At 35.6% G+C, this 72,089-nt stretch overlaps 2 protein-coding genes and 3 long non-coding RNA genes across 9 annotated transcripts; 1 reads left to right on the top strand and 4 right to left on the bottom strand.

Moving 5' to 3' along the window:
- The first annotated feature begins 11,482 nt into the window (after positions 1-11,482).
- On the top strand, positions 11,483-13,801 carry LOC113309442. Of its 4 annotated transcripts, none has more exons than XR_003340607.1 (5): positions 11,483-11,674; positions 11,875-12,160; positions 12,539-12,660; positions 12,748-12,791; positions 13,307-13,800. It is a non-coding gene; the product is annotated as an uncharacterized LOC113309442 (long non-coding RNA). The 4 variants fall into 4 exon arrangements; XR_003340605.1 differs by having other exon boundaries at positions 11,875-12,131; positions 13,307-13,797; XR_003340604.1 differs by having other exon boundaries at positions 11,875-12,660; positions 13,307-13,801.
- A 17,935-nt stretch (positions 13,802-31,736) lies between these two features.
- Positions 31,737-45,698, bottom strand: LOC113312133. Its single transcript, XM_026560892.1, has 8 exons — positions 45,592-45,698; positions 45,233-45,311; positions 44,597-44,726; positions 43,884-44,529; positions 43,642-43,829; positions 43,311-43,514; positions 43,012-43,160; positions 31,737-32,021 (listed from the first exon to the last, which is right to left on the bottom strand). The coding sequence occupies exons 1-8, from the start codon at positions 45,696-45,698 to the stop codon at positions 31,737-31,739; spliced, it is 1,788 nt and encodes a 595-aa protein (XP_026416677.1).
- An 11,689-nt stretch (positions 45,699-57,387) lies between these two features.
- On the bottom strand, positions 57,388-59,818 carry LOC113308616. The gene is made up of 2 exons (XR_003339944.1): positions 58,727-59,818; positions 57,388-58,382 (listed from the first exon to the last, which is right to left on the bottom strand). It is a non-coding gene; the product is annotated as an uncharacterized LOC113308616 (long non-coding RNA).
- Positions 59,819-60,786: 968 nt separating this feature from the next.
- Positions 60,787-65,009, bottom strand: LOC113309137. 2 transcript variants are annotated; one of them, XR_003340347.1, is made up of 8 exons: positions 64,598-65,009; positions 63,427-63,597; positions 62,661-62,807; positions 62,471-62,563; positions 61,953-62,368; positions 61,350-61,435; positions 61,185-61,221; positions 60,787-61,065 (listed from the first exon to the last, which is right to left on the bottom strand). It is a non-coding gene; the product is annotated as an uncharacterized LOC113309137 (long non-coding RNA). The 2 variants fall into 2 exon arrangements; XR_003340348.1 differs by having other exon boundaries at positions 63,427-63,591.
- Positions 65,010-69,432: 4,423 nt separating this feature from the next.
- LOC113312132 (exocyst complex component EXO70E2-like) lies at positions 69,433-70,380 on the bottom strand. The gene is made up of 3 exons (XM_026560891.1): positions 70,241-70,380; positions 70,016-70,182; positions 69,433-69,896 (listed from the first exon to the last, which is right to left on the bottom strand). The coding sequence occupies exons 1-3, from the start codon at positions 70,378-70,380 to the stop codon at positions 69,433-69,435; spliced, it is 771 nt and encodes a 256-aa protein (XP_026416676.1).
- Positions 70,381-72,089: the final 1,709 nt, after the last annotated feature.

Here is a 72,089-nt window from a genome sequence, read left to right as displayed (position 1 = left end):
ACATGAAATATGGTTTAACAGTTGGTGTGGATGGTCATATAAAAAAGGTTATTTAAGTAATCTTCTAAAACAAAAATCAACTTCCCAAGTTTTTTAACTTTTCAATGTTAACTAAGGTTGCTTGGAGTGTTTTGACTAACTCATCTTCTCTTTGGGTTCAGGTTTTGAAGAACAAATACTTTAAATATTCAAACCCATTTTTAAGCTCTAATAGCTCTCATATCTCTTGGATATGGGATAATATAAGAAAATGCATGGAGATCTTAAGAGCTAACTGCATATGGGACTTATCTCTCACCTCTAGCTTAGATATATGGTCTGAAAAGTGGATTCTTGGTATTGAATTTCCTATACACCCCATTGTTATAGAGGCAGAAACACCTACTAGAATAATAGACCTCGTTACAGATGATGGGAACTGGAATTCTGAAATTTTAAACTTGTATTTTGATCATAATGTTGTGGCTAAAATCCTCACTCTTCCAGTTCCAATTGCAGATGTTAATGAACTTAAGTGGATCTACACAAAAGATGGAGTACCCACTGTGAATTTTGTGTATAAAACACTGACTAAAGACTTAGGTGATTCAAACCCAATTTGGAAGAAAATTTGGAATCTAAAATGCCAACCTAGGGTGCAATTATTTCTTTGGAAGCTTTATTCAAATGATCTTCCTCTTAATAGCAGAAACGCTAAATATACTCATAAGGCCTCACCTTTGTGTTGTCTTTGAAATATTATTCATGTGAAGGATGATTTGCATCTGTTTATAAACTGTCCATTTTCTTCTGCTATTTTCTTTGCTCTTAGCCTAACTCATTTGACTGCAGGGTCTACTTTCCTTTCCATTCAGGATTGGATTACAAGTCTTTTTCATAATTATGATGTTGTTTTGACTGAAACAGCTACTGTAATTACCTGGTTTATTTGGAAACACAGGTGCAATGTAATTTTCAAGAACCAAAAACTAGACCCTTTAAAGCTAGTTAGAGACATCCTCTTACTTTAACAAGAGAAAGAAAAGAGAACCTGTCACAACTGAGGATGTTATGTTTCCCAATTTGAATAATATGCGAAGAAAAAACAAAAATATTTTTCTAATTGATGCCTTACATGAAGATATGGAACATGATCGATTTTTATGGATGAAGATGGCAACTGCTTGTATGCCAGAGCCACCTCTTGCCTCACAACAGGACCAGAAGAAGTAGAATGCTTAGCTTTGAAAGACACGATTGGTTGAGATTTGTCTATGAGAGAAATGACAGATATTTTCTTTGTTGGTGATTGTAAAAGTGTGATCGGATCTTTAAAAGAGTTTAGTCCAAATCTAGGGTGGAGGGCAAGGAGAATATGAAGGATTGCCAAGCTTTATTTGGTTGTTTTAAAAATTGTTTTTCGTATTTTCTTAGGAGAGACTTTATTGTTTTAGTTGATGTTTTAGCAAAAGAAGTTAGAACTTCTCCAGTTTGTGTTTTCACTACTTCCAACATGTCACAGTTTGAAAAACTCAATTGAGAGTCTTTGTAAGGGACAGTGTCCCAGTCTTGTTTAAGTAATAAATTAGTTTGTTTTTTATCAAAAAATAAAAAATAATTAGTAAGTATTTTTGAAAGGGGTAGAGTATAGAGGTATTTAAATACTAGTCCTAGATGAGAAAGAGGTAAATTTGCGATGTGGAAATTGAATAAACACCCTCATTTTCAAGAGTCTCCACAAATCCTTTTAAGGGGTATATTTTAAGTTTTTAGGATCTAGTTTTTAGCATATATATAATTATATCAAGTCAATTCAACTTCCGAAGGAGGTTGGGTTGACGTTTTCAAAAGTCAAGAATATATACTAGTTCATTTTCATTATCCAAAAAAGTACTAGTTCATTTTTTTTCATCCCATTAAAATATATCTCGTAGAGGTTTTTTAAGGAGAAAAGAAAAATGCGGGGTATCTAATATTCCTCCCCGATGGCAATTCACTTACTGAAATTTGAAATCAGTCCCTCAACCAAGTAATGAGTAATCTTCCATAAAGAAGGGGTAATTTCAAAAATTAGTTTTCTTTGGAAAGTGATGAATGAAGTAATTTTGGAGGTAATTTTGGAGACCCGAGGCCTAGTATATTACTTGCACTTGTTACACCTATGCCGGCTTGATTTCTACACTACTGTGTACTGTTATTTCAGGAACACGTAATACGAAAAGTCCAGCAGTATGCACCAATCCAGTGGGCAGAAACAAACCACACAACCGGCTTATTCCAAACGACCAAAATGGATCCTCCTCATTTTGGAAGGTTAAGTTTTTAATATACTAGTTTGCGTTGCTTAAACAAAATATATAATGAAGAGTCAAATTTACTCCATGGACCACGACCCACTTGACAGTAATAAACGACATAAGTAACTTCTCAATGGCTAGATTGCGCACCAAAATTAGCTTAACTTTGAGTTCTTCCTATGTATATTATGCTCATGAAATGTATAATGTACTTCTCGATACGGTCATACATTCCATCCCTACAAATACAATAAAAATATGAACATTTACTTTAATTGTATCCAACCACAATGTTAAATACTGATGTGTGATGAACCTTGAGTCCAGCTTAAACTAACTTGGTTCAAAGTAAAAATAAATAAATAGTACTTACATGTTCCATAGTGCAACAGATTGACGAGACAAACAATAATGGGTACCCTAATAAATGAGGCAACATAATACTATAGACATTGGCAGTAATTACTTAGTACTTGATGAATCCTCTGCTAAAAACAGTGGGGGTAAGAAAACGGGAGACATAGTACAGTTACTAGAGTTTGATCAATCATGTGGATCATCAGTAGTTTTATATGGACCGTATTAAGTTTATCAGTCGATTGATAAACTTATCACACGTATAGGCTGTTGTAACAAATATTACGCTTCCTATTCTTTATCTCATTAGATTTTAGTTCTTCTATTCTTTAGCTATATCTATTTTTTTTTGTTTTCCTGTTATGTATTCTTATCCATGTAGAACTTTGCACTTATGTAAACCGTATATACATAACACAATGAAATCAATCTCTATACAGTTGTGTGAGAAACAAAACCAAATATAGTTATTTCAAGAAGGTATCAGAGCAGACAATTTGTGTCGAGTCATTTTATCGCGCCTTTGTGTCACCCGATTTATTGTCCACGTGTTAGACCCAACGAGGCTATGCGTGAGGGGGCGTGTTAAGATTATTAGTCCCACATTATCTGGTTTATCTTAGATCCTATGATTTATAATCCTTAGGTCCACTCCACTCACTGCCAATTGGTTTTGAGTTGGAAGCCCGTATTCTAACAGGGTATTAAGTTTATTATCAGTCAGTTGATAAACTTCTCACACGTACGACATGTAGTAACAAATAATATTAGTCTTCCTATTCTTTAGTTTATTAGGTTTTAGTCCTTCTATTCTTTAGCTATGCCTATTATATTGATTTTTCTGTTATGTATTCTTATCCGTGTAGAACTCTGCACTTATATAATCTGTATATATATAACTCAATGAAATCAATCTCAACACAGCTGAACTTCTCACTTCTCACACATGTACAGGCTGTTGTAACAAATATTAGTCTTCCTATTCTTTAGCTCATTAGGTTTTAGTCATTGTATTCTTTAGCTATGCATGTTCTTTTTCTTTTCTGTTATGTATTTTTATCCATGTAGAACTCTACACTTATGTAATCTGTATATATCTAACTCAATGAAATTAATCTCAACACAGTTGTGTGAGAATCAAAATCAAATATCATTATTTCAAGAGACCTCAAAAATGGACACAAAAATCGTTCGTACACACAATATTAGTCTTCTTATTCTTTAGATCATTAAGTTTTAGTACTTTTATTCTTTAGCTATACCTATTCTTTTGTTTTTTCTTTTATGTATTCTTATCCGTGTAGAACTCTGCACTTATGTAATCTGTATATATATGAATCAATGAAATCAATCTCAACACAGTTGTATGAGAAACAAAACCAAATATCATTATTTTAAGAGACCGCAAAAATATATTACACAAAAATCGTTCGCACACAGAATGGATGGGTCCTTCCCTTCAGGAAAACAAGGGTCCAATTTTTGGGTTTTAAATAGTGGTGTGCAGTTGTATATAGTTCATTTTCATGGTTCAAGAAGAATTTTTGGTGGATTATACTGCTATCAAAATTTACATTTTCCAGGTTTTACATTTACACAACAATTAGAACCATTGGTTGTTGATAAGATATTCATCAGAAAAAATAAAATAAAAATTCAGTTGTTTGCGAAGCCCACGTTGGGGAATAACATATTGAACACTTCTGACTTCTCCACGAACCCATGTTTATGTAGCTCATGAGCTTGTATCTGAGTATACCCTTACTTTTGGCTTTGAGGTTGTTTTATGAACTCATTTCAGCTTATCTTTGGATTGATATTTTTACAGTAGTAAGGTAAAAATTTATCTCGTGAATTTGTCAGGAAATTAACACGGTAAAAAATTATGATAATAATATCATAATTGTAAGCTTGTGGCTCCCATTATGGATGCTCGCAAAGTCGCAGTAAGGTGATTCTAATTATTGGCCTTAAAATAATGAGTACATCATCATCGGAGTTTATCACTACAACTTCCGAGAAGACGGTAATATACGGATATGCCAGATAACAGCAAAGTAGAGAAAATTTTGTCAGATCAGACACAAATACCAAAAAACATGGATATATCCGAGACTCTGAATGCGCACTCAAATATATAGTAGAAGTCTCACAAATGTACAGTAAAACTTCGATAAATTAATAGTCTTGGGACTGCCAAATTCTATCAATTTAGCGAAGTATTAATTTATCGATAAATTAATAAGTTATTAATATATCGAAACATACCAAATTTAGATTTCAAAAAGTAAGTGTGTCCTCATCAACAGGTATCCATATTATGTATGCTCCTATAATAAGATTTCAAAAATAAGTGTGGAAAATAATTTTCCTCCTTATTCTCGCGCCTCATCTCAAACGCCACTGTGTTCTCCTCCTTCTTCAGACAATGCTGTTGTAGAAGATAACTTCTGCCATTGTCCTTTCAAGAGCATCGATGGCTTCCTGGATGGTGTTCATGGTAAAGGTTACATAAAGGGGTCTTTTCTGAAACACCTCCATGACAGGCACTTGTCCTCGGAAGCCAACACAAACGTATGCAGGGATTTGATTGCAAATAATCCGAGTGTGTACCTTGCTTGGGAGAAGGTTCTTGGCAGCTTACGAATGTGGCTTTGCTCCAGGTGCATGCATTTGCATGCCTGGAAGAAACCGTGCAAAGAACGCGATGGAGTGATACATGGAGACGTTATAGCAGGGCCTGGTGCAAGTGTGGAGTTTCTCATTCATGGATTCGATAAGCCAGATGAGGTAATTACAGGTTCTGTAAGCTGCGAGAATGGTGGTGATTCCAAAGATTTTTCCTCCATGAAGGTTGTTTGCGTTACTTCTGCAAAGAATGGTGGTGATGCAATAGAGTCTATCTCTACTGAGTTATTGAATGACGTCCTCCTTAGACAGATTCCAACAGTGACTTGTATACCCCATCAATGTAGGCTTAGCTTCTCGAGAGCTTTGAAGTCCTGCCTCGACAGAGTATTAGTGAACCCTTCTAGCTTGCCAGGTTGGTTGCACCTCTTACTTCTCCCGATCTTCATTTTGACTCTTTTCAAACCACGGAACTCAGCTGAAGTAAAATCTGGTAACATACGATGTCTTCAGGTGGAAGCAATTAACCGAGCACTCTCATTTTGGAGAGAGACAAATAGTTGCGTCATCTTGGTTAAGAAATTGCTACAACAGCCGATTTTTTGGGGTCTAAGAAGGTGGATTTGAAGAAACAGGGTACGACTAATATGAATGCTTACCGGAGGAAGATGAATTCCGGTCATTTCGCAGCAGCAATTCGTGTTTTGTGTTCATATGGAGTTGCTCCATGTTCTGAGAAGACATATTTGGAACTGCTCGATAAACATCCCCATGCACCTCCCCGTGAGATTCGAGTGGAGGATGTCACAGCCGAGCCCATCACAGTTGATTCCAAGGCAGTCTTGGGGCCTATCAAAAGTTCCAAGGCAGTCTTGGGGCCTATCAAAAGCTTCCCTAAAGGGACGTCGTGTGGTCACGATGGCTTACGGGCGCAACATTTAGTGGATGTGCTGAGTGGGGCAGCAGCAGCCGTGGCAGATGATTTACTCTCTTCGATTTCCGGGATATTCAACCTTTGGTTGGCTGGTAAATTCCTGTGGAGTTAGGAGAGTTCATCACTAGTACACCTTTGACACCGATGCTCAAACCAGGGGGTGGACTTAGGCCCATTGCAGTTGGCATGGTCTGGCGCAGATTGGTTTCAAAAGTTGCCGCTTTTTCTGTTGGGAAGGACATGACTTCTTATTTAGGGGATTACCAATTCGGTGTTGGTATGCCTGTTGGGGGTGAAAGCATTTTACATGTTTTAAATCGCTTATTGGAGTTGAAGGGTCACTCAGAAAAAATGTCAATGTTGCTCATTGACTTTTCTAATGCGTTCAACATGGTGAGCAGATATCAGCTCATCAAGGAGGTTCGTCTTCATTGTCCAGGTATTTCTCGTTGGGTAGAATTTGGTACTCACGGCCGGCTAAACTTTATTATGACCAATATACTTTGTCTTCTGCACTCGGTGTCCAACAAGGTGACCCTCTCGGTCCGTTGATCTTTGCTTTGACACTTCATCCTTTGGTGAAGACTATTGCCTCTCGTTGCAAACTTGATTTGCATGCATGGTACCTTGATGATGGTACAATTGTTGGTGATACCTTGGAGGTAGCTAAAGCCTTAAGCATAATTGAAAATGAGGGGCCTGGCAGGGGTTTACATCTCAATATAAAGAAGACTAAGGTCTTTTGGCCTTCTATTGATCCCAGAATACTGAAGATGGTGTTTTCCCCTCGGACATTGGTAGACCTTCTAATGGTGTTAAACTTTTGGGTGGTCCTGTGAGCTTGGATTTGGATCTATTAGTAATATGATGTTGAGCAGGGTGCACAAGACTGTTCATCTAATGGAGGCGATCAAAAAACTCAAGGATCCTCAAAGTGAGATGCTATTACTTCGCAATTGCAACGACGTGTCTAGATTATATTTTGCAATGCGTACTACCAATCCTGCGGCCTTGCAAGCAGCCACTGATCTTTTTGATGACCAGTTACATCAATATTTGATACTCCTTATTACTGGTGATGGTGCAGGCTTTGGTCCTTTACAACAGAGATTAACTACTTTGCCTATCAAAGATGGCGGACTTGGCATTTATACCATGGCGGACACTCGTGCCTATTGCTACCTCGCCTCTCAGGGCCAGACTACTTCTTTGCAAAAGGTAATCATTGGTGATCTTTTCTCAACGAACAGATGCTCTGCTTATCAGTTGGCTCTTCATACTTTTATCCAGGTATGTGGACTACCTTCTTCATACTGTGTTGATGACACCCCTCCCCCCCCCTTCCATGCACTCCCTGGCAGTCACTTATTTCGACGCAGTTAGGAAGCAGATCCCAGACTGCTTTTCTATGTCTGTAAGAGATTTTGTCCTATGGCAGTGCAACCGGTTCAAGCATGCGCAAGATTATTTATTTGCAGTGCCTATTAGTGGACTTAATCAGAGTCTTGGTCCTAGAAAATTCAAAGTTGTACTTTGCTATCGCCTTGGTATCCCTCTGTTTGTTGAGAATAGTTTATGCCCATGTTGTAGCAAGCCTATGGATATCTCTGGCGATCATGCGCTTCATTGTGCTAAAGATGTTGGTTACAAGTTTCGACATGATCTTGTTCGAGATGTTGTTGCTGACATTTGCTACAAGGCTAGTGTACCTGCACGCAAGGAGGTTTCGCTTGGTTTTTCTACAGACGATGACAGAGATCTGAATCCCACTGATATCCTTGTCCTTAATTGGATGGTCAAGATGTTTCTATGGATGTCACAGGTGTCTCTCCTTTCACTGGCGAAGGTGTTCGCTCTTTTGTCCCTTGTAAAGCCATTTTTAGTGCGGTTTCACGGAAACGTGCTAAATATTTGGACAAATGCGTTTCAGATGGGTATGCATGGCCTTGGAGTCCTAGCCTTCTCTACTTTAGGAAAACTTGGCGAGGACACTTTGAGATTCTTCAAGCGTCTGAAGAATTGTCTTATCAGCAATGATGCTAGTAGCGGTTTGGGGAGTTTTATTTTTTATAGATTAGGCATTGCTATTCAAAGGGGAGTTGGAGCCCAGCTTGTTGCTAGATTACCAACCAAAAGTTCTGTATGATTTATATTATAAAATAAATCTGATATCAACGGATATTATAACACAAGTATTTAGATATTATATTTTCACATCAAATTATTTTCTCTTTATTTTGTGACGTAATATCAAATAGTATATTGCATATTATATGTGCAAATATGTAAACTTTGATGTTAAAATTAAAACAATAGGAAAAACAATACAGCAAAATCATTGCAGAACTTTTCAACGTACTACAAAAATTTAGAGTTGAAGTCCAATGTTATATAAATATGAACAAGAAACAAACAACTTTGGGTTCTTATTTTAATAAAGCACCATAATGTACTGCTACTACACTAATTATTAATTTATATATTAGTTGGCTCCTATTGGAAGCTTAAATTTTTATTATCTTATAAATTTAGCGAGGTTATTAAATTAGCACACACTAGCCCGAAATCGGCACTGACAAAAAATATTGTATTTTAGCGAAATTATTAATTTATCGCGAATTAATTTAACGAAGTTCTACTGTAATAGCAATCAGTGTAACATAATGAACCCCGTGAACTTTTGAACGGGTCGAATGCACATGATGCGTTATAAATAAAACTGTCAATTTCAGAGATCGGACAACTTTATCTATGCAAATTTACTCTGTAAATCACCAAAAGAAAATAATAAACTTATACATCTAGAATAGATTTTGGGAACAAAAAAATTGTGGTAATCCAAGGATGATTAACAATGTAAAGAATTTCATTAAAAAAAGTAAAAAGAAATTGGTTTATAATGATGTATGTACGAGTGCACTATCTAGTGTAGCTGAGCTGATATTGGTATCGGAACGAATAGTTAAGAGTCGCTGCAGTCATTCCAACATACTAACATCCTCACACATTGCCGAAGTATATAAAATTTTGCTCTTTGCTCTTTCACTAACCGATTACATTTTTTCCCAAACAATTTACATGGGACTCCAATACTTCGTGGACAAAAACTTGCATTGTCGTCCTTCATCGCCATCAAATTTAGTTAAGTTTTTTCTTTCGTTCTTGTTTTTCTCTTCTCTATGGATTGGCTTGTTAGTTGCAGTAGCTAGACCAGGAAGAAGTGTGAAGACATTTATAGAAGTACTAGATAAGAAGATGTAGTTTATTTTTTAAAATATAATTCCCTAGGTGAGATTACCACTGTACAATATGAAAATCGTACTTGCAACAACTCAAACAAGTGAAGAGGTAGTGTCATTTGCAAATTTTCTTTTAACCGACCCAGTAAAGAAAAACTGTTACGGAACTTTTTTCCAAATTAAGAAAGATTAGCATGATAGAGTACAAGTCACATCAATAGATAAACAAATAATAGGTACTGTTAGAGTGGTCGAGTAGATGAGTACTTTACAACAAATAGGATCATTATTGATCAACAAAATCCTAATATTGGGGATTTAAATCCAAATGATTATACTATCCAAAAGTTGGATATGGGGACCTAATCCATTTGAAAGTCAAGATCACCCTTGCCGAATCTAACTATTCACTAAAAAGAAAAAAAAAAATTAAATCAATTCTCTTATTTGTCTCTTCTTTCTATTCTCTTCGCATTCATCAATCATCGTGAAGATAATGATCATAATTTCATCATGATGAAGATGATGTTCATAGTATATTATCTTCTCCTTCTCTTCTCATTCACAAGTCATGCGTGATGAAGAAGATGATCATTATTTCATCATGATGATGATCATAAAAAAAATCAAAACAGTTATTTTCTCCTTCTCTTCTCATTCATAAATTATGATGAAGATGATGATCATAATTTTATTATGTCGAAAATGATGATTATAAAAAGAAAAAAACTAAAAAAATTCATCATTTTATTTTGCTTTTGAATGGCTAAAAAGCCTACTTCGATGAATTTCGACAAAAAAAAATAGTTTCTGAAGTTGTTTACGGCTAGGAGTTCTTACTTTCCCAACTGTAAATCGTATATTATGGATAGAAAAATATGTAATCCTAGTTGTAAAGTAGGTACACGGTTGGGAAAATAAGAATTCCCATCTATAAATAGGTATCTATGGTTAGGATTTCATAACCGTGAGTAATTTTGATAAGCACGCAAAAATAAAAATAAAAAACTCATATTTTCTGCCAGATTCTCCTAGACGAAAGTACAGTAGAACCTCCGTATCATGGATTTAAAAATCGCACGAATCTTGCGATTCGCTTCGAAAAATATAAAATCGCTTCGGATCGTTACTTTAAATCGAAATTGAGAAGAATCGTAGTTTATTCCCTTTTATTATGCGATTTTGACTTTTTTTTTGGTTGACCGTCAAATAATGTGTAATGAATTAATAATGGGAAATGTATAAAACAATCCCACTTTTAAGACCCGGTTTGCAAATGAATCATAGTGCTACAATCAATTAACAAAAGAGTCCTACCAATATAGTCAATATCGGCCGATATATCGGGGATATTTCGGATATCGGCCCAGAACGATACGATAAGAAGGATATCGGGGATACGATATTCGCCCGATAATATCGGCCGTATCGGTCGAATATCGGCCGTTTCGGTCAAATATCGGCCGTATCGGTCGATACGAAATTTTCCTACATTTCCCGATATGAGACGGTATTGGTCGTTTTCTATAAAGTTTAAGGTTAATTTTGGCGAAGAAAGTCTTCCAGGTGGCAGTAGAGGTGCATGTAGCTCTCGAAGCAAGTTACTAAAGTTACTCTTTTGTTTTTTTGATAAAATTGATGTTATCTATTATATCTTATCCGAAAATGTGTGGAGAAAATGTTTAATATAAAATTATAGTCTCTAAATCTAGAACCGATATTATACCGATATTTCAACGATAATATCCCCGATATAAAATCGTACCAGTGTATCGGTCCCGGCCGAGATGAACCGATATCCGATATTAACTACATTGAGTCCTACTTCCGTTAAAATGGCCATTAAGTTGCCGGGTCCCACCAAGCCAGAGTTAAAGGCACTCGTAAATTTACGTATCTGTCTTTAACATAACCACATTAGATCAGACACCACACATCTTACAATTGACACATCTCGAGACGATACGGACGGACATGATAGGTCATAACAAATCTCGAATCTATAGGGTTAAGGGAGGTAGAAACGATTTCCCTCTCCGTCTCTAATAGCTAAGCTCTGCAAAAATGGCGAATGACTGGAGAATAAGAGTTTTCCAGTGAGTTTCATCGGCAAACAGATCCGTTCAAATTAACTATAGTGGTGTTTTTGTGAAGATTAACAAGCTTAAACTAGTAACTGGTAGTTGAATTCGAGTGATTTTCTTACAAGAAGAAGACACAATTTTCGCAAGCATCATGAGGTTGGTAATCACAAACCCATATTGTTATTATTTTCAGAAACCCTAATTTAACGATTTTAGCTATTTTTTTCCTAAGATTTTCTAAACCCTAAGTAGGGAAAATTGAAGATTGAAATTGTATCTGTACGGTTGATGGTTGTGTTACTGAAATTTCGATGCTTCCTGAAATTGAAACAATGGGTCTGGTGGTATGATTGCAGTGACAATGGGTTGAGGTGGAGTTCAATTGGTGGTTGAACTAATGGATTTCTGAAAAGATTATGGGATAATCATAGAATGGTGTTGGTGGTAAGAAGAAGTTGTTACTGCAATGGACATGTGCAGTTTCAGATGGGTTTGTTTGAGATCAGACTGAAATTATGAAGAAGGGGTACGAGTTCATGGAAAAGATAGATGCGGTTGCAAGGTGTATGTTAGATTTTGCCAGTAGGAATTGATAAAATTATAATCTAAAAGGGTATGTTAGATTTTGACTTTTGATTTTTGGTAAGTTCAATTTGATTATACAGTAGTATTGAGGTTCAATTTGATGCTGGAAAATGGAGTTTTCATTTGAATTCATGTTTACAGTTCTTGTTATTTTATCAAGTTTTGACAGGAAATTTTATTTGAAATCGATTATAGCCTTCATTTTGATTATATGAGAATACAAACATTTTTATTGGTTTCGATGTGTAAGGTGTTCAATTTTGATAGTGGTGGTGCAAAATTGAGGTTGCTGAGAATACAAACATTTTTATTGGTTTCGATTTGTAAAGTGTTCAATTTTGATAGTGGGGGTGCAACATTGAGGTTGCTGAGTAGTTTGTAGTGCAAATAGTTGTTGAAATGACAAATTGGAAGATAACGATAAGTTTGTTGCAGGAGTTCTTGCTGATGGCTGATGCTTGTTCAAAGCCTTGGTACATGGGGCTTGCTTGAGAAGTGGCCGAGAAGCTCCAGATATGAATCTTGAGGGAGAACTCGTTGATGACTTAAGAGCTGAAGTAAGTTCTTTTTTCTCTTTTTCTTATTAATTGCCCATTTAACAATGTGTAGAAAAGTTGTAATTGATCTAATAACTACCTGTGTAGGTGATGGATGAGCTGTTAAGGGGGTGGAATGATTTTGATCAATGGTGAGCTTTTGGGTTTAAGTGACTAAAAAATTCTTCCACATCTGTTTAGAGTAAGGAATTCACATAATTCTTCTTGGCTTGTTCATCATAAATATTTATGGACTGTTCACACCAGATTTTATTTCCACTATTGTTGCATTATCTAATGTGACCCACTGCAATTTCACGCCAATGGTCTTTCCATGTCATGTGGTTACTTCTTTATATAGCCAAGCTTACAGTAAGAATGACCTTGATCAATTGTACTCTTTTACTTGTTAGTGATGAAGCTCCTCGTGTTTTTGATATGGCCATTTTTAGAGCATTTTGTTGTTTCATGTTCATGACCATGTAGATTGTCACGCACAAACTTCATGCTAATAGTCTTTTAGGCCTTCCTGTTTTAGATATATGTAATGTGATACTGATTAGCTTACTGCACCATTCAGTTTTGCCTCCACCCATTTGTTGTTTGAACATGTTAGCAGTTTTGTTTGTTGGAATTGAAAGAAAAATGTTTGTTGTAATGTCTGCAGGTATGTAAAGAAAAATGAAATCAGTCAGTTGGGATTAGTCTGATTTTCTGACCACAAAATGCCTGCCACGTCAGCGAGTTTCCATGTCATCAAAATGCCTGCCACGTCAGCGAATTTCCACGTCTCCAAAATGCCTGCCACGTCAGTGATGAGTTGACTGCAGTTAACATTTGCTTGAGTTAAGAGCAAGGGTATTTTGGGAATAATTAATCCCGTTTTTTTGAAAAACTGTCATGTCGGACCAAGTAGGATCAATTTATCACCAATTTATAAAAGTACGATCATTTTGTAACTGTATTACAAAAAAGTATGACCATTTTGTAAATGGCCCATTAATAATCAGTGTTCCCCTCGTTAACTTCTGTCAGTCTATGTCCCCATGGATCCCATCAACTCTTCTTTTCTTTTTGTTGTTTGGGTAACGTGGACTACATCGACTCCTTAGATATCTAGCTTAGGTACAGCAACTTTGATTATGTTAAGAATTTTTGCAAGCAGCCCTTATGGACCCCATAAAATAATATTAATATGTAAAAAAAATTCTAAGTTTAAGGTTGCATAATTGCATGCACGACTGCACATTTTATACAACTAATGAGCCATGCACGGCTGCACCTTGTAGTTGGGTACTGAGCCAATGTACCATAGATTATTTTAATTTGTTTATCGATGTATATTTATTATACTCATTTTTGTTAAAATTTACTTACACATCAATAAAAATTAGTGTTATTTATAAAATCAATTCATATTATTAATTTTTGAGTATATATAAAAGTGATTATGAATTCACGATTCAATATACGATTCGATTCGAGAAATATGAAAAATGATTTACGTTGCGATTTATGATTTCACAACCTTGCTCCGTACATTAATATTCTTGGACAAGCAAAAAATTATTAATATACAAAGGTTATTAATATATAGAGGTTGATTAAAGTAAGATTTCCCATATTCGGACTATGATTTGTATCACTATGTAGAGGTTATTACTATATAGAGTATTAATATATGGAGGTTCTACTGTACATTTTTCTTCTTGGTTTTCCCGTCCATAAGTAACAAATACGGCTTGGAACACCTCAGTTCCCAACCGTTTTGCATTCAACGGTTGGGTCTACAAATTATCCCAGCCGTAACATACCAAAAAATCCATAACTTTTTCCAATTTTTTACGAATTTGAATCGACCAAATTTTTATTGGGAGTTGATTATAAGGTTTTCTTGAATATTTTGACGAAGAGTATGATCATTTTTTCTTCAAAGTTTTTCGAAAAAAATTCATCAAGATCATCCTTCTCCATCAAAATCAAGGAAGAAAACAAAACAATTTTTTTATATATATTCAATAGATTAATCATTAGATTAGTCTAACACAATCACTAATCATAATTAGGTTAGTTACACATCATAATTAACACTAATTCACAAAAGGGTATATTAGGCATTAAGAATATAATAATATAATAAAGGATAGCTTCATTTACTATTTCGTGACCCTGTAAAGCCCCGAAATTTCCACTCCTTTTACAGTCCTAATAATATGATTCAATCACTAATATCATTAACTTCATAAATAGTTATGGGACAGTTAACGGGGCAGGTTATGACATAATGCAACTTTTATATTATAATCCCCTAAATGATGACTGAAAAAGCGGGGGTTAACAACCACACTCAATATTTCGATTAGCAATTTGTATGGACTAATTCCAATATACTTTCTAGAGAATCAACTAGACAGTCAGACTCAATCTAGAGAAAAGTATATAAAGGAGTTAATATCTCTCTCACTTGATTTGATCTTTACTCAAGCAAATAAGAATTTGCGAGTCTTTATCAAATATAAGGATAATAAACTTGGATGGTACCAAAGACCAATATCCAAGGATCAATCAATTTCCAATCTACAAACAAAGGGTGGATTTCACAATTGATCGATACAACGCACAACCTGTGATATTTCAATTATATAACAAAATATAATGCAGAATAGAAATAACACAAACACCAGAAATTTTGTTAGCGAGGAAACCGCAAATGCAGAAAAAACCCGGGACCTAGTCCAGATTGAACACCATACTGTATTAAGCCGCTACAGGCACTAGCCTACTACAAACTAACTTCGGTATGGACTGTAGTTGAATCCTAATCAATATCACACTGATTCAAGGTACAGTTGCGCTCCTTACGTCTCTGATCCCAGCAGGATACTACGCACTTGATTCCCTTAGCTGATCTCACCCACAACCAAGAGTTGCTACGACCCAAAGTCGAAGACTTCAATAAACAAATCTGTATCACACAGAAAAGTCTACGATGATAGATAAATCTGTTTCCCACAGATAAACCTACAAGTTTTGTTTCGTCTTTTGATAAATCAAGATGAACAGGAACCAATTGATAAACCAGACTTATATTCCCGAAGAACAGCCTAGTATTATCAATCACCTCACAATAATCTAAATCGTATGGTAGAGAAACTAGATATTGTGGAATCAAAAACGATGAGACAAAGATGTTTGTGATTTCTTTTTATCTTGCCCTATCGGAGATATAATCTCAAGTCAATTATTTCAATTGAACTCGTACGATAGAAAATGGCAAGATCAGATCGGTCAACTACAAGAGAAGTAGTTTCGTCTGGCTTCACAATCCCAATGAAGTCTTTAAGTCGTTAACCGACAGGGTCTCGAGAAGAAACCTACGGTTAAAGGAGAATCGACTTTAGCAAAACCAACTAGTATCAGACAGGAGGTGTGGGGATTAGTTTTCCAGTTCCTAGACGTCTCCCTTATATAGTTTTCAAATCAGGGTTTGCAATCTTAGTTACCTTGGTAACAAAGCATTCAATACTCTGATAAACACATTTTTGTGTCTGAATTGTCCTCAATGTTCTGTATTGTTAGTGCTCGATTTTGTACTAATTATGGTGTTTTTGTGTTTGGATAGGTGCTTTTGGAGAAATACATTTGTGCGGAAAAAGTTGCTAGAAATGTGCTATTTGGACCCCCGGAGAAAATTACTAAAGGCACCCCAGAAAAGTGTTAAAGGCACCCTCATTTTGGATAAGGGCACCCCCATGCGCCCCAGCTGTTAAAGGCGCCCATATTTTGGATAAGGGCTAACCATCTTCTACCTTTCAAAACTGATTTTTGGCGGGAAAAATGGCAGCAACAAAGGCAGATTTTTGATCGGTTTTTTGGGCGTGAAAGAGTGAGACTCAATGGCTCAGATTAATTGGGTTTGTTCCTATGAGTGAAACAGGCATGGTATGGGCTTTGGATACAAATAAAATTGGCTGGATAATCCATTCGAAGCAAGACAGGGAGTGTGATATTCACGGGATATTTGGTCATATTTTCAGCGTTAAATTTCAATAAGCTTTGGCCGGATTCGATGGGATATGTAGATTGGATATACCCTGTTTCGACTAAGCAGGGCTGGTATATGAGTTGGAATCGAGAAAAGTGGGATGGTTACGTGGATTGGAGAAAACAGAGCATGAGAGTTTCATGGGGTTCTGTTAAAAAGATTACGTGAATATTCCATGCGTGCACGAGTTTTACTCCGTCTTGGAGTTGTATTTAGCGTGTAAGGAGTGTGCTGAGATAAAACAGACGCATGAGAAGAAAAATCAGGGAAGAAAATATTCCCGAGAACATTTTTCTTCACTGCCGTATACTGGGAGATTTCGTGGAGTAATGAGGAGTTATTCTTAGACCTGTTGAGTATAAATAAGGCTCTGGAGTAGCATAAAGGGGTGATGGAGAGTTTGGGAGGAGTTTAGAGCATCACAGAGGCGTGAAATCAGAGTTGCAGAGACGAGTTTTTTGCTGGTGTTGTGAAGAACACGAAGAACAACGACCCACCAAAAACTGTCGTTCATGTTACAGTAACATCGACACTTTCTAGGCAGACTTATTTGCTACAGTAAATACGACAGTTCATCTTTATCGTTCTCTGTAACAGTGTAATTGCAACACTTATAACTATTGCGAATCTCTATATTAGCTCTTTTCACCTCTTTTTATACACTTTTGAGCTATGAACCAATATTTTGAGCGAGTGAATAATATGAGGAGCTAAACCCAACCTTCAGGGCGATGGAGGAAGCCATTCTTCCAATAATTATGTGGTAAAATTTATTTAAAATTATTTACGCAATTCTTTTATGATTATTTGCACCGAATGAAAATTGAGTAAATGATTTTTATTAATTAGTTGTGTTTTCTCTTGATGAAGTATGCTTAGTTTAGGACTTTTGATACTTCATGCTTGCAATTAACAATTAATGTTTTGAAAATCTAGTTAAGGCAATGATTAGAATCACAAGTTCTTTTAAATTGGAGTAATATTGTCTAGAATTGCATGATAAAAATTAACATTGAATCACATGAATATCGGTAAATGGTGAAATCCTGAACCCAGGTTTCTCTAATTTAATCTTTACATCAACTTTTACTTGTTTTATTTTCTTTATTCTTAAAATTTACATCTAAAATCACAACCTTCACAAGTCTTAACGAACCACTTTCTTACCACTTCTACAACCACTGTAAAAATACCATCATACTCGCCATTAGATGAAAAACCTGACTTATCCAAGATAATATCTTTCAACCGTTAGATCGAAACTTAGCTTGTATCACACACAAATGAAATGTATTCATTTAGGTTTGAGTAACCATACCTAAACGTGTACATTGGGTTGGTTCACAAATAGTTAACCAATGGTTAGCCATATGAGCACTTTCATATTAACCATATCCATCTTTCTCATAACTAGTTCATCAAATGACTCATAAGAACTAGTTCAAGAGTTGTTCAATTGCTTAGATCTTTATACATAGACACAATTGAAACAAAATTGGTTTGATTCACTTGAATCAATTCATGAATAATATAGCCACGGTTTGCAAAGAATGCATTCCTTATTGATTTATTGTTTAAGTTCATAAAACTACCGATTTGAGAATTAACCAGCTTGGGTACGCGTATGGGTATGCGTACCTTAGCTACCAGACTTGAGTTTGGAAACTCAGCAGAAATTTTCGGTTTGAAAACTTCCGTGGGTACGCGTATGGGTATGCGTACCTAAGGTGACTGGTTTTCAGTTTGCAAACTTCACAAACTACAGCCGAAATTTTGGGTATGAAAACTTCCGCCAGTATGCGTATGGGTACACGTACCTAACCTTTCTCCTTCACCAATACCGGATGCACATATATGCACGCACTCGGTTTCCAACACATGGATTTATACACTAATGTGCAAACACACTATATGCTTATATCCATAGTTGGTAATGTCAACTCTACATTTCAATCATTGAAACATTCTTCTATAATGTTATAATAGTCGTTAGAGAAAAAGAATCGACTATTGTCATCAAAGCTATTTTCAAGATTGAAACGTCATCATGACTTTCGTCACGGGTAAAGATGAAAGTGGTTAAAGAAAAACCTTACCAACACATATTCGAGAAAAATATAGGCGAGTAAACTCGGCTCGAAATAGCAAATGTGTATGTATGAAAACTATCATACTTATACGACTTTTGTCTCAAGAGTAGGAGATAGAGTAGATAGACTTTTAAGTGACAGATGAGTTCAAGTCTCCACATACCTTTTGGTCGGATGAAGTTCCACTGGTTCCTTGAGTAGTTCTTCGTCTTCGTAAGATAATCGCCATGGAGTCTGGAGCTCAACTATGCCTAACTATCCTAGATCGAGACTTAGTCATAAGTAAACTAGAAATCAAGAAATATAGTTTTGATCACCAACATTGACAAACATGCTTGAGATAGCAACGCATGCGAGTTCGACCGAGCAATTTTCAGTAAGAACAATATCAATTTTCAAATCAATCACTCGTACTGCAATTGATTAGTAGTGACCATGAGGTTGTCATTGTTAGAGCATTGCTCGGTCGAACTCGCATGCGTTGCTATCTCAAGCATGTTTGTCAATGTTAGTGATCAAAACTATATTTCTTGATTTCTAGTTTACTTATGACTAAGTATCGATCTAGGATAGTTAGGCATAGTTGAGCTCCAGACTCCATGGCGATTATCAAGAACTACTCAAGGAACCAGTGGAACTTCATCCGACCAAAAGATATGTGGATACTTGAACTCATCTATCACTCAAAAGTCTATTTCTATTTTATCTCATATTGAGACAAAAGTCGTATAGCTATATAGACTTTATATTATACACATTTGATATTTCGAGCTGAGTTTAACTCGCTTACATATTTCTCGAAATATGTGTTGGTAAGCTTTTGCTTTAACTAAGTTCATCTTTATTCTTGACGAAAGTCAAAAGATGATCATGTGAAAATCGCCCGGTAACATCTTATATGATTTGTGTGAGATAATCATTTGATGTAGACTCAGAATGTTTCGTATTCATCTATTGATCACTTGAAAATTGCTTTGAAGCTAATAGTTTGTGTGAGACAGCTATTCCCGTCTTCCAATAATGTTTCAATGATTAATATGGAGTTTAGAAAGATCAACCATTGATTAGATATATCACAGTATGCGTACTTGTATGCTAACTGTTGCAAGTTATTCAAAGTCCTGGAACCATAGTATGCATAACCGTATGCGTACTGGTTTCATAAATGAAGTCCGGGAACTTAGTATGCATACCCGTATGCGTACCGGCTTAACAGTTCAAGTCCAGGAATTCAACTGAGGTTGGTCATGTACGACAGTATGCAGACCCGTTCGCATACTGGCGAACCCAGACCAAGTCCGGAACTCTAAGTATGCGTACTCGTTTGCATACTTGAGTGGGTTAAGTTCTAAAATCGGTTTGTTCATGAACAAATACATTTATATAATAAGGAATGCAATCTTTGGCAAACCATGGCTATAATGTTCATGAATTGATTCAAGGGAATCAAAATCGATTTTGCTTCAACTGTGTTCTGTATACTTCTATGAGAATATAAATAATTAAACAACTCCATAACTAGTTTCATTTGAGTCATTTGAACTAGTTGTGATTAAGATGAACAAGGTTGATATGAAAGTGTTCATATGGCTATTGTTGAGCCAACCATGTGCACACGTTTGGGTACGGTTACTCATACCTAAATGAAGTTACATTTCATTTGTATATAACAAGCTAAGTTCGATCTAACGATTGAAAGATATTAGCTTGACTCAAATCAGGTTTTCATCTAACGGTGAATATTGAATGCTCTGTTACCAAGGGAGCATTGATTGCAAACCCTGATTTGAAGACTATATAAGGGATAACTCTAGCAACTAGGAAGCGCGATCCCCACACCTCCTGTGTGATACTAGTTGCGACTAGAGTCGATTCTCCTTTAACCTAGGTTTTTCCTAAAACCAATATAGGTTAACGACTTAAAGAGTTCATTGGGATTTTGAAGCAAGACCCAACTATTTTCTATGTAATTTCCTGTTCTGATCTTACTTTGTTCTATGGTGTTGAGTACTATCTTCTCTAAGAGTTTCTCGATATTCAATCTCCGATAGGTAAGATAAAAAGTAGTTACAAACATCTTCGTCTCATCGTTTGTGATTCCACAATATCTTGTTTCGCTTCCATAGGATTAAGATTATTGTGAGGTGATTGATATTATTAGGCTGTTTTTCGGGAATATAAGCCCGGTGTATCAATTGGTTCATGTTCACCTTGATTTATCAAAAAACGGAACAAAAACTCGTAGGTATTTCTGTGCGAGACAGATTTATCTATTCAATAGACTTTTCTGTGTGAGACAAATTTGTTTATCAAGTCTTTGACTTTGGGTCGTAGCAACTCTTAGTTGTGCGTGAGATCAGCTAAGGGAATCAAGTGCGCAGAATCCGACGTGGTTCAACAGGCGTAAGGAACGTTACTGTACCCTAATCAGTGTGAGATTGGTTAGGGATCAACTACATTCCAGTCCGAAGTTAATTGGTAGTAAGCTAGAGTCTGTAGCGGCTTAATACAATGTGGCGTTCAAATCTGGACTAGGTCCGGGGGTTTTTCTGCATTTGCGGTTTCCTCGTTAACAAAATTTCTGGTGTCTGTGTTATTTCTTTTTCGCATTATATTTTTATATAATTGAAATATCACAGGTTGTGCGCAGTTAGATAATCCAACCTTTGGTTGTTGATATAAATTGATTGACGCTTGGATATTGGTCTCTGGTACCATCCAAATAATTTCTCATATTAATCCGGCTCACAGATTTCTATTTGTTCGATTGTAGATTGATTAGAGAAATTGAGATATAACTCTTGGATGTATTTTCCTTGATTGAGTCTGACTGTCTAGTTGATTCTCTTGGAAATATATTTGAGTTATCCAGCCTAAACGAAAGAATGGGTGTGGTTGTTAGGCCACCAGTTTTTCAATTGGTATCAGAGCAGGCAAACACGTTTAAGACCTTGTAAGTATGTATTTATAACAATCTGACTCTATGGACAGTAATGTTATCTCAATAAACGCATCACCAGTTCATAAACGTTTTGACTTGGTTCAAAGCTCTGCTTCTGCCGAGGAATCCTTCTCATCCTCTCCATTGTCAAAGTCTATGTATAACTGGGAAACACGCCTAGATGAACAGTTGGATGATCTTTCGGATGAAAGTTATTCAGACGATGGATACGACGTTGATGAGGAAGTTTCTCAATACATCAAGCTTTTTGACCATCTCATAAAGAAAAAGAAGTCAACGTCTTGCTTGGCTGAGTTTCTGACTCCTCTCTGTCTAGAAAACAAGAAATTGAGAAAGCTCTTTAAAAGTTACGATTGTGGATGTAATCTCTTACAATCCCTTCTTAAAGACCGAGAATAAGATGTGCGTTCAAAGAATTCTGAATGTGAAAATCTTCGTCGAAATCTCTTTAAGTTGAAAGAAGAACTTGCTGAATCAGAAGCAAGATATTACTCTCAACAAAATTGTTTTAGTGATAGAGAAAACGTTTTTCTCGTAAAGAAAAAAAACTAGAGACTGACGTAAATGCTGCTCTCGAAAAGGTAAGTTCATTGGAAGAGAACTTGAAAAGGTTCAATGCTAGCTCGACGAAATTATACATTATGCTGGGAGCATGTAAAAAACATCGTGACACACGAGGTTTGGGCTTTGAAGAAATAGATGCTTCAAGATGTGGTATGATCAATTTTGTCTGTGCTAGTGGCAATCTCCAGCAAAATAATACCACTGATGGCAAAAGTGAAATTTTACCTTCGGCGGCAGAAGTTTTAAAAAACAAGGGTTGTCTCCCTCTCAAAACAAGTCATATGATAAAAGTTAATAACTCTCCGAACAGATGTTATTCTTGCGGAAACAAAGGTCATCTTGAGAGGAGATGTCGTTTTTGCTTGCGGAATGAAAAACTTCATAACATCCTTATCTGGATGTCTAAGGAAGTAACCAAACCGGTTTCTCATATTAATGGTCTTCAATGTCCAACTCTCAGAAAAGAAAAGTGTTGTGACGAGCCAAGTCTTGCCTGTAAAGATAACACAAAGGCTTTCTACAACTGTAAAAAGAATTGTGTTATACGGACAAATGACTGCTTTATTGATCAAATGAGTAAGAAAACTTCTTCAAACTCTTCATCCGTGACTAAAAGAAATGTTGGGTCAAAAGCGTCAACAGTTCCTGAGAATATTCGTATAAATAATCGTGTTTCAGAACCAAAGACCAGTATAAATAGACTCAAGCGCAGCATTAAGAAGCAACGAAGGCAGCTTCTTCAGGTATCTCTTGTCCTCCTCTTGGTAATTCTCTTGAGACTATTTCTATTGACTTTCCTGATGATACTCATGTAAGAAAAAGGGAAAATATCAGTACCTCTGATGAGCCATATGCTCGTCAAATCACAACTTGACTACTTACAAATGTGCATCCTCATTAAGATCGTGTAAGGATACTCATAATTCTCAAGAAGCTCTTCTTCTTGATAAAGTGGTGTTTGTTGTATTTGTTTTTCGGTTTAAGTATAAAATGATCATTTTACTGTTGAGCCTTGCTCCGGTCAATTATTACATAAAGTAATATATTTGATCAATAACTTTTAAGAATATTCTCTTTGTTGTTTACCTCGAATAAAAAAAAATCTCATTTTTCTTCCTAATGACAGTTGATTTGTTGATTTCAACAATTACCTTGTGCTCACTTCTGAGCTAAGTTGTTCTGTCATTAGAATGTGCTCCATCGGGTTCTTGGTTTTTGAGCCTAGATCATAACCACGGACGTTTGTGCACCCGACCCTTACCGAACGTAAACGAGTAACCCTATGGTTTCCCTATGAAGCACTCATATATATGTATCATGGTTTTCTTCGTCTCCTGATACATACATGTTCTGCAAAAAGGAAGATAATGTTGAAGAGGGCAAGGTTATTGAGTTTCACGAGAACCCTGTTTTCATAACCTACTATCATTCCGTTGATCATGAAAAAAAACTTCCAGTTCATATGTCATCTCAATTGGTAGGAAATCTTCTTCGAGATTTTGGGGTTGTACGTGAACAACTTGAAATTGCAACAAAGAATCTTGAATTTATGAAAAACGAACTGATGAACTTGTTTGTGTTCGATCTCTGGTTGCTAATTATGTCTGAAGACCTTCAGTTGCGTTCTTCTTAGGAGTTATATTTCGTTATGTCTAGAAAACTTCTTATGAGAATTTATTCTTGTGTTTTAAGAAGGATAACTAGGGTTTGGAATAGCTTATATCGTGATTACACATTTCTATTGCCCACGATTTTCATCTTGCAATGTTCTTAGGTTTATTTATTTAAATTCTAAAATTTATTTGGAAGATGATTTTGCAGTATTAATCTTTATTGGTTTTATATAACCAAAAAGTTATTATGGGATATGTGTGTTTGCGTCCGTGAACTATGATTGTCCCATACATGTCAAAGGTTAAGTTTATTGTGTCATTATGCAAATAGTGATGGAAAATAGAATGAACTTTTGAATTACAAAGATTATGTCTATGAAATCATTATGCAAATATATTGATGAAAAATATAATGAATCTTTGAATACTCCGCAGTATTGATCTTTGTTTGATCCACTTCTATGTGAAAGTATTGTATGGCTCCGGAATTTCTCTTATGTTGAGCATTTCCGATTAAATTAATCATGGGTTCTCTTGTGGTTAATTTAATTGAGTTTTGGATACAAATTTATGTTTCCTGTGATTTGTTAATGACCAAAGAAATCTTTCTTTTCTTGTGAAAGTAAGGTCACTCTTATTAGTCCTTTCGGGAGTGACATTTTATGTGGGAAAGTTCTTAATTGAACTTGTGCTTAATTGCCAAATCTTTGTGGGGAGTGCGGCTGTGGAATATTGTAGGAGTTTTCTTGTATATTTATAAACTCTGAAAATGCGGGGGACTAACAACCACACCCAACAATTCGTTTGGCAATCTGAGAGGACTTACTCCAAAATACTTTCTAGAGAATCAACTAGACAGTCAGACTTAATCTAGAGTAAAGTATATCAAAGAGTTTAATATCTCTAACTCTTAATTCAATCCGCAATCGTCAAATAGAAATCTGCGATCCCGATTGAATAAGAGGAGTAACTTGAACGGTACCAAAGACCAATGTTCAAGTGTCAATCAATGTAAATCAACAACCCAAGGTTGGATATTCTAATTAATTGATCCTAACGAACAACCTGTGATATTTCAATTATATAACAAAATATAATGCGGAAATGAAATAACACAGACACCAGAATTTTGTTAACGAGGAAACCGTAAATGCAGAAAAACCCCGGGACCTAGTACAGATTGAACACCATACTGTATTAAGCCGCTACAGACACTAGTCTACTACCAATTAACTTCGGACTGGACTGCAGTTGAACCCTAATCAATCTCACACTGATTCAAGGTACAGTTGCGGTTCTTACGTCTCTGATCCCAGCAGGATACTACGCACTTGATTCCCTTAGTTGATCTCACCCACAACCAAGAGTTGCTACGACCCAAAGTCGAAGACTTGATAGACAAATCCGTCTCACACAGAAAAGTCTATAGGATTGAATAAATATGTCTCCCACAGAAATACCCAAGAGTTTTTGTTCCGTCATTTGATAAATCAAGGTGAACATGAACCAATTGATAACCCAGACTTATATTCCCGAAGAACAACCTAGAATTATCAATCACCTCACAATAAACCTAATCGACTAGCGAAACAAATTATTGTGGAATCACAAACGATGAGACGAAGTGTTTGTGATTACTTTTCTATCTTGCCTATCGGAGGTATAAAATCTCGAGCCAATTATTTTAATTGTACTTAACACGATAGAAACAACAAGATCAGATCATGCAACTACATAGATAATTGTTGGGTATGGCTTCACAATCCCAATGAAGTCTTCAAGTCGTTAACCTACAGGGTCTCGAGGAGAAACCTAAGGTTAAAGGAAAATCGACTCTGGTTATGAAACTAGTAATACACAGGAGGTTCGGGGATTAGGTTTCCCAGTTGCTAGAATTCTCCTTTATATAGTTTTCAAATCAGGTTTTACAATCCAAGTTACTTTGGTAACAAAGCATTCAATATTCACCATTAGATAAAAAACCTGATTCAACCAAGCTAATATCTATCAACTGTTAGATCGAACTTAGCTTGTTACACAGAAATGAAATGTACCCTCATTTAGGTTTATGTAACCGTACCTATACGTGTACACCATGTTGGTTCACAAATAGTTAACCGAGGTTAGCCATATGATTAATCTCATATCAACCTTATTCCTCTCAACCATAACTAGTTCAAATGACTCAAATGAAACTAGTTAAAGAGTTGTTCAATTGTTATATAATACACAATTGAAACCAAATCGGTTTGATTCACTTGAATCAATCATGAACATTATAGCCACGGTTTGCAAAGATTGCATTCCTTATGATTTAAATGTTTCAGTTCATGAACTGACCGATTTGACAAAGTAACCAGCTTAAGTATACGTACGGGTATGCTTACTTAAGCAACCGGATTTGAGTTTGTTAAGTTTCCAAACTCAGCAGAAATTTTCGGTTCGAAAACTCCCGCCAGTATGCGTACGGGTACGCATACTTAAGGTGGCTAGTTTTGGAGTTTGTAATTCCCAAACTCAATAGATATTTTCGGTTCGAAAACTTCTGCCAGTATGCGTACGGGTACGCATACTTATCTTGTCTCCTTCACCAATTTGGTATACACACATATGCATACACTTGGTTCCCGGTTTGTGGATTTATACATTAATGTGTGAACACACTATATATGCTTATATCCAAACATGGTTACATTCTCAACTCTTTATTTCAATCATTGAAACATTCTTCTATAATGACAATAGTCGTTTTCAAACACTGTGAACATCAAAGCAATTTTCAAGATATTTTAATAATCATTATCGAAACATTCCAAGCCTACATCAAATGATTGTATCACACAAACCATGTAAGATGTTACTCGACAATTTTCTCATGATATAAGATGAACTTGGTTGAAGCGAAAGCTTACCAACACATATTTCGAGAAATATGTAAGCGAGATATACTCAGCTCGAAATCTCAAATGTGTATAGAGAAAACTATATCTTAACACGCGTTATGTCTCAATATAGGAGATAGTGGAAAATAGCTTTTCCAAGAGATAGATGAGTTCAAGTATCCACATACCTTTTGTCGAAGAAGTTCCACAAGCTCCCCTTAGTAGTTCTTCGTCTTCAAATGATGAACTCTGTGAAATCTAAGCTCAACTACACTATCTATGTTTTAGTCCGAGACATCTATAAATAGGCTAGAAATCAAGACTTATAGTTTTGATCACTAACATTGACAAAGATGCTTGAGATAGCAACGCATGCGAGTTCGACCGAGCAGTGCTCTAACAATCTCCCCATTTGTCAATTTTAGTGACAAAATTATCAATACATATGGATTACAAAATAGATAGACATTGTAGCTTCTCATCCAAATGCTTGATCTCCTTGGCATCTTCAACGCGACTAGAAATCTTCGCCACTTCCAAGTACTCCATGATCCTAAAGGTTGTAAGTTTAGCATCACAGTTGTTGAAGATCCGTAGCGATAACAATGAGAAAACAAAATTCTCTCAATCATTGTTATACAGTGTCATAGTATTATTACACAGCATCAAAGTTCAATTGTGTCACAACTTTGACAACAATACTATGGTGATATGTATCACTCCCCCTTAGTCAATACTTCATCTCAACTTGAAAACCACTCCCCCTTACATAATGATCCGTAAACCATATGTATTTGTAGTATCACACTACACATTAATTCTCCCCCTTTTTGTCAATATAAATTGGCAAAGGTACGAAAACTAGTGGGATCCTCATGAAATTTTCACGGAGATACTTCACGACCAAAAGAGAATACCATATCAACTTATTTAGATGCCATCATAAAGCCGAAGCTAAATGCATTCACCAAGGAGTTTATAAAGATACAAGATAACCCTTAATATTCCACAGCCGCACTCCCCACAAAGATTTGGCAATTAAGCACAAGTTCAAAATGAACTCTCCCCCATAAAATGTCATTCCCGAAAGAATAACAAAGGCGACCTTAATTTCACGAGAAAAGAAGGATTTATTTGTACAAAATAAAATCACATGAAAACATGAATTTGCATCCAAAATATTCAATTGAATTAACCACAAGAGAACCTGTGATTAATGTAATCGAAAAAATACAACCAAATTAATCACAAGAAAACCCACAATTAATTCAATCGGAATTACACAACTAAATTAACCACAAGAAAGTGATAAATTCAATTGGTCATGCTCGACATAAGAGAACTTACGGAGCAACAACTAAAATAACCAAAAAAGAATGATCAATTTAGTTGGTCATGCTCAAACATAAGGAACCTTACGGAGCAACACAGTATGTGCGCAAAGATGTGGATCGGAGATCGACCAATACTGCGGAATAAACAAGGATTCATTATATTTTTCATCACTATTTGCACAATGACATATAATAGACTTAATCATTGTAAACAAAAGTTTTATCCTTTCTTCCATCAAAATAATGACATAAAAGGCTTTAACTTTTGTAATGTCAAAAGTTCATTCTATCTTCTATCAATACATTCATACTGACATAATAGAGATAACTTTTGAACAAGTATGGGACAGTCACAGGTTCACGGACGTAAACAACATATCCCATAACAATTTGCAATATATAAAATCATAAATATTAGAATTGCAAAAATCATCTTCCAAAACTTAGAATTTAAATAAATAAATCTAAAAACATTGAAGATGAAATTTTTTGGACATAGCTATGTGTACTCACAATAATGGCTATTCCAAACCCTAGTTATTCTTCAAAAACATAAAGAGAAGATTTACTAGACATTGAGACCTCTGAAGAATTCTTTATCTTCCCCGAACTCCTTGTCGTCAACAACCATGGAAACATAAGGTTCATGGAGAAATGAGTCAATTCCAACAAACCTTCTACGCTGATGATGTCGAATCAGGGCCTTCTGAATTTCGAGAGTTCTCATAACAAAAGCCTTTATTTACTGAATTTCCTTCCTTGCTTCCTTCAACTCTTCAAGAACATCAGAAAACTTCTGAGAATTTTAAGGAACAACTCTTGGCTTCCTCACATTCCTTCTTTTTCTCTTCAAAGTTGGAGGTAACGGAGATTTTTCTTTTTCCTTCATGACTGATGGCTTAACAATCATATTAACATCTTTTCTATCAGAACACATGATGCTTGGAGTCTCCATACTTGTATGGGTCTGTGAGAGGAAGTCACAATTTAAATTCAACAGGCAGTCTTAAGATGAAAAGAGTTTCAGAGAGGAAAAAAGAATGTAGGGTTACAGAACCTTTTAACCACATAGGTTCACGCACACTCAATTCACGACCCTAAAGAGAGTGGAATTGATGAGAATAACCCTCTTTTATTGAATACACAGGGAAGTCCTTTCCAATATCAATTAGATATGAAATAATTCCAAAACATACGGCAAAGCTAAGAAAACAAAAATAAAAAGTTTTTTTTTTAGCTTAAGACCGAGGTGTGCATAATCTTGTCTCTTTTTGATCAGGAACATGAGACAAGATGCACTAAAACAACACAATCAAGTTGTGTTGTGGTGAACAACAATTTTTCCACCATCCCCTCTTTGAAAGGAATTCATAGAACCCTGTCTATCAATTTGTTTATACCATACTCTTTTCTCTAGTGGTCTTGACCTATCTTTGGAAACCAACTTCTTTGAAGAGGATAAAATCTTACATACCTCAGCGTTTTTTTGAACAAGTTTGAGCTTGTTTGCTAGGCTATTTGCTCTTCATTGAAGTCTCTTGACATGTGTCATCTTGTATTTATACTTGTAACACTTTGAAAGTTCATGACCCTTGGGTGAACAATACGAACATGTCCCTGGATAAGATGATTCATACACACGAGATGTGCAAGCTGCTAGGCACAGAGTGTAACCTGAAAAATCAGACATAGAGTTTCCAACAAAAAGATTAATTTCTTCATCCAGATTGGTTGAGTTTTCTTCTGAAAGGATATCAAGATTGATGTATGTATTGCTATAATTATCAAAATCAATATCTTCACAAAGAAGTGCAACACTTGATTTTTCGTCTTCGTTGGAATCATATTGATCAGACATTTCATCAAGGGTTGCAGCAAGACCTTTGTTTCCAGTGTATTTTCTACGGTTCGAACACTCATTCGCAAAATGACCAAAACCTTTACACTTAAATCACTGTGGCATATCCTCATCATCAGCCTCGTCAGCATCCCTTTTCTTAGGAGGAATGCGATTATGAGGTTTAACTGACGACTAGGTTTGTCTCTGGAGAACCGTTTACTTCTCTTCAATAGAAGATATCTAAACTGTCTTGTGATCATAGAGACTGATTTGTCAATATCTTCATCTGATGAATCAGTCTCAGAAAGATCATCCTCAGAGACATAAACACTTTTACTTTTGTCAAGTAACTTAGTGTTCCTTTGTGCTTTGAAGGAAACATCCTTTCTAACTTTGGATGTATGCTCATGATCAAAGATATTTATCTTTCCAAACAGCGTATTTATGGAGAGAGCATCAAGGTTATTTCCTTCAACGATGGCATGCTTCTTATAATCGTATCCAGATAGCAGCGATCTGAGAATTTCATCAAAATGTCCTTTTCAGGAATAGTCTTACCCAATGCAAAGGATGCATTAACAATTTCATACATTTTGTGGTTAAACTCATCAAATGAATCTTCATCTGCCATACGAAGCTTTTCCCAATCAGAATTAAGGTTTTGAAGCCTAGCTTCCTTTTCATTGGTATTTCCTTCGAATATGGTTTCTAAGATATCCAAAGCATATTTAGACCTAGTGCACGTTGTCACATGGCACTGAAGATCTGGGGTAATGGCATGTATGATGACATCCAAATCGTCGGAGTTTTGCTTTGCAACAAGCATCTCGACAGCATTGTATTCGCCATTTTTCTTTGGAACGGTTGCATTCCCTATTGCCACAACGGGAGCATCATAGCCATTAACTACATAAACCTATGATTGAAAATCACGCGCTTGCAGAAAGGCACGCATAGAATTTTCCACCACAAGTAATTTGATCCATCGAAGACTGGTGGTAGGTTTATAGAGATAACACCTTTTTCCATATCAGATCGCTACAAACATAGACTTGTAAGGTCTTTAACGTGTTTGCCTTCTCTGATACCAATTGAAAATGCTGGGGTATAACAACCACACCCAACAATTCGTTTGGCAATCTGAGAGGACTTACTCCAATATACTTTCTAGAGAACCAACTAGACAGTCAGACTCAATCTAGAGTAAAGTATATCAAGGAGTTTAATATCTCTAACTCTTAATTCAATCCGCAATCGACAAATAGAAATCTACGATCCCGATTGAATAAGAGGAGTAACTTGAAGGTACCAAATACCAATGTTCAAGTGTCAATCAATGTAAATCAACAACCCAAGGTTAAACATTTTAATTGATTGATCTTAACGCACAACCTGTGATATTTCTTTTTTTGCTTCTAAATCATGAAATTATATTACTAAAAATGATTTACAATTACAAAAGAAGGCCAAGATAGACCAAGGCCAAATAAACAGAAAAAGAGCAAATCCCAGGAAGCATAAGCCCAAACAGACTCTAAAAACAAAACTAACACTTTAAAATCTGAAGTACATATCTGTTTCATTTTCCAACTTTCCTATAAAAGCTGGCTTCTCCTCATAATAGACAATTACTCCTCTGCTCAATAAAACCCCTCTCTTGGCCATCTTGTCCGCAGAAAAATTGACTTCTCTATAGGAATGTCTAAAAGTGATTGCAGGTATTGAGTTCCTTATTCTTTCCCATCTACTCAACACAATCCATGGTATTCAGTTATTTGAGAAAGCCAGTAATACATCATTAGAATCTAGGATAAAGCATACCTCCATAAACTGTTGAGTAACATCCCATTCACCAGCAACAATCAATGCCATAACTTCAGCTAAGTAATTGGTAGTTATTCCAATCCCACCTGAAGCAGCACCAACACAGTCCCCACAATAGTTTATTGCCACAAATTCAAGCCTAGCTATCCCTGGGTTCCCTTTGGATGCACCATCACAACATATGAAGATTTGATTCATAGAAGGAAAGTGGAAAAAAACATTGTTCACCTGTGTATTATAAGACTTAACTCCAGAGATACCAAAATATAAGAGAATCTGCAAGTCATATACAGTCCCCCACATTACTCAACCTGTGATATTTCAATTATATAAAAAAATATAATGCAGAAAAGAAATAACACAAACACCAGAATTTTGTTAACGAGGAAAACGCAAATGCAGAAAAACCCCGAGACCTAGTCCATATTGAACACCACAATGTATTAAGCCGCTACAGACACTAACCTACTACCAATTAACTCGGACTGGACTGTAGTTGAACCCTAATCAATCTCACACTGATTCAAGGTGCAGTTGTGCTCCTTACGTCTCTGATACCAGCAGGATACTACGCACTTGATTCCCTTAGTTGATCTCACCCACAACTAAGAGTTACTACGACCCAAAGTCGAAGACTTGATAGACAAATCTGTCTCACACAGAAAAGTCTATAGGATTGAATAAATCTGTTTCCCACTGAAATACCCAGGAGTTTTTGTTCCGTCTTTTGATAAATCAAGGTGAAAAGGAACCGATGGATAACCCAAACTTATATTCCCGAAGAACAGCCTAGAATTATCAATCACCTCACAATAAACTTAATCGACTAGCGAAACAAGTTATTGTGGAATCACAAATGATGAGACGAAGTGTTTGTGATTACTTTTCTATCTTTCCTATCGGAGATATAAAATCTCGAGCCAATTATTTCAATTGTACTCAACACGATAGAAACAGCAAGATCAGATCACGGAACTACAAAGATAATAGTTGGGTATGGTTTCACAATCCCAACGAAGTCTTCAAGTCGTTAACCTACAGGGTCTCGAGAAGAAACCTAAGGTTAAAGGAGAATCGACTCTAGTTATGCAACTAGTAACACACAGGAGGTGTGGCGATTAGGTTTCCCAGTTGCTAGAGTTCTCCTTTATATAGTTTTCAAATCAGGGTTTGCAATCCAAGTTACCTTGGTACCAAAGCATTCAATATACACCGTTAGATGAAAAACCATATTCAACCAAGCTAATATCTTTCAACCGTTAGATCGAACTTAGCTTTTTACACACAAATGAAATGTACCCTCATTTAGTTTTATGTAACCGTACCTAAACGTGTACACCATGTTGGTTCACAAATAGTTAACCGAGGTTAGCCATATGATTACTCCCATATCAACCTTATTCCTCTCAACCATAACTAGTTCAAATGACTTAAATGAAACTAGTTAAAGAGTTGTTCAATTGTTATAGAAAACACAATTGAAACCAAATCGTTTTGATTCACTTGAACCAATCATGAACATTATAGCCACGGTTTGCAAAGATTGCATTCCTTATGATTTAAATGTTTAAGTTCACGAACTGACAGATTTGACAAAGTAACTAGCTTAAGTATGCGTACGGGTATGCGTACTTAAGCAACTGGATTTGAGTTTGTTAAGTTCCCAAACTCAGCAGAAATTTTCGGTTTGAAAACTCCCGCCAGTATGCGTGCGGGTACGCATACTTAAGGTGGCTAGTTTAGGAGTTTGTAATTCCCAAACTCAGCAGATATTTTCGGTTCGAAAACTCCCGCCAGTATGCGTACGGGTACACATACTTATCTTGTCTCCTTCACCAATTTTGTATACACACATATGCATACACTTGGTTTCCGGTTTGTGGATTTATACACTAATGTGCGAACACACTATACTATATATGCTTATATCCAAACATGGTTACATTCTCAACTCTTTATTTCAATAATTGAAACATTCTTCTATAATGAAAATAGCCGTTTTCACACACTATCATCATCAAAGCAATTTTCAAGATATTGAAATAATCATTATCGAAACATTCTAAGCCTACATCAAATGATTGTATCACACAAACCATGTAAGATGTTACTCGGCAATTTTCTCATGATATAAGATGAACTTGGTCGAAGCGAAAGCTTACCAACACATATTTCGAGAAATATGTAAGCGAGATATACTTAGCTCGAAATCTCAAATGTGTACAGAGAAAACTATATCTTAACACGACTTATGTCTCAATATAGGAGATAGTAGAAATAGACTTTCCAAGTGATAGATGAGTTTAAGTCTCCACATACCTTTTGTCGAAGAATTTTCACAAGCTCCCCTTAGTAGTTCTTCGTCTTCAAATGATGAATTCTGTGAAATCTAAGCTCAACTACACTATCTATGTCCTAGTCCAGACATCTATAAATAGGCTAGAAATCAGGACTTATAGTTTTGATCACTAACATTGACAAACATGCTTGAGATAGCAACTCATGCGAGTTCGACCGAGCAGTGCTCTAACAAACTCCTTGATGAATACACTAAGTTTCGACTATGTGAAATCATCGAAACAAAGTTGATATATTCTTTTTTAGTCATGAAGTATCTCTATGAGAATTTCATTATGATCCCACTAGTTTTCGTACCTTTGCCAATTTATATTGACAAAAAGGGGGAGAATTATTGTGTAGTTCACACTACAAATACATATGGTTTACGGATCATTATGTAAGGGGGAGTGGTTTTCATTGTGTGATGAAGTATTGACTAAGGGGGAGTGATACATATCACCGTAGTATTGTTATCAAAGTTGTGATACAATTGAACTTTGATGTTGTGTAGTACTACTATAACATTGTAAAAAAATAAGAAAACAATATTGTGGAACTATTGTTATGGCTACGGATCTTCAACAACTGTGATGCTGAGTTGAACACGTTCATAATCACTGGAGTATTTGGAAATGATGAAGATTTCGAGTAATGTTGAAGAACCACGGAAATCAAGCATCTGGATGAGAAGCTACAAAGTTTATTTATTTTGTAATCCATATATATTGATAGTTTTGTCACTAAAATTGACAAATGGGGAGATTGTTAGAGCACTGCTCGGTCGAACTCGCAAGTGTTGCTATCTCAAGCTTGTTTGTCCAGTTTTGTTGCCTAAACTATAAGTCTTGATTTATATTCTACTTATAGCTTTGTCTCGGATTAGGATAGAATGTGTAGTTGAGCTTTAGACTTCACGGCATTCATCGATTGAAGACGAAGAACTACTAAGGGGAGCTTGTGGAATTTCATCAGCAAAAGGTATGTGGAGAATTGAACTCATCTATTACTTAGAAGTCTATTTCTATTATATCTCCTATTGAGACAAAGGTCGTATAGCTATATAGACTTTATATTATACACATTTGATATTTCAAGCTGAGTTTAACTTGCTTACATATTTCTCCAGATATGTGTTGGTAAGATTTCGCTTTAACCAAGTTCATCTTTATTCTTGACGAAAGTCAAAAGATGATCATGTTAAAATCGCCTGGTAACATCTTATATAATTTGTGTGAGATAGTCATTTGATGTAGACTCGGAATGTTTCGTATTGATCCATTAATCACTTGAAAATTTATTTGAAGCTAATGGTTTGTGTGAGACAGCTATTCCCGTCTTCCAAGAATGTTTCAATGATTAATATGGAGTTTAGAGCGATCAACCATTGATTAGATATAGCACAGTATGCGTACTTGTAAGCTAACTGTTGCAAGTTATTCAAAGTCCGGGAACCATAGTATGCATACCCGTATGCGTATTGGTTTGATAGTGGAAGTCTGGAAACTTAGTATGCATACTCGTATGCGTGCCGGCTTAACAGTTCAAGTCCGGGAATTCAACTGAGGTTGGTCATGAACGACAATATACGTACCCGTTCGCATACTGGCGAACCCAGACCAAGTCCGGAACTCTAAGTATGCGTACCCATTTGCATACTTGAGTGGCTTAAGTTCTAAAATTGGTTTGTTCATGAAAAAATACATTTATATAATAGGGAATGCAATCTTTTGCAAACCGTGGCTATAATGTTCATGAATTGATTCGAGTGAATCAAAATCGATTTTGCTTCAATTGTGTCTTGTATACTTCTATGAGAATATAAACAATTGAAAAACTCCATTACTAGTTTCATTTGGGTCATTTGAACTAGTTGTGATTAAGATAAACAAGGTTGATATGAAAGTGTTCATATGGCTAACTTCGGTTAACTATTGTTGAGCCAGCCATGTGCACACGTTTGGGTACGGTTACTCATACCTAAATGAAGTCACATTTCATTTGTGTATAACAAGCTAAGTTCGATCTAACGGTTAAAATATATTAGCTTGAATCTATTCAGGTTTTCATCTAACGGTGAATATTGAATGCTTTGTTACCAAGGTAGCATTGATTGCAAACCCTGATTTGAAGACTATATAAGGGAGAACTCTAGCAACTGGGAAACCTAATACCTACACCTCATGTGTGATACTAGTGGAGACTAGAGTCGATTCTCCTTTAACCTAGGTTTTTCCTAAAACCATTATAGGTTAACGACTTAAATACTTCATTGGGATTCTAAAGCCAGACCCAATTATTTTCTTTGTAGTTGCGTGTTCTGATCTTACTTTGTTCTATCTTGTTGAGTACTATCTTCTCTAAGGTTTGCTCGAGATTCAATCTCCGATAGGTAAGATAAAAAGTAGTCACAAACATCTTCGTCTCATCGTTTGTGATTCCACAATATCTTTTTTCGCTTCCATACGATTAAGATTATTGTGAGGTGATTGATATTACTAGGCTGTTCTTCGGGAATATAAGTCTGGTGTATCAACTAGTTCCTGTTCACCTTGATTTATCAAAAGAAAGAACAAAAACTCGTAGGTATTTCTGTGGGAGACAAAATTTATCTATTCAATAGACTTTTCTGTGTGAGACAGATTTGTTTATCAACTCTTCGACTTTGGGTCGTAGCAACTCTTAGTTATCGGTGAGATCACCTAAGGGAATCAAGTGCGCAAAATCCGTCCTGGGTCAAAAGGCGTAAGAAACAAGGATGTACCTTAATCAGTGTGAGATTGGTTGGGGCTCAACTACGTTCCAGTCTGAAGTTAATTGGTAGTAGGCTAGAGTCTGTAGCGTCTTAATACAATGTGGTATTCAAATCTGGACTAGGTCCCGGGGTTTTTCTACATTTGTGGTTTCCTCGTTAACAAAATTTTCGGTGTCTGTGTTATTTCTTTTCCGCATTATATTTTTATATAATTGAAATATCAAAGGTTGTGCGTAGTTCAGTCAATTAGATAATCCAACCTTTGGTTGTTGATATAAATTTATTGATGCTTGGATATTGGTCTTTGGTACCATCCAAGTTATTTCTCATATTAATCTGGCTCACAATTTTCTATCTGTTCAATTGCAGATTGATTTGAGAAATTAGAGATATAACTCTTGGATGTATTTTCCTTGATTGAGTCTGACTGTCTAGTTGATTCTCTTGGAAATATATTTGAGTTAGTCCATACATACTGCATAAACGAAATATTGGGTGTGGTTGTTAGATCCCCGATTTTTCACCATGTAACCCTTGCATCTTTAAGGAATTTTCATACCTCAATGGGAATGTTATTTGGTTCCATGATTTTCCTTCCTTTCGTGCTTTTTAGCGCCTCCCTTACCTCGCCTTATGAATGATCAGGGTAAATCCCCCATTGGTGCCCTCCGGAAGTTATCTAGATCGATCACATCGCTACCATCCTCACCGTTGTAGAGATTATCGAAGTATTACCTCCATTTGTTCTTGATATCCAAGAGTCATTTACCAAGACTCGGTCAATTATTCTTGTCTTTCATGTATTTTACTAGTTTAAGTCCCTCTTATTTCTCTCTCGGAGTTTTGCTATCCTATAAACGTTCCTTTCGACCTTCTTTTTTTTTGATTGGCAAAGAAAAGATTTATTGGTCAAAAAAATAAGGTATAAAAGACTTATACCACCCTAAACCATTACAAAGAAAGTAAACGGAAAAGAGAAACAAGAAAAAGCAAAAACCCACAAACATGCTTATGCTAAAGAAAGAGCAAAGGACAACAGCCAAAGAAAACACCAAACTGACTCATTAAAGGCTGAAACTATCTCTCAAAAAAAATAGTGTAGGATCAGAATCTCGCACCGAAGAATATGCTTGCGAAATTATTAACAACACATCGCGAAGACATCGCAGGATGATTTCAGAAACGACATAACAGGTGACATCAACTTAAACATGAGAAAAGTGTGATGATCTTGCGAAAATTAGGAATGTTGCGAATGTTATATTTGTAAGCTTGCGAAAATACCGCAAGCCAGATCCGAAATTAGGGGAAATGTTAGCTGTACATTAGCTGTCATCCACTATGTAAACACCTATGTAAAGAGAAAGGCAAGAGAGAGATAATCAGAAAGAGAAACACACTTTAGGGGAGGATACATTCTGTAGAGAAAGAAAGTAGAATTGGTTGTATTATTATTATCTCCTTCTTCTTCCTCTTTCAAGAACCTAGAGCTCCAAATACTCATTAATGGAGTCTCCATGTAATCAAGATGTAATTACAAATAATCATAGTAAAACCTAATCTCGTGAATGTAGATAAAATTGATCGAACCAAGTAAACCTTGTGTCTCTTTACAATTTTAGCATTCTTATCATCATTTTTATATTTAGATCTACAAATTATTACAAGGGGTGTGTTGTAGGATTTCCTGCAACTACATTTTTGGCGCTAGAAACAGGGAACGAGTAAAGGATTTATCCTTCCTGTAACTTGTTGGATCAAGAAATTTTCATGAAGATTAGCTACTGTTCATATTTTTCTAGACCTACAAAGTTTAGGTTCAAAAATGGAAATTTTATGGAAGAAATCACACTTTCAGGGAGTAAACATCATCAACAATTCAAAGACATGAAAAGAGGGAGAGAAAAAATTAGTTGTTGTAGTGAAATTTAAGGAAAAAATGGAAGTTTCAGTGGAAGATTTTCATGTTCAGGAGAAAGCAAGAGGCATTTTGTGAAGAAACAAAGGAAAGACGAAGATAATGATAAGAGTCAGAAGTTGTGATTTCTGTCACAAACAGAAATTCGCACAGATGGTTCAAGGCTGAGCGAACAATAAATAGGTCACGGGTTCGAATTCGCAGAGACACATATTTTTCATTTTCTTTCCATTTGCATGGGAGAATAAAAGAATAAGGAAAAAAGTTATGCGTAAATTTCGCAGAGAGGTTCTTGCACAATTGGTCCAGAGAGCAGTATGTGCGTTCGTGGTCGCAAGTTCGAATTCTCCTGCGAGGCTGCGAACATAGTTTTCTTCTTTTTTACAGAGAGCTAAAAAATGATAATTTCGCAAACAAGAGGCAGAACAATTGGTCATCTGCGAAGTTAATGAGTTCATGGTCGTGTGATCAAGTCCCAACACATGCGTATTTTTTCGCACATATATTTCTTTGATTATTTAGCACAGAAGAGAGTTGATGATAATTTCGCAGAGATATTTCGCAAAAAAGAATCTTGCACAGTTGGTCAGGAGGAATGAATGCAAGCAGCAGGTTGCGGGATCAATTCTTGCTTCTCGCATGTTTATATTTGTTACGCGAAATTTATACAGAAGTGCCTCTCACACAGTTGGAATTTGATTACTTCGCAAGAGAGGCTTAGCACAGTTGGTATGATGCAAGAAAATCCAAGAAGTAGGTCGAGGGTTCAAGTCTCACTTCTCACACTTCTTTTTGCTGCACGAAATTCATACATTTCAAGGCATTTATTCACTTCTCTGACAACAATAGCGACTCACATGAAAGATAAGTACCACCTCCTTGAACATTTTACTTTATACTAGGAACAAAAAGATTTTTGATTTGATTTACAAAAAGCGATTCAATCGCACGATTACAAAGATTTCAAGATTATAAAGATTACTAAGATTTCAAGATTACAAAGACTTCAAAATTACAAAGATTGCGAGATTTCAAAATTACAGAAAACTGAGAAAATTTAATTTATATCTTTCTCTAGAATATTTCTTTTGCAGAGAATAAAAAGATTTTTGATTTGATTTACAAAATGCGAAATTATCGCAGAATTACAAAGATTTCACAATTACAAAGATTTCAGAATTATAATGTATTATAATTTCTCTTGAATATTTACTTTGCTTCAAATGATATGATATTATGAGAATGAAAGAATGAATGAAAGAATAATAGAACGAAGAAACGCGAAAATTTCGCAAGAGACAATCTAAGATCCATAAAAATATAAGATTAGAATGGGGCGAACCTTTATGGCGTACACCCTAGTTCGCAAATAAAATTTCGCAAGAGGCAAATGTAAGACCTAAAGTACGTCAAAGAAGGGGGTACCTGTAGCATGACTCAGGGAAAATGTTACACCTCCCCTGGAACCTGAGTCATGGAGATTTGGGGTCAATAAATCCCATCCGGGAGAGGCACCTTGGATTCTCAGCTTAAGCATATGACTTAGGTTGGGCGACTAAGGTAATAAGGACTCTCCCAAGGAGTGCAGAATCTGATCAAGGCGCCGAGGTACACGGTTGAGTCAAGAGTGCCAGGGCCGTTTGAAGCGTACCTTGCCATTCTTGACAAGTCTTGGCTTATATTGCACTAGGCCCGAAGAAAACCCCACTTAGGGTGCAGTCTCGTAACCATAAGCCCTATAGGTAAAAGGGATAAGAGGCTGCGAAAACAACTGGTTGTTGTTAAGACCGGATGGGAGGAGCTAACCTTGTATGGTAGAAGCACGCCTCTTTGAAGGGGCAACCAGGGGGGAGATAAGGACGGCACCCTCCATTAGGGAGCTGATAAGTGTCTTAAGACGCAAATGTCATGAGGCTTTTTACTCGCATGGGTATTAAGGCTTGACATATTTGTGCGACAATCCTGAAGAGGCAATAATACTAAAGAGAAAGATAAGACGATATCAATGGGTCATTACATGAAAGTGTGAAGACGTCCTGCGCTTTCGTCACAAGACGACAATGTCATGGGGCTTTATTTTCGCAAGAAAATTTAGGCCTGTCATATTGTTGCAACATTCCTGAAGAGGCAATAATACAAAAGAAAAAGTTAAGGCAAAATCAATGGGTTTTTGCATGAAAGTGCAAAAACGTCCTGCGATTTTGTCACAATAACAAGAGGTGGCAAAATAAGACCTTTAACTAGGAAGGCAAAATAAGACCACATAAGAAGATGAGTAAGCAAATAAGCTTGCGAATATGTATATGGAAATGAAACTGAGGCAGTGAAAATGCCGCAGACTTGATATTATGATCATACTGTTATGAGATACTAATAGTGCAGGAAAGAGGAAAGATGAAACACAAGTAAGAACTTGTGAAGAACAATAACTACACGAAGAGGAATGCATACGCTAAATAAAAAGCCAGAGAAATGGAGAATGGAGGCAATTTAAAGCTACATCAATTTTAGCATGCAAAATGAGCTAAGTAACACAAACATTATCTATACATTGCAATAGATAAGCATTCTCATCATACAAGCATCATACTCGCATCATAAAAGCATTGCATAAGCATTTCATGGCATAAACATCGCATACACATTTCATAACATAATCATCACATAAGCATTATATTTGCACAAGTACTTTACAAAACTGTACAGAATAATATTGCAGAACATTGCAATAATATCGCAGAATTTAGCAGAACTATTCAGAATTTCGCAGAACTATTCAGAATTCGCAGAACTATTCAGAATTTCGCAGGAGTATTCAGAATTTCGCAGGATTATTCATAATTTCGCAGAACTATTCAGAATTTCGCAGGAGTATTCAGAATTTTGCTGGATTATTCAGAATTTCGCAGGATTATTCAGAATTTCGCAGGAGTGTGTCCGAATTTTGCAGAATGTGATTATTTCGCAGAATGTGATTATTCCGAACGGTATGATTATCTCGCTCAATTATTTCGCACAATTATAAGCAACTTGAAGAGATTATACTATTGCATGAGCACAAAACATGAGACAGAGGCAAAGATAAGAATGAAGAAACAATTCGCACATTCAACATTTTCTCAAGGATTCTACCCTCATAGATAAAGAACAGAGGCAACTATGGATTACCAAGAAATACTTTTATGTTCTTTATCTTCTCGGCAAGAATCACCAAAAATGGAGTAATAATCTCGCATGAATAGAGGCAATACTTATCATTCTCATTCAATGATGGATACTTCTTATATTTCGAGGATTGAATACTTCTTATACTTCTCAAAGGATACTTCATACTTCATACTTCTTATATATTTCGAGGATTGAGTACTTCTTATACTTCTTCAAGGATACTTCATACTTCGCATACTTCAAGAGATGATACGTCTTATTTACTTCGCAATGTTCCGGAATTTCACAAAAGAATAGAGGCAAGTACGTACTTTTCAAGTCCGATATTCTTTCGCTCGTTCCTCCAACAACTACAACAAGGTGGATTTTTTCTTAAAGATCGTTTTTCAAGCAATATTCAAGAAAAAAGAGGCAAGATGTAGGATCAGAATCTCGCACAGAAGAATATGCTTGTGAAATTATTAACAACACATCGCGAAGACATCGCAGGATGATTCCAGAAACGACATAGCAGATGACATCAACTTAAACATGAGAAAAGTGTGATGATCTTACGAAAATTAGGAATATTGCGAATGTTACATTTTTAAGCTTACGAAAATACCGCAAGCCAGATCCGAAATTAGGGGAAATGTTAGATGTACATTAGCTGTCATCCACTATGTAAACACCTATATAAAGAGAAAGGCAAGAGAGAGATAATCAGAAAGAGAAACACACTTTAGGGGAGGATACATTCTGTAGAGAGAGAAAGTAGAATTGGTTGATTATTATTATCTCCTTCTTCTTCCTCCTTCAAGAACCTAGAGCTCCAAATACTCATTAATGGAGTCTCCATGTAATCAAGATGTAATTACAAATAATCATAGTAAAACTTAATCCCGTGGATATAGATCAAATTGATCGAACCACGTAAACCTTGTGTCACTTTACAATTTTAGCATTCTTATCATCATTTTTATGTTTAGATATACAAACTATTACAAGGGGTGTGTTGTAGGATTTTCTGCAACTACAAATAGTATGCAGGAATGCATCACCTCTGTAGAAGAAAGATGCTCAAAATTTTTGATAGCAAGAGACCAAGAATACAAGCAATACACTGCCTTATTTGTGACTGTAATTTCAGTAGAAATCTTATCAGTAAACACTCTTGCATTCCTTTCCTGCCATATGGACCAAAGGATTGCTGCAGGAGTTAAGTTCCAAACTAAAGTTATAGATAAAGAGGAGTGACTCAAGTGCCAAGATTATAACACAGTTGGAATGTGATTAGGCATTGAAAAGAACCAATTAAGCTTCTCCAGAAAATTGCTCCAAACCTTCTTAGCAAAATTACAATGCAGCAACAGATGAGAAGTACTTTCATCTTCATTACAGAAAAGGCATTCAGCTGGGACATCCATACCTTTCCTTCTCAATGAATCTCTTGTTGGAAATTTTCCATGAGCAAGCAACCAAATGAAAAACCCAATTGTAGGAGGATATTTCTGCTTCCAGATGAAAGAAAATATTGCATCTTCTTCCTGACTTGAGTCAATCACTGTAAGAAAATCATAAAGAAACTTGACAGTTTTAGGACATAAAGACTATTGCAATTGATCTTCAAGACCAGGAAAGAAAAAGTGCTGAGATCAGAATATGAATGGAGTGTTCAACATCAGCTGCACCAAAAAGTCTTCTAGGAGCATTTAAATTCCAAGTAACAGCAGAATCATTAGGCACACCAACTTCAACTATTTTCAACTTTTTTGATCTTGAAACTATAAAAAAATATGGATAAGAATCTTTAATAGGAATATCATACAACCAACAATCCTCCCAAAATATTGCAGTTGAAACATAATTAACCTTAAATCTGACATGTTTGAGAAAAAACAAATTGCAATTCATAATTGCTTTCCACACAGACCTGCCATAAGCACGGTTGGGTGTTTTAGCTTGCAAACTTACCTCCCCTACCCCATATTTCTCAGCAACAATCTTTCTCCAAAGAGCATCTTCCTCAGTGAAAAATCTCCAAGACCATTTGCATAAAAGAGCTTGATTCATCTTCTTTAAATTTTTAATCTGCAAACCTCCATATTTCTTCTTCCTAGTAAGAGCAGTCCACTTAGCATAATGCATTTTCTTCCTTCCATCCTTCTCATTCCATAACAAGTTCCTCATAACCTTCTCAAGTTTTTTACAAACTGAACTAGGAATTTCAAACAAGCTCATGAAATAAACAGGTAAGCTAGCTAAGACATTGTTAATCAGAGTGGCCTTACCAGCTCTTTTGAGAAGCACTTTTTTCCAACCAGCAAGCCTTTCAATGAATTTTTCAATCACCTTATCCGATTTAGAAACACCTCTAGATTTATCACCAAAAGGAAGGCCTAAGTAAGTCGTAGGTAAACTCCCAGAGTAACAGCCCAAGAGATCACAAAATTGAGCTAAATCACTATCAAAGCCAACTCCAAAGATCTGAGATTTACTAAAGTTTATTTTAAGACCTGTTAAGAGCTCAAAAGAGATAAGAATCAACCCGAGGTTTTCGACTTGCTCAACATCAGCATCTAAAAAATTAAGGTATCATCAGCAAACTGCAAATGGATAATAAGCATTCATACATCAGTGACTTACCAGAAATTAAATCTTGAGAATGAGCCTGCTTAATCATAAAAGTAATAGCCTCACCAACTAATAAGAATAGAAAAGGGGACAGTGGGTCTCCATGTCTGATACCTTTACCACTTGTGAAAAACCAGAAGCACTTTCATTGATTAAAACTGAGAATTTCACAAATTCTACAGAACACCTGATCCAGCATCTCCATTTGTCTCCATAGCCCATAAGCTTTAGAATCTCATCAATAAAGTCCCAATTAACATGATCAAAAACTTTTTCAAAATCCACTTTGCACAATAAACCTAGTTTTCCACTTTTAAGTCTTGAATCAATAAGTTCATTGCCTATTAAAACTCCATCTAAAATCTGCCTTTTCTTTATGAAAGTAGTTTGATGTTGAGAAATGACATCAGGGAGAGTAGTTTTGAATCTTTATGCCATCACCTTTGAAATGATTTTATACACACCATGAATCAAACTAATTAATTGGCCCGAGATCTTTAATTTCTTCAATTGTGTCTTTTTTTTTGGAATTAGAGCAATGAAAGTATTTTTCAATCTCCAATCTAATAAACTTCTAGTGTGTAAATCCTTCACCGCCTTCATAAAACCATCCTTGATAATGTCCCAGCACAACAAATAAAAGCTCACTGGAAATCCATCAGGACCAGGAGCTTTATTTTGACCCAAAAGATTTATAGCAGCTAAACATTCTTGCTCATCAAAATCCCTTTCCAACCAAGAAAAAACATCTTCAGAAATAGTGTTGAATTGCATACCCATCATGGAGATATTTATGTGAGAGTTTATTGTGAAAATATTTTGAAAATCCTTTCTCCCTTCTTCGTGCTTATCTTTCGATACAAGTATTCATAAGCTCGACCCTATGCCTCATTTATTATCCGCTTTTGCGTTTTTTTAGTTTCTTTCAACTTCTGTAAGGTTTCCTCATTATTATTTTGATGCAAGTCTCTTAAGCATTCCTTCTTCACTTGGATTACCTTTTTTACGTGTTCGTTCCACTACCAGGAATCTTAAGGTCCTCTTCCCTCCCTATAAACATCCCAAGGACCTCTATCTCTAGCTTCTGAATCTGAGTTGGCAACGCATCCCACATGACGTTCACCTTTGTTTTTTTTGTACTTAATACCCTTTCTGTCAACGCCCTCTCTGTCAGCACCTGTGCAACCTCTTATTTGATATTTCACTACTTCTTCATTGAAGTTTAAGTGATTTTGTATCATTGTGTCTGTATTTTAAGAACAACAGTCAGATACTAGAAGGTTATGTATAACGACAACACATTCTCCATGTATGACCTTGCAAACTAAGCACTCATGTTTGTCCTCCCTCCTAGTAATGATATAATCGGTATGGGTTGTTAGAGCATCGCTCGGTCGAACTCGTGAGTTTTGTAATCTCAAGCTTGTTGTCAATATTAGATGTACAAAACTACATCTTTATTTCTATTCTACTACAGTTAAATCTCGAGCTAGGATTGGAGTATGGCAGTTGAGTATCAGACATCACTGAATAACTCTCGAAGATCGAAGACTGAAGAACAAATGAAATCATTTACGAGAACTTCATCAACAAAGAGGTATGTGAAGAATGACATATCCTATTTACTCACGCACATTTACCATTTTATCTTATTATACTATGTCGTATGCTTTTAGTAAATTTAGAATTGCGAATAAGAAAATTCGAATTCAAGCTTATCTTGGTTAAACTCTCGAAACATGATTCAAGCGATGAATGTTTTTAGATACTTAGAAATCTTAGTAAGAACAATTAACTATTTTTGTTTCAAGTTGATCATTTGGAAATTTCCCAAGCAAACAGTGCATACTATCTATGGCTATTGAGAATGTTTTATGAGAGATTGAGAACTACTTGGCGCAGCGTATACATACTTGTATGTAAAACCTAAGTTAGTCTGAATTCTACATACTTTATAGGTTTCCAAACCCGTTACATCTAAGTTACGGAATGGGGGTAGGTTTGCAAACCCCCTGAATATGACTTCAAGAACTGCCAAGGTTTGTAAACCACATTGGCCTGACTTCGCAAACTGGTTGAAAACCGATACAATTCATGTTTTAGCAGAAGTACATGAACTATTCTATACAAATACACTCATTTTTGCTAAAACTTTCATAATACTTCTAAGATAACTTTATTCACAACATCACTTTAAATGTGAAATGAATCTGAATTCGTTAAAACCATCAAAGAGAGACATAAACTAAAACTAGTAACTAAATGATATTACGGTAGTCTAAAGTAAAATATGGTTACGCAAAGAAACAAAATTTTTGCTTATTAAATTTTGAGTTTAGAGAAGTGTGTTGGAGATTTTTATAATGAAAGTTGTTACGAGTAGGTATTAAATTTTATGGGATATTACCAAACTACGTATGATGAAAGATGTTTTTTGCTTGATACTTCTAATACTCAATATAGATTGGTAACTTCATATGATAACATGCTTATATTTTAGTCCCAAGGACCCTTTCCAATGCAATTCCGGTAGAACAATGAAATTTTATCTGACAAGTTTGAAACTGCTTAGATCTTAGCGGATCTAAGTATATTTGAGCAGTATTAGTTAAAGTTTTATAGTTTTAGTTAGTTAGAGTAGAATAGATAAGGTTTAAGATGTTTGTAAGGTTTTATGTTAGTTCCTGCCAGTTTTCGATGGTTTATCCGCGTTGTTATAATGCTTCTTTTTGTGATTTTATATCGTCCCTGTTTTTTTATTAATGGCTTTGTTTCCTCTGGTTACTGTTACTAAGTATTGAAGTATGATTATGTTTTCCGGTCTTTTTTTCATACTGTTGGAAAAAATTTCTCCTCTTTCAGAGGAATTCATCTTACTCAAGACGAAGACAGCCAAACAATGATCAAATTTTCTGAAGACCATCTTCTCACGATTTAATCGGTTCTTTCGAGCTCATTGATAGTCGTTTCCACCTCCAAGACTAGTCTCTTGTTTTCTTGCTCGATATGTTGAGCATTCTGTTCCCACCTCCAAGACTAGTTTCGTGTTTTTCTTGCTCGATCTGTTGAGCATTTTGTTTTAACTTTATGATGTACTAAACAAATCACACGACTATGAGTGCATTTTCATTTTGAAGGGTTAAGTTCTTAATATATATTAGTTTGCGGTGCCAGAATAAAAATCTAAGTAAATGTCATATTTACTCCATGGACCACAACCCATTTCGATAGCGCCCACAAATGACACAGCTAACTGGACATTAGGTATTGGCAAGATTGCACACCAAAATTAGCTTAAGTTGAGTTCCTCACAATAAGTTATGCTAGTCGAATATGCTTCTCGATACTTTCACAAATTCAATCCCTATAAAAACAATATATATATGTCCATTACATCTAATTTTATCCAACCACATTGTTATATATCTCGTCCATTCTTTATTTCTTTTTTCTTTTCACTTAAAAAATTAGACCACAACAAGAAGGTAATTTTGTTCTTTGTAAAAAAGAAAAGGGGAAAACTTAAGCCAGAATGATTTCCATAAAAGAAATATGAAAAAAATATTAAATTTGGTAGCCAAGTTAGCAGGATACAAATGTGAGTAAAAAAAAAACGAATTGATCAATTGAGTACAATTTATGAATTTAGCCAAGTGATTTCCATCTGGTATGGAGTTGATAGGGACCGGTCGCGCGAAATCTAAATTAGGTAATTGGCTAGTGGAAACTGGAAATTATTGTAGGAATTACTGTTTAATCCAGTTTTTCATGACCCAGTTAATGGATAATCCACCCGTGAAACTAATTTACTCGCTAGTCCAAAAACATGTTTTTGGACCAAATTATTTACTCGTTGGTCCGAATACTTTGTGGAGATTATAAAGTGTGTTTTCTAAATGCTTAAAACACCCTTCCACATCTGATTAGTATCAATACATAACATATGTAGTATCATATTAGTATTGATACTTAATAGTATCAATACTTAACAGTATCAATACATATGTTAATATGTAGTAACATATGTAGTATGTAGTATCAATACATATTAATATGTAGTAACATATGTAGTATGTAGTATCAATACATATGAATATATAGCATGTAGTAACATAAGTAATAACATCTGTAGTATGTAGTATCAATACATATTAATATGTAGTAACATATGCAGTATCAATACATAACATAATACATATTGGTATGTAATATCAATACATAACAGTGTCAATACATAACATATTGATACTACATATAACATATTAATATGTAGTAACATATGTAGTATCAATACATAACATAACACAAATTGGTATGTACTGAAGCTAATGGAGAGCATAAAAAAGGGTTTTACATAGTATTATATGGAGATATTTTGTAAAAGGGTCGGAAATTTTCTATCTAATTAGGGTCTGGGTCATAGAACATGCAATTGATGCATTTGGGTCGTTGACTAAATTTGACCGTCCAATATATTATCAAAATGCCCTTATAAAATAGTTAGAATGACATTATGTCCTAACTTTGTTAAATAACTAACCAAGCTACACAACCACATTTCATCGAACAGGTTCGCTACATTTTCAGACAATTTTTCCTCCGCCAAACCCACGATAACCAAGCTACACAACCACTACTAATATTCTTCTCCGTTGTATTTCGTACTAAACTAGGTATTTTTTCTCAGCGACTACATTAAATCAGGTGATTTCGTTAGAGTATATGGTTTTGACGATGAGTTAAAATCATTGTTTGATTTGAATAAGCCCTTTGGTTTAATTTGTATCTAGTGATCTCAGGAGTTTTCTTTTGAGTTTATAGGGTTTTGGTGGGTAAATCGTTTTTTGATTTGAGTAATCCCTTTGTTTGATTTGTATCTATTGAAATCAGAAGACGAATTTCCTCCCTTGGGGGTTTGTTTATTAATGGTTTGATTGTTTGTTTTTGTTTTTTTTTTAATAAAACAGGGCTCATGAGTTTATGGAACTTGAAAGGGGAAGAAGAAGAAAGGGATGATGGAACTTGAAAGGGGATGAAGAAAGATAACTCACAGAACATCTCATGATGTTGGTCGGTGAAAATAAGAATGAAAATTCATTGGAATGGATGAAGATGGAAAAGGATGTTTGGCCTAAATGTTTTAAAAAATTTAAACGGTTAACGTTAGTATACGTATGGTCAAGGGTTTTGGTAAATACAAAAAAGTCAGCTAACATTTATGTAACGGTCTTTGGTCAGTCAACGATCCAAATGCATCAACTGCATGTTCTGCGATCCAGACTCTAATTACATAATAAAGTTACGACCTTTTTACAAAATATCTCTATTATATGTTAGGGTTAGTAAAGTAATTTTACTCTTTTCAAACCTTTTTTGGACTAGCGAGTAAATAATTTCTCCCGCTGGACTAGCCATTAACCCGAATCGGGTTTAGTAGACTAAACAACAAAGTGCTCGAGCTATTTTTTTTGCTCGGCTAGGGATCTCAAAGACAAAAGAACGTGCATTGGGTCTTTCTGGGGTCGTACCCCTTCAAATCTCTTGCATTTTTCACCCATTAGTGTACTAAACAAATCACGCCTTTTATCTTTAAATTAAAAGCTCATATTATTGGAGGTACTTGTTTAGAATTGCATAATGTTGATGTGCGGTTTCCCCTTTCTAGAGCATCCCTATAAAACTGTTAAGATGTAAAGATAAAAGAATATTTCTTTGCACTGTCTACAATTTCTATCTACTTTGCAATTTACCCTATAGGAAAACATGTCATATAAAAGGCCAAGCAGTATGCAGCAATCCAGTGACCAAAGACAAACTAGACAATTATGGTTAAGTCTAAACGAGTAAAACGACCAAAATGGCTCCTAACCGTTTTGGAAGGTTAAGTTTTTAGTATACTATTAGTTTGCGTTGCTTAAACAAAAGATATAGTGAAATGTCAAATTTACTCCATGGACCACCACCAATTTGGGATTTGATAGTGCCCATAAACGACACAGATAACTGGGCATTAGCTAGATTGCGCACCAAAATTAGCTCAAGTTGAGTTCCTCCTAGTATATTATGCTAGTCAATTGTGTTTCTCGATATGGTCATAAGATCAATCCCTATAAAATTAATAAAAAGTATGCCCATTACACCTAAAGACCTATTTGATTTTACTTGGTTCAAGTAAAAAATGTACAACAAGCAGATGAGATGAGACAATGATGACATTGATGAGTACCTAATAAATGGAAGTTAAAAGTAAGCAAACATAATTCTAGATATCAGCAGCAGTACCATGCGTCCCCTTATGATTTTAGCAGGGGATTCATTCACTGGTACTAGTAAGTACCTACTATTCTTCATCTTCTACCATTTAGATAGGAAGTTTATTTATTTTGTTTATCAACCCCATCATAAATCATAGTTTTCATGACATATTAATAAACTTCACCAACATCATAATCTTTGTATATATATGAATGAGTTAAAAGATAAACCAATGTTAACTTAATAAATATATGCACCATTAATATCTCTTTATATGATAATTTTCAATTATTACTACCATAAGAAAGATTATGATGACGACGAGCTTTTGAAACTTCAGTAAAGTGAAAAACCAAATTAGGATTTAGAATAGATATAAGACATTCTCCTTTAAATTGAAATATGATTTTAGTTTAATACAGATGATAAAACAAATGTTGCGAATTAGTTATGATAAAACGATTCACATATAATTAGCTTAAATTGATTTTTTTTTTCTTTTGAAGCACAAATTGATGTCGTTTACATTCTAAAAATGATTTATTTATTTTTTATTTTAAACAATTTAGGATTCGTCAGGATGGATTGTTTGAGATTAAATTTAATTTGGAGTATTCACTGCCCACTTTATCGTGGGTTTATTAGAAAGGTTTTCCCTATTCACCATCCATACTTTCCCTATTTGTCACTCACATAAATTAGCACTCATACCTATCCTATTTACCACCCATATATTTTTGAAAGTTCCTAAATGACACCTTTTGACTTTTTATTTACCCCAACAATAAGACCACCCAATAGCTAAATAACAAGAAACCCTAATTCATATATTATTTCTCCCCCCTCTCCACACCCATCGAGCATATTCTCTTATTCCATCCACAGACTCCACCCATCGACCATCATCTTTCACCTATATTTTTTAATTTGATTAATCAAACAAACCTTGAAAAAAGAAATTGAACATCACAAACAGGCTTTTTGTGATTTTATTACTGTAATCAAATTTACATTTTTTTCCCTATCTGTATCGTTGGTGCTTAATAAACCTTTCAGCCGATGTACTTTAATCGGATTGTTTTCTCAATCGACATACATCTTATGAAGATTAAATAAATTTACAATCAAACTATATTGGTCTCTCTAACTGATTGAAGCCATACTTACAAGCATCCAAAGATGGCTTTTTCTTGTTTTGTTTTGATCGGATGTCAGAGATGTCCTCGCAACCATTTTCATGGTATTGCACTTGAATTGTCCAACTACTAGAATTTTTGGACCACACAGACACTCCTTTTTTCAATTGAAATGCCGCCTAGACGTTATTGATTGAACTACAACATTTTTTTTTAAAAAAGAAAAAATATGTATATTAGGACTGATCGTACGTAATTGATAAATCACTATTATATTAGCAGTGATCATATCTAATTAGTTGGCTCTTTATGAACGGTTATACTGTATATTTTAGTCGATGATGCAAAAGAAAAGTTGCCGAAATTTAAACATAATTGTATACTAATTAAAAACAGAATTCTAACCTTCGATAATTTTTTAATGATTTTTTGTCTGCAAACAAAGATTAATGAAGAAGAAAAGAAAATGGTGATAATTTTAGTCAAGTTTAATTTGACTTTTATAGGTAGGTGGTAAATAGGAAAAATTAGAATTGTAAAATATATTTACTTTAAAATTCTGTTATGGGTGACAAATGGGAAAAGTGTGGATGGCAAATAGGTGAAACCATTAGAAATGTTTTCCAAAGTAAAAAGTTGCATTTATGCAAAAGGAGGGTTGCATCTAGTCATCGCCTAAACAAAAAAAAAAGAATGCAGAAAAATAGAATTGACCCCATTCAAGATGAAAAAGAAATTGAATCTCTGTCATAAAGAAGGTCTTAGAATGTTTTTCTAAGCTCTTTGAGAAAATGGATATTGTTGAACCATTTGTTTAAACCATGACATCCTCAGTTCCATACCCAACACCATCTTTGTTTTTGAGAATGAAAATCTTTTGGCTATTCTTGATGCTTTGGAAATAAAGAATGCTTTGTGCAGCATGGGAGGAGACAAAGCTCCAGGTCCCAATGGGTTCCCACTAACTTCTTCTTATCCAACTGGAATGTACTAAGGGAAGACACTCTGCAAATGGTTCAAAACTTCCATATGGAGTGCATACTTTTTTTCAAGATAAAGATATGTGTTTCCTAATTTTAATATCTCCGGACTCTTATAGTTCTTTTCACAAGTTTTGGTAACTGAAATATGCCATTTATATACTTCCATATTATATATACATAGGAATGTTGCACAAGACAAATTTGTTGAGAACTAGCCTTTCGTGAAATGATAGAAGCTTTCCTTCCCACACTACAAGTTTTTTATGAATCATTTCCACCATATGCCAAACTGTAGTTGTTTTCACTGTACATGTTGCTAGGATAACACCAAGATGCTTGTCTATGAATTCGTTAATTTTCATATGCATCATTTATTTAATCCGATTATTCTTTGAACCTGAAGTACCATTAGTAACGTATTTGCTTTTATTTCTATTGATTATCTGACCTGAACTCCTTTGATACTCATCCAGAAGTCTCAAAAGATCTTCTATGCTTATTTTGGAATCATTAAGGAAAATGAAGGCAATCAATACAAAAAAAATTGGGATTAAAGATTCTCCATTCACTAATTCAATGAGTCTTCTACTCAACACATCTTCCATCAAGACAAATAAAGTTGGAGATAGTGGATCTCCTTGTCTTGGTTCCCTTCCCAGTGAAAAAAAGCCACAAGGACCACCATTAACCATAACTGAGATTCTAGTTGACTTGAAAGAGTACGTAACAATTCACACCTAGAACTGGAAAAACCAATATTTTTAAAAACTCGAAATAAAAAATCCAGATCACTGAACCATAGGCTTGTGAAATATCAAGCTTAAGACCTAAATTTTCACCTCTTCTTTTCTTCTTCATCTCATTGACCATTTTTCATGCTAACAAAATTAGTTCTTGGATACATCTACCTTTAATATAAGCTACTTGTTGGGAACAAATCAACTTTATCATTAAGTTACTCAACCTTGTTGTAATAATCTTTGTAAATATATTAAAACTCATATTAATTAGACCAAGAGGTCTGATGAATTGGTTAGGAGTTCTTTCACCTTCAACTTTTGGAAGTAGAACTAATTAAGAAGTTGGAGTTCAAACCTTTAGATATGAATTTTCTGCTCCAACATAATTGAATGGCTTGAACAACATCTTTCTTAATAATATACCAACAAGCTATATACAAGAATCCATAGAAGCCATCTGGACAAGGAGAATTTTCAAGATCCATACTAAAAATAGTTGTTTTAATTTCTATCTTCTTCAGGATAAACATCTAGCATCTCCTGATCTTCGTTTGTAATGACCTTTGGAATGACCTTTAATAAAGAATTTTCAATAGTGACTTCTTCAAATTTAAACTTCTGCTTAAAATGCTTTATCAGTACATCAACAAAATTTTCTTGATATTGATCAGATTAATGTCACTATTGTTAGCTTCTAATCACTAATAAAATTTCTTGATTGTCTTATTTTTTAGACTTGTGTGAAAAAAGTTTGTATTAGCAGCTCCTTCCTTAACCAATTAATTCTTGATTTTTGTTTCAATATAAAGTGCTCAATTGCACCTCCTTTGAGTTATAACCATTCTCAGCTGAAACTAAACTATCCAAAGCCTAAATATCAAATGATTATTATCAGAATTTATTATAGCTTCTTGAACCATTTCTTCAGGTTTTTTAATTTGGACATGAACATTTCCAAAGAATTCCAATTCCAATCTCTGAACACTTTTTTTCAGTTTCTTTAATTTACTTTGAAAAACAAAAGAAGGAATCATATCAACACTCTTGAACTACTTCCAAAAAATTTGGATGAGTTAACCACGTTTTCTGGAATTTTTGAGGAGCATTGTTGGCTTAGAAACGCTAGCACGTCCACTAAGAAGATGACCATGATTAGAAGAAATTCTCAACTCCACTTTATATCCCTAGTCTTCATATTTTTGTAACTATAACTGACTGAAAACTGTTCTATCTAAATTACACAAAATTCTTTTATTATCGTGTTGGAAATTTGACCAATAGTGCTGCAACTCTGTTTTTGGATCCTGTAATAATTCATAATTTTCAGGGTTTAGGGTTCAAGGTATCTTTTTTTTATTTAAAAGAGAATTATGAATTACCATGCTTTGCACTCCAGGGTATAAATTCAATTTATTGCAAAATGAACAACTACACACTACTTTAGGTTCAACTACCCAAACTGAAGAAGGGAAAAATTGATTAACTAAACATCATAATTTATTGTGAGCGCTAACTCTTTTTAGCCCTCTGAACAATTCTAGACCAAGAAATAACTGGAATTCTCTCTATTGAAATCCACTATTTCCATCGACAAATTTTAACACACTCTTCTGAATTGCATTATCTTCTGCAATTTGGAGAAATTTTCCAGACTCTAAAGACACATTTCCCAAATTATTTTGTGCATTATCATTAACCTCATTTTCTACTTCAACCATTTCTTTCAATGGACTATACATTTCTCCCGAAATTTGAGTATACTAGCCTGTGTAGCGAGTCATTGTGTATATGTATTTGAGTAACTGGAGTTTGACATATATCAAACTTTTCCATAACCTTTTTTGGAACACTAGTACTTTCCTGTATCTTCTCTTTAGCATTACTTCCCTCAACTTGTTCAACACTAACTCCCTGATTCTTGTTTCTGCATGAAAAAGGAAAATGACCAGCAATTTTACACTTAGTATAGAACTTAGGCAACTTGGTTAGGAGGATACTCTGCAAGAAGCCTCTGTATATAGTATTAATCCATAATTCATGAGGAATCTTCTTTGCTAAACCAATATCAATTAAAACTTTAGCATAATATCCACTTTCATATCTTTCCAACTGCTTTACTAATAACGAAGAGTGTTTTCTGATCCCAATATTCCAGATTTAAACCAGGAAAATGAACCCAAATCATAGCTGAAGAAGTCCGCTGTTTTTCTGGATGAAAATTTGGAATCCAATTCCCTATCCTCAAAATTTGATCAAGAACTTCCCATTTACCAGATCTGATATAATGTTTATCATCTTAGTTATCCAATTTAATTGTGAAAAAGCCCTTATCCAGTGGAATCAGTTGACATTGACCTATTAATTTCCATTAATTTCGTAATATAACATCTGCGTCTATAAATTTAATTCGAAAATCAAGTCAGACCAATTAAGTAAAATCTCTATGCTCCATATGTATTCTCATCTTGATTATTTGTCAAGTTGACTGACAGACGAGATTCATGATTTTGTATTAGATACACAACCAATGAACCCTACCATGATATTGTATTTTCCTTCAAAATTCATATTATTACACTCAAACATCTATTAATCAATACCCATGATTGATAGATCTAACGAAAAGAAATACCTGAACTATTAGGCTGTGTTTGATAACAAAGAAGGGAAACAATTCCATGGAATCAGTTCCCGGGGGAGGCAAGGAAAGACTTTCCATGGAATTCCATGAAATTGAGTTTAAAACATACTTCAGACCACACTTTTAATGCAACTCCATAGAAACAATTTTTTGACCAAACGACGGAAAACACGTTGTTTCCATGGAAAGATAGCTAATTCCATGGAATTAACTCCTATCAAACACAACCTTAATGATTTGCTCGAGGAAACGAAAAATTTGCATTGAAAATCAAGAAATTTGAGAAGTTAATGCACTGAATCAAGGAATGATTCGCAGACAGTCTCTACTCGATTGAGTTCCCTCACCCCGCCAACAAACGAAAGGTTAAGCTTTTAATAGGGAACATTATCTATATACCCCTAGTATGAGACCTCTTGAAAAATACCCTTTCCAACTTAAATTATACCCCTAAGTTTAATACATTACTGAAATACCCTCTTATGTATAGTGTATATACAAAACCACTAACCACCATTCAAAAAAAAAAGACTACCTCTACCGCCCACCACCACTGTCCACCAATGCCACCATTGACGACCACCACCGCCAACCACCAACCACCACCACCGACGACCACCACTGTCAACCACCGCCAACCACCAACGCTGTCCACCAACACCACCAATGTCCACCACCACCGCCACCAATCACACCGCCGCCGCTAACCACCACCGCCGTCAACCACCATCACCGCCGCCGCCGACCACCACTACCATGTGGAGTCAACTTGCTGAAGTTGTGTCCATATCGGAGGCAACTAGCTCAAGTTGTCTCCAATAAATAGTATCCATACCGGAGGCAACTAACTCAAGTTGTATCCGAATCTGAGGCAACTAGCTCAAGTTGTCTTCAAAAGTGAAGGCAACTAGCACAAAGTTGTCTTCAAAAGTGAAACAACTAGCCCAAGTTGTCCCCAGTTATGGAGGCAACTAGCACAAGTTGTCTTCATATATGGAGGCAACTATCATAAGTTGTCTCCAAAAAATAAAATTTGTACACAAAAAAGTGAACCTAGTGTGAGTGGAACACACATCTTCTGACATATAGTCAGTTGTGCTACTATAGCACCAAAGATTCGTCAATACAAAGTAACATATCAAAATCGCATACCAGCACCTGCCACTTCATATCTCTTTTCATTGCACACCCAACAATTCGAACCACCACCAGACAGTATCACATCCTCCATCTCTGCTACTGCAATAGCTTCATGACCAAAACTCTACCTGCAATAGCTTCATGACCACAACCATCTATGTACACTTGCAACATGAGCCACACAGATGCAGTCACTTTCATGCCCTTACCCAAACACCATCAACAACACACACGCAGCAACAAACTCCTTGTTCTGCTCTTTAATGACTGGATACACATTCAGTTCCTGCTCAAACTTCCTAAGCATTCATTTATTCTCTTGATTCAAAGCATAAGCATTAGCAGCACAACCATCTTCTTCATTTTCTACTTATATTATGCCTTCTAATCTCCATGGCATTATCATTCCAGTCAACATCAACATAGCACAAACATCTCCTTCCATAAGCTCATCTGTAACTGTACTAACCAGCACTCTTAGGTCCATGGTTATCTCCTTATATGTAGTAGGTATATGGAGGTAACCGACCAAAGTTGTCTTTGTATATGGAGGCAACTAGTTCAAGTTGTCTCGGTATATGGAGGCAACTAGCAGAAGTTGTGTCCAATTACATAAAGTTATATTCAAGCAATACATTCTTCGAACCACTATTAACCAACTGCACCTTTTTTTCAAGTGCTCAACTGAAAAACATACATAGTGCAACACAATCCTTGGCTGCAACACAATTAAGCCTCCAATCCACTAGCACTATAACCCTGAAATCTCCAGCTCTGCAACAACATCAGCCCTGACAATTCTATCTTCTGCATCTCATTAAAATCTCAGTTATAGCAGCAGCCATATCTTCTCATTCAACAAACCCAACTCCTTATAAGAAACATCAGGCACAACTTGTTTACCTGCATATCATTGTAACCACAACACTCTCAACTTCTTGTAGGTATATTGCGCAGAAGCTAGATGGTAAATTGTGAGAACAAATGAAAGGAAGTAAATTGAAGTATGTCCAGGCAAGCAAGATAATAAGTGTATGGTCATTTTATGCAGAGAAATAACAGATGTCGCGCATATTACATAAATTTAATCATATTCATGTTTGAATCTACCACTGACAAAGAAAACTACCACATTGACAAGGACTTAAATCCTTAAACATTTCCTAAAAGAAAACTTTCACATTACAAAGTTTCATGATGATATAATTCATTATGAGATGGCTTGACAAGGTCATGAAATAACTTACTTGTCAATGGAAGGTCTGAACATTTTCATTTAGCGTCAACCGATGCATCATGGTGAATTCGATACTCTTCCTTGGAAGTTAAATGGAACCCATGTCAGTACCTCAATCAATAGCATTAGCTCTCCCCACTCAGCACTTAACCAATGTAACAGCAACACCAACATAGCCTTAAGCCATTGTCACTGCACTTTATACAACCTATTGCAGCTCCGACAATCTACAAACATCTTTTGTTCCTGCAACACCCATTCTCCTCTGTGACACGGCCACCAGATTCCAATTACGGCACCACCAACAACCACCTGCAATCTCACATACAACCACTGCATAAACATTTCAATTCCATTAGTACCACCAGATCCTCCGTTGTTGCATTCTTGACCTAGCCATCTATAACAGCAAACACCAATTTCCCCTTCAATCAATCAACAACCCGCAGCTTCCCAGTTTCACCAACACTGACTGTCAAAATCCACTATCATCTGCTCTGAGCCTTCAACTTCACCATTACATCCACTAAACAGCACCTCAATTCCAATTTCCACTGTTCAATTCAATTCAATTCTCGGCATCAGAATTCAACCCTGGATATTCATAAATTCGAATTTCATTTCTAGCAGCAACCACAACCATCTCTTCCATGATCTCAAACCCTAGTTTTCATTTCCATCACAGATTCGTTATTTCTTCTCTTCACCGATTCACGGCCAAAATCTCAGATCCCCTTAATCAACATCGAGACTCAATCAGATCCATCTCCTAAATCTTCAACTAATATTGAAAAACTCAGTGATAAACAAGTTTAAATTAAGAAGAACAACATTCAATTTCTGCATCTGATGAAGATTCGACGATTAGCTAGATTGCTTAAACTTTTTAATATGCTACTGTATTAGTTTGCCTTGCTTAAACAAAAGATCTAGTGGAGTGTCACATTTACAATATTAGTTAATTTTGCTTAAACTTGTTTATCACTGAGTTTTTCAATATTAGTTGAAGATTTAGGAGATGGATCTGATAAACAAGTTTAAGCCAATAAACGACACTGACAATTAGCTAGATTGCTTACCAAAATTAGCTTAATATACATTATTATGCTAGTCAAATTTATTTCTGGATACGCTCATAAGTTTAATCCCTATAAAAACAATAAAATATGCCCATTACATCTAATTGTATCCAACCTTACACTATTAATAACTGTTGATTGACCTTAGAGTCCTACATGATTTACTGGTTCAAGTAAAATGTGGATGAGACAGTGATGGGTGCCCTAATAAATGAAAGACGCAAAGAGGCAAATACTATAATTTTGGACATGGGCAGTAATACGTACAAGTGAATGAATCCTCTGCTTCAAATCAGAAGGGGACGCATGGTACTTAGACTGTCTGGTCAATCATGTGAATTATACTACTACTGGTTTTACACAACCTATGGAATCATTTATGAATCCCATCGTCTCTGAAGTGGTGATTGGGTTTTGAATATGCATATAAAATCGTACTGTCGAGTCCTGAGATCCGACAGTTGTATGTACGCAGGCAGCTCTGTAATTTGATGAATATATACTAAATAATGATTCAATATTGATATCTCATTTATAAACTTACATCTAGAATAGATTACACTAGTAGGTTGAGGATGAGGATTTGAATTTTGAGGGAGAATTATATGAAATTAAACAATAAAAAAATAAGCAAGAAATGAAAATTTTGTTTGGTGATGCATGTACAACTACTCTATCTAATGTTGATGATATAAGAATGGAATAGTTAAGAGTCGCAGCCAGCATACGAGCATCATTGTCACGCATTGCCGGAGTATATAAAATCTTGCTCTTTGCTCCTTCACTAACCGGTTACATTTCTTCCCAAATGATTTACATGGGACTCCAATAATTCGTGAACAAAAACTTCCATCATCTTTCTTAATCTCCATTCAAATTTAGTTAATGAAGTTTTTTCTCTTTCTTGTTTTTCTTTTCTCTGGTGACTAGTTTAGTGGCAGTAGGCTAACCTAAAGAGAGATGTGATGCTATTTATACAACACAAAATTGGTCAAAAAGACCAAAACTAATATTTCCTGGGTGAAACGGACGGTTAGGTTTAGATACTGTTTATATGGACATTAAACAGAAAAATATTGTTCATTTAGTTAAATTGGATATTTGACCCAGGAAAATAAAAACAAAAAAATATCAATCACCTAAAATACCTCTTCTTAGTCTAACAACAACCAAAACTCCACCAGTTGTGCGTGCTTCTTAACTTCAACACCTAAAATACCACTTCTTACGCTACGACCAAGCAAAACAGACACCTCAAAATTCCTCCATCCTGGATGGAAGAAACAAGCAAATATTTCATACACACATAATTGCACGTGTAAGGAAATAATTAGAGAACAGGTTGGTTCCCAGAAAAATGAAGCCAAACGAGTAACAAGGAAATCTCACCTCTTCACACCAACTTCAGAAAGATGTTCAGCTTTAACTGCGCAAAAGAATAACAGAAGAAAATAAAAATAAAAACGAACATTGACAAAAGACTAACCGGAACCAAAAGTATTAACTAGGTAGACTCAATGATTTTATTAGACAAGTAAGAAGCAAAACAATTACTGCAGAGAATTAAAGAACAGAATCAGTACGACGGAGACTCCAACGATAACTGGAAGAGCGGTAACCAAGTACAACGCACCAAATCCCTGCATGACAATTAGCTAGCCTGGTTACATACTCAAAAAGAGCCTTGTCAAAGCAGAAAAGTGAAGTTCATAGGGTTAGGATTAGGTGTCGTAACTGGTTTAAAAATGTAGAACACGTGAATGTAGGACTAGTGAAATTTCAAACTACTATATTAGAACTTGGTTCTAACAGTCCCAACAGAAGACATGGAAATAAAAACTAAGGATCACAAAAGTAGAGTTTCTATTTTTGACGTCAGAATGATCCTACGTATTACTTCAGTCATGTTCCTCACAAATAATGCTTAACCAGAGTTCACAGGGATATATATATGACCAGTTTTTAAGAGTACATATAAGGTGTTTGTGGTAAATTAAATATGATTATCATGTCTATGGGTGGGAGGTGGGGGTATGTTTATGTGGTTGTTCCGATTGGAAAATTGGGCACATCAATTCACACCTTCTGAGATTCGAGTACGCACTAAAACTTGGAAAAAGTTGCATGAAGCCCGAGAGAGGAGATAAGAAAACAAACCATGGCGGCGGGTACGTCTACTTGGTCACTAGCCTCACATCGTCAATATCTGCAGTTGTATCCCAGTCAATTTTGAGTCTTTTAGCAGCCACTTTGGGATCAACACCAGCGTTAGTTGCCTTGGAATATAGAGATTTGCTGGGTTTTTTATTTATCAACTGAACCTATTGGACAAAACAAAGTAAGAAAATGAACAATTCTCAAGAAACATAATTTGATTCAGTCCAACACCTCTGAACTCCATGTATACAGAATCTCTTAGCATTGTTTGCCAAATGATAATCGAGTTTTACTGTAACATCAGTCTGGTAGATGACAATCACGCGGCAAAGGTGGCCCTTAAGAGAGACCAATTCGGATTCTCAAAGTTTGGCCAATGGAGAAAGCTCCTTCCCTACCTTGGCGGTTATTGTTGACTACATATATGGAAGGTACTACGTTAGAAGCAACACGAAAAAAATTCACCTTCGAAACCAACCAGCTTGAAAAATACAAGAGATCAACAGTTGAGAGCGTACACTCTTGGTTGTTTTCCCTTCTTGCCTGTCATGACGATCTAGATGATTGAGGAGATTTCAGAGATGCTGCTGAATCCTTAAACCCTGTGGGACCTGAATCATCAACTTGTAGCAACCAAATTAAACTTGATGATAGGAAGAAATAAAACAAGAAGACAAGTTACACCACAAACATGTTTATAAGACATACATCGATATCTTGACAGCCATTGAACAGCTTAATCTTCTCACACATTTGGCACTTAGCGCAAAAGTATCCACCATTCTCAAGATCGTTTTCACTATCATATACAAATATGTTGCCTTTGTAAATTTGCCTAACAATACCTTGCCTGCCCTGCACAACACAAACATAAACAGAGTAACCACATTCAATCAGGTTTCACCCGAATATAATAAAACAGGATGAAACTGAGGTTCATCTTAGTTTATTCATGGTGAACAAAATTTCTAACCAATGTAATACAAGATGAAACTGAGTTTAATTTAACATATTATAATAAAACAAGATGAAACTGAGGTCACCTTGAACTTTTAATGAGACATGGCAACAATATCTTTCATGGGAGCATGTAGGTGAACAAGATGTTTATTACAGAGGTTTCATCCACCGGGAACGCATGATGAAACTAGTTTCATCCAGTTGCAACTCATGATGAAACACAAGATGAAACCGGTTTCATTCAGTGTCCACTAGTGATATAATACAAAAATACATCAAAGTTTACACTAAGATGTAAACAATGGTGTAGTCAATTGCATCTGATTCTATAGCTAAATCTAAACAAAATTGACACAAATTTAAGCTAGTATGTGTATAAATGCATAAAAAATAAAACTAAAGCATTAAATTCACGTCCAAAATTTATGTCAACATTAGCATCAACTTTTCAACTGAATGAAACCAATTAAAAATCAAATGTAATTAAGAAGACAATTGGGGTTTGGAATCTTACAAATTTGAGTATTTTCTTCATTTCCCTGAACCAAACTCGTTCTTAATTCATCATCATAATCTTCCAGCAACAACAGCTCAACCTCGAATTCATCTGTTTACCAGCAAGAACAACATCTTCTTAGGCTCAGTTTCAACTGCAACCAAGCTCGGTCCAATCCTGCAGCTGCACCTTCAAAACAAGATGAAACTGATTTTCATCCAGCATATTCCGATGAAAATACAATTATATAATAGTCTATAACTAGATGAAACTAGTTTCATCCTGCATATTTTGACAAAAAAACAATTATATTACAGTTTACAACTAGATGAAATTGGTTTCATCCTAAGTATTCTTACGAAATTAAGGTATATCAATATGCAAGTATATGAAACCGGTTTCATCCTGCACGTTTGGCGAAAATACAGCTATATGAAAGTTTACAACTAGATGAAATTGGTTTCTAGTTGAGTATTCTGACGAAAATGGTATATCAATGAATAAACTATATGAAACTAGTTTTCATCCTGCATATTTTGCAAAAAAAAAAAAAAAATTTTTACTCAATCTTAGAAAGGATTAAACTAGTTTCATCCTAGTTTCATCCTAATTAAGCAGGATGAAACTAGTTTCATCCTATTTTAAACTTGTATAAAAACAAATTCAAAAGGGATAAAATCAGTTTCATCACCAACAAACATGGATGAAAGCAAATTGAAGTATTGAACTACACCTAAAACATGATGAAACCGATTTTGAATAAAATATAATTTTTTCTTCTCTTTAGTGCATCTAGGTATATGAATTCAGTCAATTTTGTAAAATGGAATGTATACAGAGGCAATATGCTTATTGAAACAAGTTTCATCATACTTTAAATCAGCTGAAACTGCACATTAAATCTGGATGAAGCCGGTTTCATCCTGGATGGAACTGGTTTCATCGTTAGATTTAAATTCATCAATCATAAGGAATAAGGAATTAAAGACAACACAGGAAAATCACTTAGTTAATTGCATCAAATTACATGAACGCAAAATCAATCAATTCAAGAATCAAAATCCATGTCATTCTAAAATATGATATCTATACATTTCCAAAATAAAAACAAATCAACATGCACCAAATTTTATAACTATAATTAAAGTATTTTGAATGTAATCAAAGATAATTGGAGTCTTGAGCTTACCTATTTGAACATATACTTCAATTAACACAAAACCCTAATTTTCTCAATTTATGAATTTGAGAAATCTAACTTAAATTAGGGCATAAGAGATTTCTTTATGGACGGTGGCGGTGGTGACGACATCGGTGACGGTGTTGGAGAAACATGATGTTACCAACGTCGTTGGTCTCTTCTGGTAGTAGAGATGGTGGTGGTGATGTCGATGTTGGTAGTGGTAGATTGATGGTGTTGATAATGGAGTTGGAAGAAGATTATGTTGTTGATGGTGGTGCTGCTGTTTTCTGGTGGTGTAGAAAGAAGACGATGGTAGTTGTTGTTTGATTGATGAAGAAGATGAGGTGGAGACGCTTACTGAGAACGAGAGATTGAAATATTTTTTTTTGGATCTGGTTTCTATGGAGACGATGGAGAAGAAGGGTAATTAAGTCTGTTTCATTAAAAAGAAAAATCTCGTCCATTTGATCCAGAACAAAAGCTACCCGTCCATTTGACCCAGAAAATGTACAATTTTAACTATATAGCCCATTTTCTGTTTATACAAGTAGTTATGTATTCAGTTTTCGTGATGGGATGGGATGGGATGGGAGTTAGAGCATAACGAGGTAAGGTAAGGCGACAGACATAGTTTGGTTTAAAATTACTTTTACTTGGTTTTTGTTTAGATACGGAAAATACCAGGAAGGACCATTCCTCCAGTCCAGTTTACAAGAACGTCCTTTGTGCAATGTTATAAGTTTAGTTAATCTGCTTAACAAATATAATTTTTGTTTTGGGAAAAATAATATTTTCATTTTTATATGACAATAGGTTGAATTATTAAAAAAGAAATAAAAAAAATCATTTTCCTGAAACAGAGGGAGTATAAATACTCATTTTTCATGGAATTTCTTGCAGACAAGGTTTGCTGGTTCACGTTAACACAAACAACTTCAGGATAAGCTGTCACACTTCCACCACACCTTTCCACCATTAGGTGACACCATCCAAGCCCTTAATTTCGATCATCTTTGATCCCATGGAGAAGGAAAGGTCCCATTAATTTTGATTTTGACTGATACGTGCATGACACGTAGGTGGGGAAGGGAGTGGTGGACATACAACATTTTCGTTTTCAGGGTAGGATCTTAATCACTCTTTTATGCTCCCTCCGTCCCATTATTAATTGACCTATTTATTTTTAAATTTTATCCCACTAAAGGTTAATTTTATCTCATTTGATACTCATGTTTATATTCGTTACGTATGTGTTTTTCAATGATATAAAATTTACGCATATCCGTGATATAATTTGAGAGATAAATAATTTCTAAATTGTACTACTAGGTCAATTAATCGTGAGATCGAGTATGACATTGCGACTTGGGTAATGAATTACAGATACATGTAGGCAGTAAATGCGCGCCCATAACACTCTGGAAAGTAATTATTGATAGTAGAGTGTAAAGTGAGTTGGTGTATATGTTGATGTAATGTAATGTGAGTCATGTGGCAGGAACTCGATTTGATGTACAATCTCTTTTTTCTTTTTTACTACAAGTTTAACCTTGCTGCTCAAAAAAAAAAATGCCCGCCCATAGAGGTGCAATGAACAGATATTTTCATGAACAAATTAAATTTGCTTTTGACCGACCAACAATTGCGATTTAAATTTGGTTACAAGATTTGTTCCAGAAAGGAAGTATGAGATTGGTAGAGTGAATAAAAATGTTGGCAATGGGCTGGAATTTGTGTGTTAGGGATCTCGATGAGGATGGGGAAGGTACATACATTGGGTTCTTATCTACTCGTACCTTTCTTCTTTTCCGCATTCTCACCCACCAACTCAGAACGAACTGCAAATAGAGGCATTTAGAGAACTGCATAATTTTGATGCGAGATATCTCCTTTTAGAGAGCATTTGCACAGTCTACAATTTCCAAATGCTTTGCAATTACTTTGTATGAACGCTTCATCCATCCAAGGCCGGAACACAATTTCCTAAAACGATCAAAAGACTAGTTGTTTGAATTTTAGCATTTTTATTGGTAAAAAACAACTAGTCTTTTTCATGGAAGACCGTGAGTTAGACAACACAAGTAAATAGTTAAAAAATACTAATAAGATGTATTAAGAGTGATACTCACTCCATGGACCACCACCCATTTGATTGATACTGCCGATAAAAGACATGATTAACTGGCTATTAACATTAAAATTAGCTCTAGTCAAATGAGTTTCTCGATTCGATCACAATTTTGGATCCCTATGAAATCAATAAAAATATGCCGACTACATCTAATTTATCCAGGCCATACTGGGGAAAAAAATGTTAATGGATCCAGCTTACTACACGTTTTATGGTACCACGGACAGATGAGACAATAATTCATTCTCCTATTAGACTACTTACCATCAGTATTTACTACTACACTGACTGAATCTGAATCACTGAATGGATCCTCTGCCAAAGAAGGAAAAAAACACGAATCATTGCCAAAGAATGTAGAGAATTCATGCAAGAAAGAAGTCATTGTCAGTTAGAATTCAAAATCCGACTTGAACTGTAAATTCATTGGCAATCATAATTATCTTTCAGTTCTGCTCTTTCTCATGGCAACTGCACGGATTGAGATTACATGGTAGAGTATACGGTATAATTTCGAAAACACTTAGGCTTAGTTTGGTATTACTGCCAATTTTATAAAAGCATCTTTCTGTTGTGCGTTGATGTACTGTGTTGTGGGGAAAAAGCAGTTGTACGTTTGGTAAAAATATTAATTAAAATTAAAGCTGACTAAAAAAATAATTAAAGTGTGTTTGGTAAAATATCAGATTCAACCATTGTTGTTGTGGTAAATGACAAAAACAAACATATTTCTAAAAATAATTTTATTCAATTTTATTGGGTTTAAGAATAATTAATTTTCTTACTATTAAATATTAAATTTACTAATTGTACTATTCCTATGATTGTTAAAAAAAAATATTTTACTTAACCACTTTTTAATATATATATATATATATATAATTTTGAAACCAAAAATCAAAATAAAATTAAGTAATTTTAATATTTGTTTTTATTTTTATTAATGAAATGGTATCATAAAACAGTTTGAGTATAACAATATTTAAAGAATAAAATATATGAAATAAAAAATTGGCTATATATATAAGGGTATATATAAGCTCCTCACAACTTTTGAAAATTGAGGAATTTCGGAAATGCTTTGGGTAAAAAGCACTTTGATTTTTTTTGACCAAACACCAATTTCAATAATTATTGACATATATAGATTTTAAAAGTGTTTTTGGAAAAATAAAAGCATTACCAAACTCAGCCTTAAACTGAGACAAAATCAAAGGCAAAAATTATGGTCCAGATATGGGACGGGAAGAAATGGATAGAAGAAGTGATGTGGCCCCCATCCATGGCTGCACACAAAAGCAGCCCCTGCTAGGGGTGAGCATAAAAACCGGAACCGCGGATTTGACCCGTATCCGTCCGCAAAATTGCGGATTTCACCCAAACCGCAAAACGTATGGTCCGGACACGGATGGGATTCTCAAATCCGCACGTTTTAGCGGTTTGGGTGCGGTTGAATATTGAAAACCGCGAATTCACCCGCACCGCATCTGACTCTGCTCCATTAGCTATAAGCCACTAAGCCCAGCTAATTGAATGTGATGTCACTAAGCCCATATCAAAAATGGATTGCTTATTTGCTTCTTTAGCTTGATGTCACTAAGCAAGCAGGCCCAACATGGGAACTGGATCGAACCAAAGAGCCGAGACTCTGCTGCTCAATGAGCAGAGATGTGATGATGAGTTGGGAATTTGAGTTTTCTTCTTTTCTTGCTTGACATTTTTTTTTACCAAATCCGCGGTTAATCCGCAACCGGCCCATACAATCCACGGATATAAAATCCGCCGATGATTAGGCCGGTCACGGTTTGATTTTTCAAATCCGCAACTTGGACGGTTTGGTTGCGGGTGACCCCTAATCCGCAACCGTTCGTCCGTTGCACACCCCTAGCCCCTGCAAATCTATGGATCCAGGGGCGCCACCTCTTGTCCCATAGCTGGACAAGCCCAACTATGAGTACTATTAAACAGAACTCATGTGAGGTCAACTTGTTCTTCTAGTTCTATGAGTATTATTAAACACTCCTATAAGTGGTCACGGAACTCTAGTAAACGTTTCTAAAGACCTGGTTATAAATTTTTAACACCAAAACTTCCTAATTGAACAAGCACTATGGCAAGGTTTGTTTCTCATTCTGGGCCACAATCTAGCAGTGACGTAGCTAGCTCATCTTTAGTTCTGGTAAGTCATGACTTAGTTTGCGAAAACCTATGTGTTGAGAATGGACTCTCATTGTTCTGGAATTGGTCAACATGAACAATTTAAACTTTCGGGGAAAATCAATTTCCTCCTATTAGTCAAGGCCCATTTCACTTTTCTTGGCCTAACTACATCTCTTACTTTCAGCCAAGAAAATGAGCACCAATGCACCGTAGTGGTTGCTCTCATAGAATGGCGAAAAATAGGAAAAAAGAACATGTAAACTAACCGAACCGATTTATATCTGTCCGAAGAGACCTTTAAAATTACATATCTTAGATAGAACTAACTACTTATTTTTTTAGATGTTTCCACAAGATATTGGTTGATCAAGCAGTCTGTTGAATCAAAGCGTCGAAAGCATAAAAGCAACCCACTGATGGTCATTGAGCCCAAACGGCAGGTGCAACGAAGCGTAAGATTAACTAGTGTACATGTAAGCATTACAAATGTCTTACATGATGTGAGCAACACCATGAAGAAAAAAACTTCAGTAAATGATGCAAAGAAACTTCATGTCCTGGCAGAGTTGGGCAATAATTTTGGAGACCCGCCAAAAAGATCAGAAATGTACGTCTGCAACTCATCTGAACTGTATTTGATGAACTCCCCGTCATGCATCCATATAACAGTTCTGTAAGCCTGAAATACGTTAATTCGACGTTCTTCGCGAAGCTGGGGATCTGGGATTATCCATGCTGTTTGGCTCTTGTAAACCTTCTCAAAAGAAAGATTGAAATCTTTCACCCTTTCCTTGAAGACACGCTTTGATACTGAACGTGTACCCGGAATAAACATTCCCTCATACCTCAATAAATTGAGGATGGGGCGCCATGTAGCTCTCTCGTAGTTCATTGCGTATCCTTGATATTCTGCTACATGTTGTCTGATCCAGTAGTCTCCAAAAAATTGTCTAAGAACCTTTGAAACCATGTAAAATATGTTGTTAATGAGAAAAATGCATCGTAAAGCATCATCTGTATACAACGACGACTTAACATCGAGGTTAGATTTTAAGTTTGAAGCGATCAACTTAAGATGGTAAACCAATGTTGAAGATGGCCCCCCTCGTTTTCTTTTTCCTCAAGAGTATCACCTCTATCAGGAACCCCAAACAGCAGACCAAGGGTATCACTGTAATCACTAGCAAGTATCGCGATGTATTTCATAACATACTTGAATATATCATGTGTACCACCTCCAGTGAATGGTTTAGTTGAGGGGTTCGATCCGATTGCTTTCTCAAATTTTACAACAGTTTCCCTAACAGAATCACCAGATCTCTTTAACAATTCACGAAACACATATCTAACAGAAGAACCTTCCTCCTCCTGCTAAGAACATATTGTCTGGGAGAAGATCCCGCAAGACTTCATACATGTCAAGTTTCAAAAACAGTTTTTCTGGCTCTTGCCCTTCGATATCCATAATGGCTTCACCATATTTCAGCAATTCTAACATTGATACTTAAAATATCTTCGCCAAACAAGTTGGCGCAACTGATTTAAACTCCCCAAAAACCCAATCACAAAGTAGTTTCTCGCGAGCAAGATAGACACTTGTGATCTTCATTGCCCGGTTCCATTTCTTGATCTTGATAATAAAGCTCGTGTCCCGCTTCCCTTCCTTTATCTTACTGATTTCTGTGCCTGCTTCCCCGACGGCAATGCTCAGGTTATCCACTTCAAGCATGAAAAGACACTCAGCTAAAGCATTTTTGCGAGCGTTAATGTAAGCATCACAACATTCCATGTGGAAATGGTTGGTGAACATTGCAGTCACAATTTGATTCAGGTCAGGAATTGCGTACTGATGGACTAAATCTATAGTGTGTTTACCTGAGTATGTACTACTGCTATATCGGGACGATGACTTATCAATCAGATTCTGGTACCCACATCACTAGAATGAAATGACATGCATTCCGGCTCAAAGGGTCGATTCCTGCGAACAAGAATGTGGGAGAACTCTTCTTCAAGCTTTACCATAGCAACCCTTATAACAATTTGAACTCGGTCTAAAAGCTCATCAGCCTTATTCACACCTGCCTCATTTTTTGCATGCAAGTTTCTCAAAATTTCGCCTAGTCTTTGAGCTTCACTAATGGCCTGAAGATATTCAGTAACTGCAACATCTCCAGAATCCCATATCTTAGTCCTAGACGACTCCCATATCATAACCTTTTCTTCAACTGAACCAAAACATTCCTCTAAATCATCACTAACTTCTCTTATACTTTTGTTTCCTGAGGTTGATCCTGTTGTAAACAATGGGTTTCGTGTAGCCAATTTATCTTCCAGGTCTAGATTCGGCATGTTTACAGATTTATGATTCGCCATGGCAGTAGCTAAAGTACTGAAACTGGCCAAATAGAAACTTGAAATTTCTCAAACAAAAACTACAACTGATCTTCGGCATTTCCAATTTAGCAACTCAAACCAACCCACTAGGAGTCTAGGAGAAAATAGAGATAAAATTAAAACAGCAAAGAGAACTCAAGATGTATAGATGTTATCTTCTGTCAGAGCAGCTTGAAAAACCTTCACACATTTGAGAAGCTTCATCAGGTAATACCTCTAAATTCCCTGTCCAGCAAAAATGTAGGTAACACATTGGAGGCTATGCTTATACGCTCAATGAGTTTGTGGTCTTGTCCTTGTCATATTGTCTAGATTTCTCGGGGAGCTAGAAGTGAAGTACATAAAGCTAAAGATACTGCAACTGGTAAAATTGTGGCATTAAAAAAGGTTCGAATTGATAGATTCGATTCCGTGAGTTTATAATCAATTGCTAGACAGCTTATAATCTTGCGCCGGTTGGGTCATCATCCCAATATTATGAAATTGGAAGGTTTGGTAATATCTTGGAAAAATAAGAGGTACTGTAAATTACACCTCGTGTTTGAGTATATGGAACATAGCTTGTCTGATCTGGCTACAAGCCGTGGATCCAAGTTTGCAGAGATTCGGGTATATTTTCACACTATAATTTCAGTCAAGAATTAGTTCTTTACTTTCTTCGCGACTTCTATTAAGGTGTAGTGAATATGGGCAGGTGAAATCATATATGCATCAACTCTTGTCTGGACTTGAACACTGTCACGGCCATGGAGTCTTGCACCGTGGCTCAAATCTCTTACTTGGCAATGGAGGAATACTCAAGATTGCTGG

The sequence above is a fragment of the Papaver somniferum genome, chromosome 9 (genome assembly GCF_003573695.1).
Source record: "Papaver somniferum cultivar HN1 chromosome 9, ASM357369v1, whole genome shotgun sequence".
Classification (NCBI taxonomy): Eukaryota; Viridiplantae; Streptophyta; class Magnoliopsida; order Ranunculales; family Papaveraceae; genus Papaver; species Papaver somniferum.
This window is presented reverse-complemented; position numbering and strand designations above follow the sequence as displayed.

Bases quoted from the DNA above. Each gene is read 5' to 3' on its own strand.
- LOC113312132 (XM_026560891.1), bottom strand. From the start codon at position 70,380: ATGTTAGAATTGCTGAAATATGGTGAAGCCATTATGGATATCGAAGGG. The intron at 70,183-70,240 runs GTTCTTCTGTTA...TGATTCTGTTAG, and splicing joins TTCTTAGCAGGAGGAGGAAG to GGAAACTGTTGTAAAATTTG. The intron at 69,897-70,015 runs GTGATACTCTTG...CGTTGTATACAG, and splicing joins GTTTGGGGTTCCTGATAGAG to ATGATGCTTTACGATGCATT.
- LOC113312133 (XM_026560892.1), bottom strand. From the start codon at position 45,698: ATGTGGGATGCGTTGCCAACTCAGATTCAGAAGCTAGAGATAGAGGTC. The intron at 44,727-45,232 runs GTGAGCTTTTAT...AATCAATGAAAG, and splicing joins CTGGTCCTGATGGATTTCCA to TGCTTCTGGTTTTTCACAAG. The intron at 43,830-43,883 runs GTCTGTGTGGAA...CAAACATGTCAG, and splicing joins CCCAACCGTGCTTATGGCAG to ATTTAAGGTTAATTATGTTT.